This window comes from Camellia sinensis, chromosome 13 (assembly GCF_055761805.1).
Source record: "Camellia sinensis isolate YWXY chromosome 13, ASM5576180v1, whole genome shotgun sequence".
Lineage (NCBI taxonomy): Eukaryota > Viridiplantae > Streptophyta > Magnoliopsida > Ericales > Theaceae > Camellia > Camellia sinensis.
Window position 1 is genome coordinate 19,895,990 of NC_138973.1, and position 72,089 is coordinate 19,968,078.

Below are 72,089 nucleotides of genomic sequence, written 5' to 3' on the forward strand. Positions count from 1 at the left end.
TTGTTCTTGTAAGTCATTCTGGTTGACTTCTAGGACCACATTCCTTTTATTTAAGGGTGGTATTAATTTATGATACGTTGTTTGGCTTATGTCCCTTTGAGCATTATCCCTTCTCTTGAAATTCGAAACTTTCTGAGCCACATCATTAGCTCTATTATTCAAGAATCTTAGGACATAAGTTACATTTGCTATTTGAAATTGAGAAAGCAGATGTAATGCAACAACATAGTATGGCAACATGCTTATACTCTGACATTTGAAAATTCCTTTTACTTGGTTAACCATCAATTGAGAATCTCCAAATATGTCAACTGCATGAACTTGTAATCCAATAAGAATTTCCAGTCCCACTATTAAGGCTTCATACTCAGCTTGATTATTAGAACAAGTAATTTTATCCACTCTGAAACCATGTGTGGTCTCTACTACTTGTGGTGATTTAATCACTATACCAATTCCAGTTAGGCCATTGGCTTTTGATCCATCGAACCACATTTGCCATGGCTCAACACTAGCCATACCAAGTTCCATTATCTCTTGGCTTTCTGTTTGAGATGGATGGTCTGTAAAAAAATTAGCTAAAACTTGTCCTTTTACTACCTTTTGGGGAACATATTCTAAATGAAATTCTGATAAGGCTAGTATCCATTTGCCAATCCTTTTCCTCAACATAGGTCTAGATAACATATACTTAACCAAATCTGTGGTTGCAATTACCAAGACAGTTGTAGGTAAAAGATAGTATCTTAATTTCATTGCAGTAAAATACAATGCAAAGCACAGCTTTTCTACAGCTGAGTATTTACATTCACAAGAATTTAAAAATCTACCAAGGTAATAAACAACTTGCTCCTTACCTTCTTCATTGTCTTGGGCTAAGAAAGCTCACAATGAATCCTCTGCTGCAGCTATGTATAACTTCAAGGGCTTCTTACCGTTTGGTGGCATTAGCACTGAAAGGTTGGCCAAGTAGGCTTTGTTTCCTTCGAAGGTAATTTGATGCTCTGCTGTCCACACAAATTCCTCTTCATCTCTTAACCTTAACAAGGAAGAAAATACTTTAGTTTTCCCTACAGTGTTAGAAATGAATCTTCGAAGAAAATTAACCTGTCCAAGGAACTTTTGTAATTCCTTCTTACTTGATGGAGGTCTGGCTTTAATTATGGCTTTGGCTTTATTCTGGTCAATCTGTATTCCTTTCTTGTGTACTACATAGCCTAAGAAATTTTCAGATGATACGCCAAAAGCACACTTAAGAGGATTGAGTTTCAACTTGAACTTTCTCATTCTTTCGAAAGCTGCTTCTAAGTGAAACAGATGCTCCTCCATAGATTGGGATTTAACTACAATATCATCAATATAACACTCTAAATATCCTCCAATGAGGTCATGAAAGATAGTGTTCATAGCCCTCGGATATGTAGCCCCAGCATTCTTCAGACCAAATGGCATTTTAACCCATTCGAAGGTGCCAATATTCCGAGGACATCTGAATGTTGTTTTGTGAACATCCTTCTCTGCAATGCAGATTTGGTTATAACCAGAGTGCCCATCCATCATTGATAAAATTTGATGCCCTGCTGAATTGTCTACCAACAGATCTACTTTAGGCATAGGATACTCATCTTTTGGAATTACTAGATTTAAGTTTCTCAAATCAATGCATATCCTCATTTTACCATTCTTCTTAACTATAGACACAATATTAGATAGCCATTCAACATACCTGGCTGTCCTAATAAAGCCTGCCTTGAGTAGTCTAAGAATTTCCTCCTTAACTTTCTGAATCACTTCTGGACTTATTCTTCTTGGTTTTTGCTTATAAGGCTTGAAATTAGGCTTCATAGGGAGCCTATGTTCCACTAATGACCTATCCAATCCTAGTAGTTCATTATAAGACCATGCAAAACAATCTTTATATCTCCTCAGAATAACCAACAACTGGTTCCTGTCAAGAGCATTCAACCAAGCACTTATATAAATGGGCTGTTGTACAGAACCTTCCCCTAAATTTATTTCTTCTAAGGGGTCTTGTATCTAAGAACTTACTGAAGCTCCTTCTTTGATTCTTTCTGGCTTCGAAGCAATCTCTTTGATGTGTTCTGCTCTCAGGTTCTTTGATTCAACATCTTTACCCTCCTCCTCATAGACAAAGTCTGTCCACAAGGCTTCTTCTTCCTGTATCTCCTGGACTTTTATTTCAATGTCCAATGCACAGTATTTATCAAGGGCCAAAACTCTGGCCTGTTGCTGCTCCTGCTTGCAGCCAATTATCATGGCTTCTTTCTCTTGCTCTTTCACTTTCTGGACTATTGATTTTACATCCAATATTGAGAACTTAATTAGAGCCAAAGACTTGGCTTCTTGTGCTTCACCTCTTTGCCTACAACCAGGCATCATTGTCATCCTTAACGACAACCTCTTCATCAGCACTCTCTTGGACTAAGTGCTTCAGGTGTGTCACTTCCTCATCAGCCGTCACTTCGGCTGAGCCATCAGGTTTCCTCAGTATACTGAGTGGTGTCACTCCCTCAATATATAATTTGGCCTCTTCGAAGTCTGCATAAGCTATGAAAGGTTGAGGATCCGCAGCAATTTCCTCTGTCTCTCCATTACCCAAGGCTATCATTATTTTCTGATACAAAGAGGAAGGCACAAACTTGTTAGTGTGAATCCAATCTCTACCAAGTAAAGCATTGTACTTAGCATTGCTGTCAATAACAAAGAATGCCATCATGTAGTCCCTGGTTTCCACACTCAGGTTGATGGGCAGAATTCCTTGAGCCATCTGTCTATCTCCAGCGAAACCAACAATGGCTGTGCTGGTTGGGATTAACCTGGGATTCCTTTTCCCTAGTTTCTTCAAAGAAGATTTCGGTAGCAAGTTCACCCCTGCCCCATTATCCACCAAGACTCGGTTCAATTGTATCCCATCGAAAAAGGCCTTAATATACAAAGGCTTGACATGCTGTGTCATAGAATTCGAGGGATACTCAAAAGGATATGAGAGGTTAATGCTCACCTCTTCTTCACTCTCATATTCAGTTTCCATTGGGGTAGCCATTCCGGATTCATCCTGCACCATACTCACTTGTGAGTCTTCACTAGAGACTGGAATTGGGTCAATTTCTTGCCCCTCTTGGTTCTCATCTCCAGCTTGGAATTCATGCGGTAGTATGTGTACCATATTCACTGACACTGAGCCAAATTGGATGGCTGGTTGTGTCTATTTCTCCTCTTGGCCACCTTGTTCAGTTACTCCAGAAGCATCCTCCATGCTGCATTCTGGCACTCCATTACTAACAAACTCCTTCGAATGGTCTTTCACGACCGGCTTTTCAACCAAAAATGTTTGTTCAGCCATGAAGGCTTTGAACATTTCTTCCTCAACCATTTCTTTTTTTTGGCCTAAGCCAACTTCTTTCTCTGTCTCGCTATCACTCTCCATCAATGCCTTCTCCAATCCTACTAAACTAGACCTCTCTGTGGCTTTTAGTTTAGAGTGAACTTTGGCCAACTGTTCTCTGCTGCAAACCATTTTGCGTTATAGAGTTGGTTTTAGAGTATGATCTGACTTTGGATTCTTCTTTCCTTCTGTCTAGACCAATGAAGAACTCTCTCCACTTTCTTTCAAGTCCTTCTGGTATTGAGAGTACCTACGCTGAATCTTCCTCTTTTGTGATCTAGAAATCACAGGGACCATATCTAGTTCCTTTGTTTTTGGGTGTTTAAGCAATACCCAATTGTTTGGAGCCACCAAAGGAGGTTTGACCATCCTACCTTGGTTTCCAACAACACCTCTCTGGGTAGACACTTCCCTAGGTTTGTTCTGCATCACAAACCAGTCTGGAACTCTAGGTACCCACGAACCTACTGACCCAACTGTCGAACTGCTTCTTTCTTCCTTCAAATCCATCTTCGAAGGTGGCTGTGAAGGCCACTACTTGGTCCTGACTTCATGTTTTGGGCCTAACTCAGGCCTTTGATGAAGGTGTCCACTTTCTGTCCTGCGTGAGGTTGGTCTAGGGGGCTAATCTCTGGCTTTGGTCCCATAAACTGAACCTCTCTCCAGTCTTCTCTCAGAATGACTGCTCTTCATTCTATGATAATTAGGTGGCATGGACTCATATAAAGGTCTCTTGCCTTTGGAATGCATTCTATCGGCTGCTGGTTCAACCATCAATGGCTGCTGCCTAACACCAGATGGATATGGCCTTTTATTGAAAGCATTGGTTGGTTTAGGATGCCTCTACACATCCTTGTAATATTGCTTCCCATCAATTGGAAGCCCTTTCAACCATTTGTAGCTCAGTCTGTACTTGGGACACATCCTTTGCATTACAGCTGCCTCTAAAGAATCGTCATCTAGTGCTTCTTCATCAGAGTCTTCCCTCTGGTGTGAGAAACCTTGCCCAATAGCTAATAGATTTCCAATGTCCTTCCTGATAGTTATCTGGTTGGCAACATGCATCTGCACATTGACTTCTCCCAATTCTTTCAAGGACAAGCTTCGAAAGTCTGGCATTATGACATTGGCTGCCACCTCTCCAATTTCTGGAAATGGATTACTGTCGATCTCCATGGCCTTTTCTGCTTTGGCTGGGAATTTTAAACTTCCTTTCCGAATTTGTTCTTGGACCCTGTCACGAAAAACAATACAGTTCTTAGTTGAGTGAGACCAAGAATTATGCCACTTACAATATACTTTTCCTTTAAGTTCATCTGGAGATGGAATTTTAACTCCTTTTGGTAACTTAAGGAATTTGGCCACAAGCAAATGATCAAAAATGTCATCTGCCTTAGTTAAATCGAAAGAATATTTCCTGTGAAGGTCTTTCTTTTTAAACTGCTAGTTAATTGTTGTATCCTTATGAATTAATGCTTCACAGGTCACAGGTTCTTTCCCCACAATCTCTGCTGCATCAATCTCATAATTAGGATCTCTATAAGATGTCTTGTACGATACATTATTTTGATATTGTTTCTCCTCTAGTAATGCTTCATACCTAGACACCTTATAAGTCAGTTCCATTAAGTTTCTGAACTCAGTTGAGTCAAACTTCTTTTAAAGCCTAAACTCTAAACCATTTTAAGCCAATCTCACGAATTCTGGCTCTGGTAGGATAACCCTACATTTGTTTCGAGTCCTTTTAAATCTGGCAATAAACTGGGTAGCCTTCTCATCAGGCCTTTGATTCAATCTTGCCAAGTCTGCCATGGAAACCTCTGGCTCCGATTGGAAGAATTGGGTATGAAATGCCTCTTCCATTTGTTGCCACGTTTGGATAGAGCCAGGTGTAAAGTTAATATACCATACAAATGCTCCCCTAGTCAAGGAATTTGGGAATAATCTTAACTTCATATAGTCATTATTAGTAAATTCACCGCATTGAGCAACAAACCTAACAATATGCTCTACTGTTGATTGGTTTCCATTCCCATAGAAAGGGCAAAATCTGGTATCCTAAAACCTCTTGGGTATTCATGTACTCTATCTACCCATTCTGGGTATGGTTTCCTGTATACAAGAGTCTGGACCCCCCGAGCCATCGATCTACACATCTCTCTAACAATGTCAGCAATTTGGTCCCTATGGACCATATTTTGTGCCTGCTGAACCACTATTGGAGGGACAAACACAGGATTTGGTGGACAACCTTGTGCCTGTGGTCCTCTTGGTCCATAAGGTGGTATATTTGGGATTGGTTGTCCCTGTGGTACAGGTTGCTGTTGGGGGTGTGGGTAACCCCTTTGAGCCTGTCCTGTGAAAGGACCTGCGAAAGGTGCTGGAACAGGTATTGTGTCCCTTCCATTTGTAGGAAAACCTTCCAACCCCCTGGAATAAGGGATTAGTGAACCCCTTCGTGCCAAGTATGGCTTCAAACATGGATGTAAACGCCCCATTTTTGACCGTCCTCAAGACTTGGACGTCACCGTTTGAACACCCGGTGATCATCCATGTTTGTGTTCGTTTAGAGTTCCCAGAGGTCTCAGCTACGCGCTTTGCCTCAGGATCTCCGAACTCGACTGTTTAGTGATTGGTTTTGCACCAAACACTTGTGTTTTGCCTTGGAGGGGCAGGGAATGCCTTGTGAGGCGTCTCCACACATCACCGGCCATGGCCAGAGGCCACCGGCTGGTGTTTTGTTGCCATCGGCAATATATATTGCCGGTCGGCACTGTTTGTTACCGGTCGGCACTCCTTTTTTACAAAATGGCAATTTTGAGCAGTCGATTACTGTTCATCTGCTTTTACAGATATTTTAAGACAGCTGTATGTCATTTTGTTCCCCTCCATACACGTGTGTGGAGGAATGGACCCCTTGTTAGCTTACCTTGTAAGCTTTACAAGATTGGCTCCTCTATAAGAGGAGCCCTCCCCTCTTGGCTCTAGGTTAGAAATTTTGGAGAGAAAATTGGAGTGAGAGCTCTGGTTTTAGGTTTAGGGTTTGATATATATTCTATCTCTATACCTCTCTCTCATTTAGCCTTTGTGTGTGTTTAAGTGTGTTTGTGTCTTACTATTGCACACAAACACATAGTGTTACACCTTTGCTTGATTTCTTGAAGGACCAGAGGTTGTTCTTGAGGTTCTTGAGCTGTTTTGAGCTCAAAGAAGCTGTTGGAGCCTCATCTTTGAAGAAAGTCAACAAGGGTAAGAAACTAGTCCCATTTTACCCCATTTTTGCATTGTATTTTTACCTATCTTGAAATTGTTTTTTGGCTTTGCATATAATACAAAAAAGTTCTGTTTTTAGGCCCTCTAAATAGTTTATTTAGGGTGTTTTGTTGTTTGAGGTTGTGTAGACACTCCATTTTTGACCGTCCTCAAGACTTGGACGTCACCATTGGAACACTTGGTGATTACCCTTGTTTGTGTTCGTTTGGAGTTCCCGGAGGTCTCGGCTCGCGCGCCTTGCCTCAGGATCTCCGAACTCAACTGTTTAGTGTCTGGTTTTGCACCAAACACTTGTGTTTTGCCTTAGAGGGGCAGGGAATGCCTTGTGAGGCATCCCCACACACCACCGGCAGTGGCTAGAGGCCACCGGCTGGTTTTTGCTGCCATCGACACTGTTTGTTGCCGGTCGACACTCTTTGTTGCCGGTCGGCATTAGTTTTTGGCAAAATGGCATCTTTGGCCAGCCGACTACTGTGCATCTGCTTTTGCAGATATTTTGTCACAGCTGTCTTGCTTTTGGCTCCCCTCCATACACGTGTATGGAGGGATCTCCCTCTTTGGAAGTTTGTCTTGTAAGCTTTACAAGACAAAAAGCTCTATAAGAGAGAGCATTGTCTCTTGGCTTTAGGGTTAGACAATTGAGAGACTTGAGATATTTTTAGATAGCCATTTTTAGGGTTTTGAGTTCTAGGGTTAGAAACCATACACTTTCTATCTCTATATCTCCCTCTTATGTGTGTTAAAGTGCATTTGTGTCTTACTATTGCACACAAACACATAGTGTTTCACCTTCACTTAGCTACTGAGGTTCTAAGAGGTTGGTTTTGAAGTCTTGGAGTTGTTTTCAACCTAGAAGGAGCTGTTGGAGCACCATTGTTAAAGGGGTCTTCAAGGGTAACAATTTTGCCTCTTTATTCCCCAATTTTACATTGTATTTCTACCTGTCTTAAATTCGTTTTTGAGCTTGGTGTATAATACAAAAAAGTTCTGTTTTTAAGCCCTCTAAATTGTTTGTTTAGAGTGTTTTGTGGTTTGGAGGTGTTTGACCCCTCTTAGGCCTTGAAAGGCCCATTTTGAGCCATTTTGAGTGAGTTTCGAGACTTTGGTATTTGGGCCTCTTCACCACTGAAATCTTGAGGGATTTCAGTGGTGGAGATGGTGCCTTGAAGTCTCCAAAAGGGGAGGGCCACCCCCTCTCCATGTTGTCCTTGAAAGGGACCCTTTTTGGCCTCTTGAGAGAGCATCATGTTAGAGTGTGTATTGATCATGTCTTGGTTGTTTTCCATGCTTATTATGCCATGATATAACCTTGTTGTGTGTTGGTTTTGGTACACCATGCATGCTTAGCATGCCTACCATGTAATGCCATGTTATTGCCTTAATATGCCTTAGGTTGTTAGCCTTCGTTCGAGCATGTTTTAGGTCTAGTTTTGTGAAGCTTGTGTGCTTATTTTGCCATGCTAGAGGTCTGTCCATAGTTGTTTGGGTCGGATTTGGCATGCTTAGTATAGATCCTTTGCATTCCGGCTTGTTGGCCCTAAGTGTATGAACGTATAGCATGACATTCTTGCATTGATTAAGTGGTTTGGGACTATCCACCATGTTATTTCAGTCCACTTATCATGCTCATATGCTTGCATTTCATGACCCTTTTGATGTTTCAAGAATTGATGTTTCATGCTTCATGTTTATGCCATTGTGTATGTCTCTAAGATTGGGTCATTTGGATGCCATCTAAGTGGTTCTTGAGGCTTACTTTTGCATGATTTGGGGCTGTTTTGATTCAATTTGGTCATTTGCTTCATGAGTCATATGGTCATGTTGTAGGTCCTTAAGTTTGGGCGTATGCATAGCTTGCATTGGTAGGTTAATTGGGCATCATTTCCTACATGTTTTCAAGGCTTATAATGCATGTCATATGTCCATGATCATTCCTTTCTAAGTGTGCTTAGAAGTAGTCTTTTGATACTTAAGCATTTAGGCCTTCAACATGTGCATGTGTGTATGTGTTTAGTCCTTTGTTTTGGTCACTTTGGCCATTGTTTTAGGCCTAATTAGAGTTGCCTAAATCGTGTGTAAGTCCACCTTTCCATCAATTTGCATTGCCTCATGTTTGCTTGTATGCTTGCATAAGTGTCTTGCCATGCCATGTTGCATCCTTAGCTTGCATGCCTAGGTTGCATTGCATCTTGCATGCATGCCTTATTCTTTGATTTGGTGATGGGAATTGGGCCTTGGTTTGTTTGTTTGGTTTGCATTTCATTTGACATGAAAGTTGCACACTTGATCCTTTGGGCCGTCATGCATGGAAATGCGTGATTGGCGGTCCAAAAATCGAGACACATGCCCCTTTGAGTCACAAACATGATAGGGGGCATGATTAGTGCATACATTGCTTGAATTGTATTGCCATACAAGTTCTGTCCTCTGCTGCTGTGAGTTGCAGGTTCTGCAGGCATTCTTTGCCGACCGGCAGTATACATTGCCGACTGGCAATTATTCTTCTGCCGATGGATCAATTTTGTGCCAATGACCACAATTTGCTGCCGGTGGTGACTCTACTCAGCCGGTGGTGATTCCTAGTATCCAGAGAAGCATCCTTGAGACTTTGGCAGTCTTCAGAGGGGCAGAGCAGGGAAAACAGAGGCAGGCTATGCATGGCGGTGCACTTCCGAGCAAGATCCGAGCACGCGCTGCATCTGGCTCTCCTCCCGAGGCGATTTATTGCTTTTCCTAGCTTAATTAGTTTGTTAGCTGATTATGAAATTTGTAATGTTTAATTAGCTTGCGTAGTTAATTAATTTGTATTATTTATTTGGTCCCTCCGGGCGAGGGTAAATCTGTAATAAGTGTGGGTGAGTGTGTGTATGTCTTCCAATCCCCACTTCTTTCTTCCCTTTTATTTACCTGCTTTGATGGTTAGTATTAGGGCATGTTTAAATTAGCATACCTCATGCAATGCATGCGTGCATTCATGCATTTGCTTTGCATGCACCGGGCTCAGTACATCATGCTAACTGCATTTGTACTTCAATTCCAAATTGAATACGTGCATCAATTGACTGCATTCCACATGCCATGCTTAGGTTAGTCGAGCCTACTCTAATTGCATTTTGCATGCGTTGCATTAGCCACTCTAACATGAACTAGGATCACGCATGTTTGCTAACTAGTTTATTGTTTTGGCACGGAGTACTATGTAAGTATTTATGCTTTAGCATCTCGCATGCGTGTGAATGTTGCCATGACAGTATGTTTGCCATGTGGCTAAATGCTTATGTGATATTATTGTTTGAATGCCTGTGGGTGAAGGTTGGATTGTTTGAGTTGGAAAAACTCATTGAAATCCGTATTTTAGCCTACTTGCGGGTAGCAAATTCCAAAACGCTTTTCAAAACAAACGGATATGCAATGCTTGTTTCCAAATTAGGCAATCTAGTCTATACTTGTTTGCTATGCGCATAACATAGTAATTCTAGGCTAATACATGGAATAAGAACATATAAAGTTTTCAAAAATGGATATCACAGTTAGTAGAGGCCGGTCTTCGAACCGGGCGAAAGGGGGTGCTCATAGCTGACCTTCCCCAATCGTACCCAAGCTCCCGAGCCGAGACAACTCCGGTGATGACGGACATGTGGCCTTCGGCACCAAGTCAGGGTTTCCTAAATTACCCCATAAAAAATATTTAGGTGGCGACTCTGTATCTGGCAAAGCAGTCCATGTTTGGCACTTCTTTTCGAAAAATCTGTTTCTCAAAACGATTTGTCGGATTTGAACTCTTTGGTTCAGATTACGAACCGTGACACAAATCGAGTCCGAACTGTAGTGAACCCCATAAATGAACAGAACGGGAGCTCACCCTCCCGGGGCGTTCGGGGGACGTCTACAGGTTGTTTGACCCCTCCTAAGCCTTGTAAGGCTCCATTTTGTGCTATTTTCTTTGCAGGCACGATATTGTATGTACGATTCATTTGAGGCTGGTGCAACCAGACGAGCCACACAGGTATATCCACGGTCTAGGAGACCTTAAATCCTCGGAAGGTGCAAGACCTTTAGTGCATTGATGTGCACAGTCCATTTACATTGTCATGTATCTTCAAAGCCGCGCATTGTCGCGCACTTCGAAATCATGCATCATCATGCATTTGCATTTCAAAAACAAAAACAAAACAAAAAAATATAGTTGCATTGCCATGCATCATTATAATGTAGTGTATATTGCATTGTAGCTTTTATGGCTTGCGTCTTTCCATGTTGAGCTTGGTTTGGTATGTGCCCATACTTCTCGTGTCAAAACATAGTTCAGTGGGCCGTTCTATGTTAGACCTGGCTTGTACGTGTACATGCCCTTCCTAGGCAAAATTCGGTTTGGCCCGCGCGCCATATCCACTGCATTGTAGATCGCATGCATTCATTGCATCACCTCCGCCTACGGCTTGCGTCTTTCCATGTTGAGCTTGGTCTGGTATGTGCCCATACTTTTCGTGTCGAAGCATAGTTCAGTGGACCGTTCTATGTTAGACGTGGCTTGTATGCATACATGCCTTGCCTAGGCAAGATTTGGTTTGGCCCGCGTGCCATATCCATTGCCATTTCCCCAGCATTTCCATTATACATTGCATTGTAGTGTAATTTTTGCATCCAGCATTAGGATTGTAGTCCTTTCCCCAGCGGGTCGTTTCCCCACTTATGTCAATCCCCCCAATACTTGTTCTTGCGTCCGTCTACATTACCCATAGTTCAGTAGACCGTTCTATGGTAGACGGACTTGTTACCTCCATCAATCTATTTGACATAAGCGTGGTTTCGAACTGCTCACGATTGGATCATGATTCAATTGCTTTGCATATAGTTTGCATTGTTTCAATTCCATTGCATCTTCATTTGCATTGTTTATACATTGTTTTGTATATATTGCATATCACTTTGCATCCATTTTTGCATTGTCATGCATGTTGCTAATAACATCATACCTGTTGAGTTGTTTTCTTTACAGGCACGATATTGTATGTACGGTTCATTTGAGGCTGGTGCAACCAGACGAGCCGCACAGGTATTGTATCCTCCGAGTGAGAAGTATCGAGAATTGCATAATTCTCTTTCATCCTTTCTGCATTGTAGTGTAGTTTAGTATATGCCAGCTTAAAACTGTTGCATGTGTGCTTCGTTACAGCTTTTCTTTGCATGATCATAAGTTATGCTTGGCTTTATGTATTGTCTTGCATTTTGCCCCTGCCTTCGGGCGCATACCTTGTTTGTCTTGCATGTTTGTCTAAGTCTTCGGCCTTGTCAAAAATGGGTCGTCTCTGGGCTTTGACATTCACTCCCGTCATTGTTATGACTTTCGAGTTCTGTCAAAGAGGGGCAACTGTAGACACCCCATTTTTGACCGTCCTCAAGACTTGGACGTCATCGTTTGAACACCCGGTGATCATCCATGTTTGTGTTCATTTGGAGTTCCCGGAGGTCTCAGCTACGCACCTTGCCTCAGGATCTCCGAACTCGACTGTTTAGTGATTGGTTTTGCACCAAACACTTGTGTTTTGCCTTGGAGAGGCAGGGAATGCCTTGTGAGGCATCTCCACACATCACCGGCCATGGCCAGAGGCCACCGGCTGGTGTTTTGTTGCCATCGGCAATATATATTGCCGGTCGGCACTGTTTGTTGCCGGTCGGCACTCCTTTTTTACAAAATGGCAATTTTGAGCAGTCGATTACTGTTCATCTACTTTTACAGATATTTTAAGACAGCTGTATGTCATTTTGTTCCCCTCCATACACGTGTGTGGAGGGATGGACCCCTTGTTAGCTTACCTTGTAAGCTTTACAAGATTGGCTCCTCTATAAGAGGAGCCCTCCCCTCTTGGCTCTAGGTTAGAAATTTTGGAGAGAAAATTGGTGTGAGAGCTCTGGTTTTAGGTTTAGGGTTTGATATATATTCTATCTCTATACCTCTCTCTCATTTAGCCTTTGTGTGTGTTTAAGTGTGTTTGTGTCTTACTATTGCACACAAACACATAGTGTTACACCTTTGCTTGATTTCTTAAAGGACCAGAGGTTGTTCTTGAGGTTCTTGAGCTGTTTTGAGCTCAAAGAAGCTGTTGGAGCCTCATCTTTGAAGAAAGACAACAAGGGTAAGAAACTAGTCCCATTTTACCCCATTTTTGCATTGTATTTTTACCTATCTTGAAATTGTTTTTTGGCTTTGCATATAATACAAAAAAGTTCTGTTTTTAGGCCCTCTAAATAGTTTATTTAGGGTGCTTTGTTGTTTGAGGTTGTTTGACCCCTCCTAAGCTTTGTAAGGCTCCATTTTATGCTATTTTGAGTGAGCTCCGAGACCTTGGTGTTTGGGCCTCCTCACCACTGAAATCTTGAGAGATTTCAGAGGTGAGGATGGTGCCTTGAGGTCCCGAGAAGGAGAGGGTCACCCCCTCTCCTTGTTGTCCTTGAAATGGACCATTTTTGGCCTCTTGAAGGAGCACCTAGCTAAGCTTCATGTTGGTCATGCCTTGGCTGCTTTTTGTGCTTATTATGTCATAATATGCCTCTATTTTTTGTTGGTTTTGGCACACCATGCATGCTTAGCATACCTACCTTGTAATGCCACTTTGTTGCCTTAACATGCCTTAGGTTGTAAACCCTTGTTCAAGCATGTTTTAGGCTTAGCTTTGTGAAGCTTTTGTGCATATTTTGCCATGTTTAAAGTCTGTCCTAGGTTGTTTGGGTCGGCTTTGGCATGCTTAGTATAGCCCCTTTGCATTCCGGCTTGTTGGCCTTAAGTGTGTGAATGTATAGCATGACATTCTTGCATTGATTTAATGGTTTGGCATCATTTATAGCATCATTTCAGTCCACTTAGCATGCTTATATGCTTGCATTTCATGGCCCTTTTGATGCTTCAAGAGTTGGTGTTTCATGCTCCATGTTTATGCCATTGTGTATGCCTCTAGGATTAGGTCATTTAGATGCCATCTAAGTGGTTCTTGAGGCTTACTTTTGCATGATTCGGGACTGTTTTGATTCAATTTGGTCATTTGCTTCATGAGTCATATGGCCATGTTCTAGGTACTTGGGTTTGGTTGCATGTATAGCTTGCATTGGTAGGTTAATTTGGCATCATTTCCTACATGTTTTCAAGGCTTATAATACATGTCATATGTCCATGATTACCCCCTTTTAAGTGCGCTTAAAAGTAGTCCTTTGATGCTTAAGCGTTTAGGCCTTAACATGTGCATGTGTGTATGTGTGTTTGGTTCCATTTTCTTAAGCTTTTGGCCATTGTTTTGGGCCTATTTAGAACTGCCCAAATCATGTTTAAGCCCATACTTTGCTAGCTTGCATGCTTACCTTGCATGTTGTTTGCATGCTTGCATGCACATCTTGCATTTTCATGTTGCATCCTTAGCTTGCATGCCTAGGTCGCATTGCATCTAGCATGTATGTCTTGTTCCTTGATCTAGTGATAGGAATTGGACTTTGGTTTGTTGGTTTGTATTGCATTTGACATCAAAATGTGCACACTTGGTCCCTTGGGCCATCACGCATGGAAATACACGATTGATGGTTCGAGAACCAAGGAGCATGCCCCTTTGAGTCACTAACATGATAAGGGACATGATTGGTGCATATATGGCTTGAATTGTATTGCCATGCTCTGCCTTGCCCTCTGTTACTGTCAATTGCAGATTCTGCAGAAACTTTCTGCCGACCGGCAGTGCTATGTGCCGACTGGCAATCTTTCCATGGCCGATGGATGCATTCACAGCCAGTGATTTCATGCCACTGCCGGTGGTCATTCTATTCAGCCGGTGGTGTCTCCTAATGTCCAGGGAAGCAATCCTGAGACTTTGGCAGTCTTCAGAGGAGCATAGCAGGGAAAACAAAGGCAACCTATGCATGGCAATGCACTTCCGAGCAAGACCCGAGCATGCGCGCATCGAACTCTCTTCCCGAGGTGGTTTACTGTTTTTCCTAGCTTAGTTAGTTTGTTAACTAATTAGGTAATTTGTAATAATTAATTAGCTAGGTTAGTGAATTCGTTATTTAATCTGTATTATTTATTTGGTCCCTCCAAGCGAGGGCGAACCTGTAATAAGTGTGGGTGCGTGTGTGTGCATGTCTTCCAATCCCCACTTCTTTCTTCCCTTTTACTTACCTGTTTATGATGGTTAGTAATAGGACATGTTAAAATTAGCATACCTTATGGTATGCATGCGTGCATCCATCCATTGGTCTTGCATGCACCGGGCTCGGTACATCACTCTAACTGCATTTATACTTCGATTCCAAATTGAATACGTGATTAGTTGTAGCATTTCACATGTCATTATAGATTAGCCGAGCCTATCTTAATCGTATTCTGTATGTGTTGCATTAGCCACTTTAACATAAACTAGGATCACGCATGATTACTAACTAGTTTATTGTTTTGACACGGAGTACGATGTAAGTATTTATGTTTTAGCATCCTCGCATGTGTGTGGGTGTTACCATGATAGTATGATTACCATGTGGCTAGATGCTTATGTGATAAACTGTTTGGATGCCTATGGGTGAAGGTTGGGTTGCCCGAGTTGGAATAACTCATTGAAATCCATGTTTTTTAGCCTACTTGCGAGTAGCAAATTCCAAAACGTTTTCCAAAACAAATGGATATGCAATGTTTTTTCCCAAATTAGGCAATCTAGTGTATACTTATTTGCTGCGCGCATAACATAGTAATTCTAGGCTAATAAATGGAATAAGAACACATAACGTTTTCAAAAACAGATATCACGGTTAGTAGAGGCCGATCTTCGGATCGGGCGAGAAGGGGTGCTCATAGCTGACCTTCCCCCAATCGTACCCTAGCTCCCGAGCCGAGGCAACTCTGGTGATGACGGACATGTGGCCTTCGGCACCGAGTCAGGGTTTCCTAAATTCCCCCATAAAAAATATTTAGGTGGCGACTCTGTATCTGACAAAGCAGTCCATGTTTGGCACTTCTTTTTCTAAAAATCTGTTTTCTTAAAACGATTTGCCAGATTTGGACTCTTTGGTTCAGATTTAGAACCGTGACATCAAATTGAGTCCGAACTGTAGAGAGGCCCCACGCGGGCGCGTCTACAATGGGATTTGGAATCATTCTTATATCATTTTCTTGTACTGGGCCAGATCCACCAATTTGCATGGCTTCACTGTTAAGTACTGAGTCGAATTGTAATTGGCTTGTCCAAAATATGTAGCCAATAGTCCTATATTTGTGGGACTATGTTATCCCATGGAGGGTGTGGGATAGAAACCATGGGATAACTCATCCCATGGGATTAGCTAATAAAATTACATTTTTGCCCTATGATATTTAATTATGTATTATATTTAGTAAAATTTAATAAAATTTAAATGTCTCAATTTAAAAATAAAATAATTTTTTTTAATTTTTATTTTTGTTTTATTTATTTAATTTTTTAAAATAATTTTTTATTGATATTTTATTTTAAAATTTTGTTTATATTTTATTTAATTTCATTATTTAAATTTTAATAGATTTTTTATTTTATTTCATTATTTAATTATTATTATTTAAAATAAATTTATTTAAAATTTTAATTAAAAAGTAACATATATTTTTATTGATATTTAATTTTTTTTAAAATAAATTTATTTAATTTTTCAAAAAATAAAATAAAATAAAATAAATTTTTATTTAATCTAGCTAAAAATAATTAAAATATTAAAGTTATGTTTAATATTACTATTACTTAGTAAATAATTGAAAAGGATAAAATAGTTATTTAAGCATTTATCCCTCTCCATAATATCCGAAACAAACATTGGATTCACTAAAAATAGTCAAATCCAGACATCTAATTCTACGACTAAACAAATATAGGATACAAATCCAGTCAAATCAAATAGTCCGAAGATAATATATCACAGGACTAATAGTTCGATGATTACAATCTTTTTTTTATCCAGTCCATCTAAACAAACACACCCTAAAAGTTTTATATGCCGATCAAGAGAGAGAGAGGAAAAAAAAAATATATATATATATATATATATTGGAAACTGGAAAACTGTGGTCCGTATAGCCAAATCGCTGCAACCAAACACTCCCTATATCACAAATTCTTGTTGAATTGAAAAGAAAACAGAAGTTGGAACAAAGAAAGAAACAGAGAAAGAAAATGGCGTTGGTTTGTAGAACTAGGGTTTTTGTATCAGTGGTGGCGAGAAAGGGACTGTGGTTGAGTCGTCGACCCCAATCGTTTCTGCCAATTCCATGGAAGAACTGTTGTGGTCTGATTCGATTCCACAGCAATTCGTCGAGCTCGTCTCTGGTCACGAGATTGATTGAAGCACCAAACTCACGCATCAAAGCTACACTCGATGCCGAGGAGGACAACGATTTGACACTCAAAAGCTTCGACTTTTCATGGGATGCCCTTCTCGACTCTCTCTTCTCTTCCTCTCCTCACAAAGCTCGGCTGGTAATTGCTACTCTCTCTCTCTCTCTCTCTCTCTCTCTCTCTCTCTCACACACACACACACACATATAATTTGAATCTCAATCCATTTGTACAATTTGATTTCGACCCATTGTCTCTGTGTCTGTAGGCTGTGTTGGGATATTTTTGATTTGTCTGGGTAAAGGAAAAGGAAAAGAGAAAAGATAAGAAAATGAAGTTGCGTAAAGTAAAATATATTTTTTTTCCCATTACATTTAGTTGGGTTATAAAGAGTAGATGGAAATGATAGGAATTTCTCAAAAAGAAAATAACATTTTTGTTTGGATTTGTTTGAGGAAGGAAAGTAAAAGGGAAAAGATAAGAAAATGAAGGCAAATTGAAATTTTCTTTTTCGCTATATTTGGTTGGGTTTTAAATAGGAGAAGAAAATGATAGGAATTTGTAGATAAATTTTAAAAAAATAAAAAATAAAATAAAATAAAATAAAAACATTTTTTTGTTTGGATTTGTATTGGGAATGGAAAAGAGAAGTTGAAAGATAAGAAAATGAAGTGCAGTAAACTATTTTTCCCCTTATATTTAGTTGGGTAATGAAGAGGAGAATAAAGAGGAGATGAAAAAAATATTTAGTTGGTAGATTTCCAATGTACCCAAAAAATAAGGAGGAGAAGAAAATGATAGGAATTTGTTAAAAATATATATTTTTGGTCTTTCAAACATAGCATTAGTTGGTGAAGTTGTGGAAGCAGAGTATCAGCCAAAAAGAAAAAAGAAAATTTTAATTAAATTTGATGTTATTAGGTATGTTGAAATGGGTATACTAACTAATGGTATAATAGTATTACTCTATAGGTGATTTGTTAGAAAAGTAATAAGGTAAATTGGCTCTTTGAATTCATTTTGATGGGGAAAAAATGAAGTGGATAATAATGATTCATATCTTTGTAATTTAGTTAGTTTAGCCAACAGTGTTCATTTAATAAATCATTTTCTTACATATAATAAATCATTCTTCTGCTCCAGTTCTTGTTCAGCTTGAGAGGAGATCAAATCCTCCATTTGGATTGTCCTCTATCCCCGTCTCAAACACTCTCTCTACCACATGATCCATGTAAGAGAATTTGTTATGTATCATGTGGTACAAAGGGGCTGGGATTGAGGGACGGAAGAAATGGGATAGGGGATCCGTGTGTGCTTGAGAGAGCAACCACACATCGTCAAAAAATTTGTTCAAATTTATTAAACATTGAATTCGACATTTAGTTTCTAGAAATGTTTTTTTCTTTTTTTTTTTCTTATTAATTATGAATGCCAAGTGTTGTTAGTATTGCAATTTATGTGCTTAAAATATCAATTTTCGTGGTATTTACAGCCCATGCATGCCCAACTTTTGAATTTCATAAGCAATCTTGTTTTTTTCCCTTGAACTTTTATGTGAAAGTGAAGTTATCTTTTTCACATAATGAATGAGTAAATAACTGAAACTTCGTGTGCAGAACTCTGTCATACAACATTTCATATAACCAAGTTAACAAATACACAACTGTTTGCTTAATTTAGACAGGTGTTGGAATGGAGATTAGAGAAAATACTAAAAGATAAAGAAAGAAATCCTGGTTGTTACTCTGAGCTCATATCTATGTGTGGAAAGATTAAAAATGTTCCGCTTGCAATGCAAGTGTTTACTTCAATGGAGGCCAATGGAATTGAACCCACCTCTGGCATTTTCAATGCACTTATATTGACTTGCTTGTCTTCAGCTAATGTGATAACAGCACTAAGCTTATATGAAGTAATGGAGAACTCAGATGGCTACAAACCCAATTCTGAGACTTATAATGCTTTCATTTCGGCATTTGCAAACTTGGGAAATGATAAGGCTATGCAAGCTTGGTACTCGGCCAGAAATACTGCTGGGTTTTCTGCTGATCTTCAGACATACAAATCTCTCATTTCCGGTTTTGCCAAATTGAAAAAATACGATGCTGTTGAAAGTTTTTATGAAGAAATGGTGTTATCAGGAATCACACCTAATGTACCCATATTGGAAATGGTACTTGGGGGGATTTGTGAGCAGAGAAATCTCATCAAAATTAAAGATTTTTTGAAATTTATTCTGGATGGTGGGTGGAAGATTAATGGGATCATGGCTGAGAAGCTTGTGGGGTTGTATTATGATCTTGGGAAAGTGGAAGAGATGGAGGAGATGCTAACTACATTGATGAAATCCAGTCAAGGTCTAAAAACTTTATCACCAGTGCACCTTGGGATTATAAGGATGTATGCTATGTTGGATAGATTGGACGATGTTGAATACTCTGTTGGGAGGATGTTGAGACAAGGGATATCCTTTAAATGCCCAGAGGATGTGGACAAGGTAATCTGTTCGTACTTCAGGCAGGCAGCTTATGATAGACTAGAATTGTTTTTGGAATGTATAAGAAGCTCTTTCAAGCTCACGAGATCTAATTATGATTTGTTGGTTGCTGGCTATCGAAGAGCAGGCTTATCTGTGAAGTTGGATGTGGTAATGAATGATATGAAGCTAGCTGGATTTTTGTAGTTTCTTGAATCAAGCTAGAAAGTCTTTATGTTCTTATATGTTCTTTCTTCTATTTAAGCACAGATTTGGACTCAATGGAATTTAATCCAATGGGATGTTTATGAAGCTATGTCCAAACATTGTCTAAGTTTGTCAACCACCTGCCATGCTCAAATTTATGAAGACAGTCATGGAAGTTCTTGGGGGTCAATGTGCGGCTGAGCTTTCTGGCTCTATAATATGAATGGATGAAAGCTTACATTTTGCTCTTAATCAGGTTACTGGGGGTGCTGGAGGAAGAGGGTTTTGTCAAGTTCAAATTTTCTTGCTTCATCTTTCGGGTCTTAATTGTTTGCTTCTATCTATTGGTTTTAGTAGGACATAAGAGAGGACATTTGCTTCCCAGTTGCCAAGTTCTTTCCATAACATGTTTGGTGCAAGGTAAATATTGATGGTTTTAGTTATATATATACTATTACCCAGGCAAAATGTTATTTAGCATTCTATTGAAGGTGTTTGATTAAACCAAATATCAAAGATTCAATATGATAATGAAATAACCCCCTTTTCAAGAGTTTCTCAAATTTGTACTTCATGATTATTTTAGATGAAATTATATTTCTTCAAAAATATTCTCCTGTTTTTAGATGAAGTTGAAAACATGCGGGGAAAAAAATTTAAATTATGTAAGAATTTGGATGGGGCTGCCAACATATTTACAAAAATAATAATAATAATAATAATAATAAATAAATAAATAAATAAAAGAACGTTAATCCTTTATTAACATAGCTTGCCACTTGTTTAGGTTGCAAATTAATAGGCTTAATCTTGTTTTCTTAAATTTTGGCTCGAAAACTAGAGGTACAAATAAATAGACAAGTTAACGGAAATGGAGGGAGGATTTTGATTGTTATAAAGTTTTAAAAAAATTAACAATGTAAGATTTAATTTGTGACAAGTGTGTAATCTTAGAGTTTTTTTTGTAATTTCTCTTGGATTATGTTCGATCCCAGGCCAATTAATGTCTATTCTCGTTCTATAACTATGGTCATGACAAATACTCAATTAGGGCTAATATTTCACTGATACTTGTGTGATTTCTCATTCGGCTGTTCTACTATTTTTTAAATATAATAAATTTTACACTTACGCCTAATTTGTTGCATAATACATGGAAACACAGATGTAATTTCTCATATTGAATTGATGACACTATTTTCTTTATTATATTTTGTTTGAACATGAGATTGTAAACACGAATGGTAAGATTCAATAAATGACATGAGATTGTAAATAATTTTTAATACACAAATGTTTCTGCATTAAATGGGCCTTCCATTCTACAACCAAGAGATTACCCATGCATGTTCAAGCCATATAAATTTTTGACAACATGTTTCAGCTTTCAAAACAATAATTTTTTATTTTTATTTTCTAGAGAGAGTGAGAAAGATGGCCACAAATAGTGTGAAATTAATGATAATATTGGCGGTGTTGACATTGCTATCTGTAATTTTTGTTCAGGCTGATCATGGTGGTTGCAGTACAAAGTTCACAGCTGCAGGGTGTGCTCTCTTGAAACAACCTGTGCTTTTCAACGATTGTATAAAAGGATGCAAACCTGATCTTGCCTCCTCCTCCTCCTTCTCCACCACCACCTCCGGCGAATGGGACTTGAGGAAATAGCTGGTATTTTCTGATGTTGCAGGTAATTCTCAAAATGAGTCCAGGTCTCCAGCAAACCCTTAATTCAAATAAAAATTTGGGCATTAGTGTCTACGATGTTGATACAAACAAGTCTTTTCGGATGAATTGCAAATGGAAGTCTTTGTTTGTTGTGCGAAGAAATCTTCACATAAATGATGAGATTGGATTGTGCTGGAAGGATAACCAATTGCAGTTCACCAAGTTTGGATGAGAAATAAACAATCTGATGTACATTGAAATAGACTGTGTTTGAAACAGTAATAATAAGATCTGGTTAGTTTGTCTTATCTGAGCTGAAAGTTCAATAAATGCTTATTGCCTGGTTTTAGTTTGGTTTAATGCATAAGCTTTGGTACAGAAGTTTGTGTCTTTAGATTTAAAAGGAAAATGCAGTGTGCTTTTTGATCGCTAGTTGTCGGTTTTTATCAAAAACGTGGCAAACCAAACTCTTTAACAAATACAGAAAATGCAAACTGAAGATTCACACACGAAAAAACAAAAAAAAATAAAGAAGGATTACTATTATTCACCAACAAGATGAATATTCGTGTTTCGGTTTTAATTATCAAAATTTTTGGAAACAAAAACGTTACCAAACAAGCAAACAAGGCTGCCTTTTTCTCACCTCTTAGGTCAGTTACACACTAATTTTCATCTAATGTTGTGTATGACTCTGAATTTCACTTGTGGTTCTTTTTGCCCATATGCAATCTGACTGATGGCTTTGTATGCCCCAATGTCAAACCATTATCTTCTGTTACAGTCTCAAAAGGATATGCAGCAATTAATACAGACCGTTGTGTTTGAAATTTTTTATTAAAAAAAAAAAAAAAAGGAATAAAAATTTAGTGCATGAGACTTCTACTTAAAAAAAAAAAGGAAAAAGAGAGAGAATAGCGAAGGAAAAATAAAAAGGAAGTCTGAAACATTATTCAATTGATTTGATACAGAAGCAAAGCAAAATCTCAACACCAAGGAGCACATAAAGTCTGAAGATCTTTATTCCAAAATGGTTTCAGAACACTTGAATGCTAGCCGCCTCAAATTTGAAGTTAAAACCAGAAAAATAACCTTGCTAACAATTTCAAAAGTTGCCATTTTTCAAAATTTTACTTAACATTTTCTTAGTTTTCTCCGACACCTATTTTCCAACGCGGTCACCAAGTCCTTGGGACCAAAAAAAAAAAAAAAACAATGTTTGGGCGAGAAAGATTTACCCGCCTTGGCCTTCTTGCTCCTTTATAGTCGTTGGTAAAGATTTGAACCATTGTTTCCAAGCAGCATCTTGTTGTTGCTCAACCCATGATAGGAAACAGCTATCTAACAAGCAGAAGAAGTTTACGTAGAGGAGTTGGTACCTCACAGGGATGAATCGGAAATTTGCAACCTGAAGAATCGGCCATATGGCACCCTCCAAAATGAGGGCTGGGACAAAGTCCCTCTTCACATCTTCCTTCACTTGAGTGGCGCTCTTTCCAGCAGAAAAACCCATGTAAGTGAAAAACACGAGCAAATCCAAGGGCCCGAAAATGATCCCATCAATGATCACTTTACTAGCGACGAATCGGAGTGATTTCGGCTGTAATTGAAGTCGGGACTTCATAAGCCTATCCAGAGCTTCATACCTACAAGGGAGAAAAACATGGTTCTGTAGGAGAAAATTTGATCTAAATAAATTTTACCACCCTGGTAATGACATTTTAAAATGGAGTTCTGCCAAAGTCACAGATATAAAGACATTCCTTTGTAGAAGAAATTTTTTTGTGTAACCAGTACACTAAGGTGATGTATACCCCACACACCACCTCAGTGTACCAGTTACACAAAATACCACCTCCCCATGTAGAGGGCCAATTAGGGTTGCCCTCAAGTTTCAACACTTGACATGGTATGTTCCACACACAAACTGTAACATGACCAGTTGTGCAGATACAACCAAAACAATAGAAAACTAAGAATTACCTATTTCTGACTGTTCAAAGTTTTTGGTTAACAAACTACGAAATCCAAGGCGCCATGTATTTTGTGGTCAAACATCACTTGCAATAATCAACAGGCTAATTATCACGCAAGTAACATACAAATTACTGAAAAATCCAGAATAAATATGGTAACGATGAGGATTTCACTGTATTCAATATGTTTGGATTTCATTTTAAGCTACAGAAACACAAAATGGCAACTTGTTTAGGTATTATGGAATTTAAACCAGTCCGTTGAATAATATTTAAATGCACAGGTTCACGTGAAGATATGGAGGCGTCTATAATCATCAAAAAACAAAAACTGTTCAAACCGTTAGCTTTCTTTCAGTAACACATATAATGGCTTCAAGTTAGTGAAGTTCTGGAAGATTGGCTAGTGCGATGGACCATATTGCTAAATTTGTGAAAGTGGTTTATAATAATCATATATGGTGGAGACTTGATGAAACTAGGTGACCAAGAGATCCATGAGGACCTCTGAAGTTTCTTTGATGCTTATATGGATGACACGTGAAGAATTTTCAGGCACAAAACGTGGGCATCAAAACCTTTTCCCTATCCATCAATAATCAACTGCAGTATATCTTACACAAGATTTCCAGGTTTTTCTGCCATTTCCACCTTACAAGGATCAAAATAACTTTTCAAAGAACTTCATTTAGCAAGTTAAAGATTCCAATGCCAGACAAATAACAATTAGTACCAATACCGTAGTACTTACTTTCAATTATTTAAATTATCCAAAACAGAGGGAGGGGACACAGAGATAAAAAGTACTCTTTAATTTGTTTGATGTTTTTATAAATTGTACACAAGCTCCTCAATAATTCTATAACTTTCTCCTCAGTAATTCTATCACAGGTGCAGTTGTCATAACCAAATCACCATCTTCCAACATCCGTAGTTGGGCCCAAAAACCATAAAGAAGGAAAATGAGTATTAAAAAAAAAAAAAAAATAGAAAAGCTAAAGGACCTTTAACTGCAAACAAAAACAAAACAAGAGTTCCTTCCATGTTGACTATTCTCTCCCCCACCCCCAACCAATACAGAGAACATAAAACAAAAACAAAAAGCAAACAACAAAAAATCAAAACAAAACAACTTCAGCCCCAAACAAACACAGCAAAAAAGAAATTCTTCCATGTTATCTTTCATGTTACCATTTGAGTAGCTATCTTATCATCACTATGACAAAATGATGGAAAGAAAATACTGGATTTGAGAGCTAAGAGAGAGAGAGATAAAAGAAAAGAAAATTCAAGCAATTTCTCTACAAGGCCATCGTTTTCCCTAGAAGTTCATTAGTATTCTTACTATTGTTATTATCATTGTACTTTTTGTCATTGTTAAGAGGCAAACGAACAAATTCAAGACATAAAGGCAATGCCAAGTGCAGTTTTATTAGGGAAGTGGTCACAAAGGTATGCTCTGGAAAGCGAGAGACTATGGAGAAGAATAGTGGCAGTTAAATATGGGAAGCCTTGCAGAGATTGGACCACCATGGAGGTAACTTCTTCATATGGAGTGGTGGTCCAGAAAGGAATAAGAAAGGGTTGGGATGAATTTGTGAAAAACATTCATTTTGTGGTGAGAAATGGGAATAGGGTTTAGTTGGGGTTCAATGTTTAGTGTGATGATATGCCCTGTAAACAGGGCATTCCCTCTGGTGTTTGGTATAGTGATGCATAAGGGAAGTGGTGGTTTGGGATGTGGTTCTCCAAAGATCTTTGTATGTTTGGGAGGTTGGGAGATGATGGAGTTCTTAGAAACCTTGTACAAGGTGCATATTGAGAGGATGAGATTAGAGGAGAGGAAAGGATAAGTATTTCAAAAGGGAATTACTTATCTAGAAAATCTACTATTTTAAAACGCTTTTCCTAGTGACTCTAGGGAAGCCCATACTAACCCACAACGAAAAGCTTCCCAAACTTAAAGTCCACAGGCAAATCAATTGTAAAAATTAAAAATGAAGAAGAAACACTAACCAGAAGTGGCCAACTGGTCCAACAAATCCAAACCCAAATAAGCTTGTGGTAGCTACTCGTCTCCAATTGAGTTTTAATTCTTCATCTTTATCCTGTCATATTAATGATAGATAATCATTCTATAAATCAAAGGAACTGATCAACAGTCAAGTGGGTAACCGTCCAGCCTGGTAATACGAACAAAGAAAACATTTTTCATCATATGATAAAAAAATAAAAAGTCCATGAATGTCATATTTTATTTTATTTTTAATAAATGAATGCCAATTTTTTTTGTAATTATATATAACTGACATAACAAGAACAAACAAAAAAATATTGAGAAAATATATTAACATAGAAACAGGAATACTGCTACATAAAAGAAATTCAAGAATTTGAAAGACCAATCCCAACTCAAACATTCATCCGTAATCCCAAGTCTGCTGATCTAGATTGTGCAGAAGCATAAAGGTCTTTCTACAATTCCCAAAACATTAAAAAGAATTCCTGTCAAACACCATGAATCAGTTTTCTTATACTGCCAAAGCTTTAAGTCCAACTGAGCCAATATGAGCACCTTGACAGTTGTTTCAGCACCAGATCACTCAAAAATAATAATCACAAAGAAGAAAACAATAAAAAGAAATACTTCTTTAGCATCTTATTGGCTGCATCCATGTTTTAGGAAATAGTAGTACAATTAAAAATCCCTAATAGGATTGTATGTAATGTAAGCATGGAAACCAGTACACCCTATGAAAGTTGTCAAAAAGTAACAGATTGGATATCAGTGACTCATCTTCTAAACATACCAGGAGCAAAGGGTTACAAGGTAAATCTATTGGATAACCTGAAAACTCTGTAATCTGTATACAAAGAGATCCTTAGAACCCAACAGAAAGTTGGAGATGTCAATGGTTTGAAATCTTTCAGTCAAATTCATTATTTAAAATATATATAAAGGGCAATGTAAGATGTTAAGTCTCACACCACAACACCCAGCAGTGTTGACTCATCAGTTTGGCATTCTATAATAAGTGGTCAAAAAGGTTTGAGAATACCAAACGCAACAAGTGGACTGAGGATACAACGTCTAGAATGTAAAGAACAAGTAAAATCACAGAATTAGTCAAAACGGCAACAAGCAAAGCAATGCAAGCCATCATCGAGCACGAGCAGCATTAATTATAGCTGCAGATTGTTTTATGTATATGATAAGAACCAATCCATCACTTCATGCAATGGGACTATTTCACTTGGGAAAGAAAACAAATTTCTACTTAGCTGCTTATGTGAATTTTTTGAAAAACAAGTATATAAAGCATAGATAAGATAAAATATGTTTAATTTTTCTTTTTTCTTTTAAAAGGCAGGAGCTGCCAAACACATCCCCCTCTGCCCTCCGCCCACCCAACAAAAGAGAGGGGTTGGGGGTTACCAAAATTAACATGATACTAGGGATTTTTAGTTAAGAAGAAGGTTATGGCTAATCCAAATACAATCCCCATAACCTAATCTCCCTCCAAGGATTGGGCCTTCCAGTCATTCATCACCATGCTTACCTATGCCAAATGATCAAAAGCAGTGAGGTATAGCTTTCAATGATTATATAAATCAAGCAACAATGTAAAAAAAATATGTGTGTGATAGAGATAGACAGAGATGTCATGAGGACAAACCCATGTCTAAACAGAGGGGATTGCTCACATCAACTACATCCAATTTTAGGTAGGGCACAAATGAATCATCCAATAAAGAGAGAAAACAATCGCAAGACCCAATAAAGAGAAGATTAGAGAAACCCATTAGACCAAACGATAAATGGACATCAAAATAACCCCTTCACCAGCACAAATGAATAAAGGAAAAAGTGAAAGAAAACAAAAGAAAGAGAGAAAATTAGCGATACCCATTATGCTCAAACACAGAATTAGGTCAAGAAACATATATATATATGGACATATATAGATGTAAAGAAGTGAGTTTTGTGGGAATTTATTGATGGGTACTTACGGAAATTTGAAGTGTTTTCTTGGCAGTAGAATAATGAGTGACGGTTTGAGCAGCAATATCGCCGCATCCCCAAATAATTCCTGAGCTGATGATCTGGGTCTTAACGGGATGCACTGCCAAGCAATTCTGATACCATTTCCATAGTTTCAACATCATCCAATTTGTGGAATTGGGGGGAGAGAGAGAGAGAGAGAGAGAGAGAAAAAAAAAGAATTCTGGGAGCTTTATGGCCTTTTTTATAATGTCTTGATTGATGATAGCTTAGTTGAATATTCTGGTTTTTTTAATTATGATTTAGCAAATTGTTATGTATTTTTTTATTTTTATAAGCAATGCTAAATATTTCAAATTTTATTCTGGTTACTTGTTTCAAATAATTTAATACTCTGATTCTTTTTATTTTTTAATATTCTGGTTACTTGTTTTGAATAATTTGAATCTTATTTTATTGGTCGTCTAACCAACCAACCAACCAATCGATAAAAAAATTGATCATTGTAATCAACAAGGGGATAACAATGATGAACAAATGTTTCAGTTATCCGAATAATCATTTGACCGGTCATCCGAACAATTAACGGGGGAACATAAATTCAAGCCATTGAGCCACCAAGGATTTCTGTTTTTTTATTTGGGAAGTTTTTATGTGAAGTGGGTGAATCATAATACTGGGTAGGTTTTAACTGACAACTTGTGATTTTATAAGTTTTTAACCTTTTATAATTAGGGTTGGGCGTACCTCCCATACTGATTTAGATTAGATGGTGTTATTTGAGTTTGTAAGTGTTATTAAAGATTTTATGTTAATAATCTAAATTAGGAGTGTTTACAGATTGTTTCTGAGATTGTAATGTGAGTTCGGTTGAATTGAGCGGATTAGACAGGTTGGGTGGTTTGATGTCCACCCCTAAATTATTTTATAGAACATTTTGTGTGTGTTTGGGAAATGAGTTTTTTTTATATGTTTTTTTAGGTGTAGGATATTATTGGGAAAAAAAATTGTATTTGAAAAAATAATTGAGTTTTTTTGTGATTGATATAATGTTCGTAAGAGAAAAAGTGAAATGATTATGAAATTTGATGTGATATTTGTTTGAATTTATTTATTTTGGTTTTGTAACTAATTTGTCTTTTAGTGAAAAAAAAATAAAAAAATAAAACCTAAAAACTAACTTCCCAAACACTATAATATATCGTTCATAAACTAAAAAAATAGATTGATCTGTAACTCGTTTATTTTATCATTTTTATCTCTAAAAAATAGATGAGAAGTGTATTTTTAAAAATAAATCATACATTTTTTTAAAGGTAAAATGAGAAATTGGCCTAATTGTCACAAAAATATAACAATTTAGGGCATAATAAAATAATTTTAATAATTTAATGGGTTAAGTATTAAAATTTATAATTCAAAAGGCAAATGTAAAGTTTGTCGAAGTCAAAAAATAATTAGATATCACAAAAACTCTTCTTCAATGATAAACTAAATTCATTTGGGGAAAAAAAAAAAAATTGATAAAGTGAAATTTTGTGTCAAATTTAACTATAAGTTTTGCAAAATCATTTTTACCCCCATCAAATTTTTTACTAAAAACTCAATTAGTTGTTATATCAGAGTTCACAATTTTTACAAATCAAAACTCACAATCAAAAATCAAATCTACACACACAAAGAAAAAATACAAATTATAAAACTTAAAAATAATAAAAATTATGATTATAGAGTTAAATTATACCAATAATCACAATTTATTCATTTTTCAAAAGAAATAAAAAACTTGAAACTTATTAGATCAGTAAGATATTGATCTAAAATGGAACGTGCATAATTTAATTAGATAATGAAGGCGTCGAATTTAATTGTGTCAAAATTCCAAGTGCATAGTTCAAATTTTAGTATAAATTACATTTATTACCCTTAAGATTTGTAAAAAATACAACGATTTTTATGCTTTTTTATATAGTTACGTCAATCTTGCTTTTAGTATGACTAAAATGATTTAAACTAATGCAAATTATGAATATATACTGAAATAAATAAAGATAAATATACATTTTAATTAAAAATATATGATAATTTAAATTTTTTTTTATTTATACATCTAAAGAAGTATTGATGAAAAGTGACTTAACTATGTGGGCAAATTATACTGACCTCTCTTAAGATTTAAAGAAAATAGAATAAGCCTCACAATTTTTGATATAATTACATTGACTTTCTTTTTATTATGGTTAAATGAACCGAAACTAAGACAAACGACGTGAAACGTAAAAATAAATTACGTAAAATATATATTTGTATGTAAAAAAGATGAGAAAATTATTTTTTATTCATATAACTAATAAATTATTGATGAAAATTTAATTAAAGTGTTATGTGAATTAAAAACTTGGGGATTTTTTTTTAAGATCCCTAATAATAACAATTTAGAGGCTAAAGGACACACAAAAAGATAGTGATGCCTCACGTCCCTGAAACAACTTGGCGCGCGTTTTTAATTATTTTGTGGACCAAAATACCCTCGCCAAAATCAACACAGAACCAAACTCATTCCGACGTCTCAGTTACATTCCAAACATCCAGCATCTTCACGAACAGGAGACCAGCAGAATTAGGGTTTCAACATCATCTGCACCATCGACATTACAGCTTCGTTATCCTCTCCAAAAATCATTCCCATTCCTTCCTCACAAATTTCTCTGACCTACGTTAAAGCTTCGTTTTCACGGCTCATCATCATCTCAGTCCATCTTCGTCACGTCGCATCTTCATCGCGGACCATATCAGCTCATCATTCAAGTTTCATCCTAACTCTGGTCAGTTTTTCTACAATACAACTAGATTTTCTCTGGAAACACAGTTAATAGCATTTTATAATAACCTTTCATAAATTAGGGTTTCAATTTCGTAATAAAAAGCTACCTGCATTTGAAAAAATTTATTTCTGTGTATTTTGAACTTATTCTTCAACATGTTTGTTTGACTTTATCTGTAAATTTCTCTGGCATTTGAATTTCTCTGATTTTTGATTAATGTAATTTTCTTCTTTCAATTTTCTCTGGCAAGTTTATTTTCACAACAATTTTTTGTGTTTTTATCTTATTCTTGAACATGTTTCTGTAATTCTGTCTATAAATTTTCCTGCTCCGTAAATTTCTCTGTAATATGTATTTTTAATTGCAATGTCTATCTTAATCTAGAATGTCTATTGCTTTCTTGCCTCTGTCTTAAGTTTCTCTGGTATTTATAATTTTCTCTGACCACATCACATCACTTTCCTCCCTTGTGTCTTTGTCATTTTAAATTTTCTCTGGAATTTTAATATTGTGGACTGGAATGAATGTTTCTTCTTGGAATTTTCTCTGCCATATGTACTTTGAGAAAAAGTTATTTCTCTGAATTTTGATCTTATTCTTGAATATGTTACTGTCATTTTGTATCTGAATTTCTCTGCTTTCTAAATTTCTCTGGAATATGTATCCTTCTCTGCAATGTCAATTACACTCTTGCCTCTGTCTTAAGTTTCTCTGGTATTTATAATTTTCTCTGGAATGAATGTTTCTTCTTGGAATTTTCTCTGCCATATGTACTATGAGAAAAAGTTATTTCTCTGAATTTTGATCTTATTCTTGAATATGTTTCTGTCATTTTGTATCTGAATTTCTCTGCTTTGTAAATTTCTCTGGAATATGTATCCTTCTCTGCAATGTCAATTACACTCTTGCCTCTGTCTTAAGTTTCTCTGGTATTTACAATTTTCTCTGACCACATCGCACCACTTTCCTCCCTTGTGTCTTTGTCATTTTAAATTTTCTCTAGAATTTTAATATTGTGGACTGGAATGAATGTTTCTTCTTGGAATTTTCTCTGCCATATGTACTTTGAGAAAAAGTTATTTCTCTGAATTTTAATCTTATTCTTGAATATGTTTTGTCATTTTGTCTCTGAATTTCTCTGCTTTGTAAATTTCTCTGGAATATGTATCCTTCTCTGCAATGTCAATTACACTCTTGCCCCTGTCTAAGTTTCTCTGGTATTTATAATTTTCTCTGACCACATCGCACCACTTTCCTCCATTGAGTGTCTCTATCATGGTTAATTTTCTCTGCTTGTGTATGTAAATTTTTCTTGCATTTTAATATTATGAATTGAAATTTTCTCTGGAATGGAAATTTCCTCAAGAATGTGTAATTTTTTTCAGAATGTGCATTTTTCTCTGGTATGTTTATTTTGTTCAATTCTTGATTTCAATATGGTATACTTCTCAGTGCCATGTTTACATTACTTTGTTTATTTTATCTTTGCTAATTGTGGAATGCAAATTTTCTTTCACTTGCCATGTTTTACTTTTTTCTATCATTCATTTTCTCTGGTATGTTTACTTCTATCTGTAATTTAAACAATTATTGAAAATTTCTCTCCCATGTTTATGATGCTGAGTTGATTTTCTCTGACATGTCAAATTTTCTGTAATTTTCTCTGGCATCTCCAATTTTCTCCCTTATCTGTAATTTTCTCTGACATTTCCATTTTTCTCTGGGATTTAATGTTGACATCTCTATGCTTTAATCATTGTCTAGAAATGGCAAAACGTAAAGGCAGCGAAACACCGGAAACACCAAGCAAAAAACAGAAACTGTCTCAGTCTTCTTATGCACAAGGATCAAAAACCAGCAGTAAAACACTAGAAACACCAAGGAAGCAAGAACAACTCTCTCAGTCCTCTTATCATCTAAGATCAAAAACCAGCACTAAAACACCACAAACTCCTTCCCAAAACACACAAGTCCAAGCTGATGAAGCAACTAGCATCCAGATGAGTACCCCAACTTCAAAAGACTCAAGCTCAAGGGGGAAAAAACCTGTTAAACTCCACAGAAAGAGAGCTCACTACAGCATTCAATACCGATCCAACCTCTCATCTGTCGTCTCCTTCTTTCAAACACTTAAATTCAGTTCAAAACATCTTCTAGAGCTTCAAAAGACCCCATTCTGGTATTTGATTCAAGCTCTAACCACTGGAAGGATGGATCCAAAGAAATCTAGGAAATTCGATGATGATGTAGTTGCCATAATCCAATGTTACAATGAAAAAACAAAAGCATTCACAGTTGGGAAGAAGAACCTGACCTTTACAACAAATGACATGACCTTGATTTTTGGTTTGGAAGGAGGTAAAGGAGCCATGTCATTAAGATACTCTAAAAAGCCAAAATCTGCATTCCTCAGGAGAAGATTCCAAAAGGACACAAGGCTCACTGGTCCTGTTCTTAAAAATGCCTTGGTCAAAGCAATGAAAGGCAAGCAACCAACTGACTTCAAAGATGTAGCAATCATTGTTACATTGTACTTGTGTCTCACCCTATTTTTTGCAACAAGTGGGAATTCAATAGGTTGGGTTTTTATAAAGTATGTGGAACCTCTTGAATCAATGAAACAGTATGATTGGCCGGAAGCAATCACATCAACATTGATTGATTCTATCATGGCATTGCATAGAACTCCAGAAAAAGTTACGGGGTGTGTCATTGCATTGCTGGTAAGTATAATATCCATTCAAATTTGCAGTTATCATACTTACAAATTTGTGCGTTTACAAAATTTTATTTACTTTCATTTTCATCACAGTATTGGCTATGTGAACATGCAACTATCATTAACTCAGAAGACAGTAACACAACAGACTTCCCAAGATGTGCCAAGTGGAACCTTCAAACCTTGACGAAACAGCTGCAGAAGACACCAGTCCACTCTCTTGCACCTCGACAAGTTAGATTCCTATTGCTACCGAAATCTCAGTGAAATTTCAAAAATTTCTCTGACTACTGCTTTGTTTCCCTCCTTATGCATTGATTGATTAAGATTAATTTTCTCTGAAATATCAATTTCTGTTTTCTTCTTTGTTAACCACTGGTCTATTTCTGCCATTGTAATCAATTTTCTCTCCCATCCAAATTTCTCTGACCACAATTGTAACACATTAACTTATATGCCCTGATTCATTTTCTCTAATATCTGAATTATGTTCTTTGTCACATAATTTTCTCTGGCCCATCAAATTTTATCTCCTTGTGTGTAATTTTCTCTGCCCATAACTTGTGTGCCTTGCATCTTTGATTAACACTGTTTATTTCTACCCTTCTAATGAATTTTCACTGGAATTCAAATTTCTCTGACACAAATATAGTAAAACATTAACTTATAAACACTGTTTATTTCACTGTTTCATAATTTTCTCTGCCCCATACAATTAACTCCATGCCTCTAATTTTCTCTGCCCCAATACAATTTTCTCTGAAGTTTGTTTCCAATTAGTATCATTTAGATGAATTTTATTTTCCTTATTTGAATTTTTTCTCTGAGTGAATTTTGTAACATTTCTCTAATAAAAGAGTCTCCTGTTACAGATTGATAACAAGCAGCTAGTCAAAAACCCATCTGAGGAGTTTTGTCTTGGCAAAAAGACAAAGAAAGAATTAAAAAAGGCAATTGTCATATTCAAGGAGAAATTACAAGATCCATCTGAAGATGGAGGGAATGAACAAAAAGAAGAAGAAACCACCAAAGAAACCAGCAATGGACAAGAACATCAAGCAAGCAGCACAGAAGAAGAAACCACCAAAGAAAGTGAAGAAATAGAACCAGAAGACAAAGAACAAAATGAACAGAAAGAAAATGATGAAGAAAGTGATGAAGAAGAAAATAATGAGCAGATGGACCAACAACATGATGAAGAAAGTGATGAAGAAGAAAATGAACAGAAAGAAAGTGAACAAGAAGATGAAGATGAAGATGAACAAGAAGAAGAGAACAAGGATGAAAGTGATGAAGAAGAAAATAATGAGCAGATGGACCAACAACATGATGGCATTTGTGGCTCAACAATGCATCAGCCTGAAGAATTTGAGGAATCAAAGGATGCCCAAATTGCTGATCTACGTCAAAGACTGAAGGCACTGTCTCAATCTAAAAAAGAAGAAGACAGAAATTGGATGGAATTACTTGCTGAAAAAGATATTTCAATAAGAATCCTGACATCACATAACTCAGAACTTCAAGAAAAAGAAAGCACAATCCGAATGAAACTAAGAATGTTGGAGGTTGAAAAAGCAGACGATGCAAAAACAATTCAACAGTTGAGGTGTTCAAATTCGGAGCTTGAAACTGAAAATGCCAAATTGCATGAACAAGTTCAAGAACTATCTGTCCAACTAGCAACACAACCATACCGAACACCAACACAACTTCAACCACAAGGTCAGTGAAAATCTTGAGCCACAAAAAGTTATGTCCTTGTGCCATCATAACTCAGAGAAATTTCTATTTATTATAATTTTCTCTGTCATTGGTAATTTTCTCTGGAAGTTATATCTCTCTCAACACATTAGTTATATTTCTACTGCTCATTTCATTTCTCTCTATATTTTCTTATTCCATTTTTGGGGCTTGTTTGATTTTCACTGTATATAGTTGGAATGCAACTGGAACAACAACCAACAACCCAACAAGAGCAAATCCCACACAAACAACAACCGAAACAAAAGAAGAAACTCTATGGTAACTACAAAATATTGAATTAAATAAATTTACATATTGAAATATCATCTGTTGCTTCAGAGAAATTTCACTTTTCCTAATATTTTCACTGCCTACAGTCAAAAAAGATCCAACCTCAATGATAAAAAATTTAAAGGCAAAAGAAAGGAAGGAAAAGCAGCATGATCCAGAATTCCAATATCCGAAAGTTGCGAAAGTGACTAGAGCTTCAAAACAAGCTGCAAAACAAGTTGAGCAAAGCACAAAGGACAAAGAAGTGCTTGATGCTGATGCATACGTCTTGCCTCAACCTATAAACATCACAAAATCTTGGGTCTTTCCACAAACTCTTCCCATTTCAAGATTGATAAAAGATCATATAAAAGACATCTTGCAGCACATATCAAATGTGTCTGGGCTTGAGTAAGTACAACAAACAAAATAGAACATAACAAACAACAAATTACAAACTTATGTTGCATTAACAACAATTCAATCCCTTCTTTGTCATCTTGTAGAGCTTTAATTTGGACAAGTGAGTTGAATATCATTACCTTTGAAGACATTGGAAACCTCATAAAGCAAAAAGAAATTGCCAACAATGTAAGTCTTTCCCTTTCATCAACATTTCTCTGCAATGTTCCATCAGCCTTTATAAAACAATATTACAATTATAAATCATATTTTTCAGGTCATTGATGGCTATGGAGAGATCCTTTTGGCTGACCAAATCAGAGAGAAACAACAACCAACCTCATTTTTTTTCACATCCATGTGCTTAGTATGTTACTACTATTTTATTTGATTTTCTCTGGAATTTACTTTCTACTTTCTCTTCTTAATATACTTCTTGAAGTCAGTTGTCTCACTAACAAAACCATTTTTTGATTTTCTCTGAGCACAGAATTTCATCAACATGACAGAAAATCAAAGTTTTCGAGTGTCCTTATTTGACAAGCATATTGAAACAGCATGGAGGAACTATAGGTTCCTCCATTTCCCAATAAATACTGGAGGTAATGAGAAGTCCACACATGGAAATCACTGGACCTTGCTTGTCCTGGACAAACAAGACAATTTATGGAGGTTCTACAACTCATTGAGGCCAAGGAGGGATGATGCAGAAGACAAATATGTCAAAGATGCAAAACAATTGGTAACGAGTGCAAATTTCTCTGATCCATCATCATCTTTATGTGATGATAATTTTCATAGAATCCCATTGACTTGTCCGTAAATTTCTCTCTTATATAAAAATTATTTTTTTGTAGCAAGATTACGTGGAGAATTTTCTGAAAGCTTGTCTTGAAAGAGACGCTCAATCACAACCCTCTTTCAAATTAATTAACTCACAAAACACAAGTTATGACTTTGAGTATGTCAACAATGCTCCACAACAAGAAAGCGATTCGTAAGTTTCATACATCTATAAATAAGATAATTTCTGTTGCATGTTTCTTAAAACTAACCATACCTATAATTTGTATGCAGTCTGGATTGTGGCCTCTTCGTCTGCTATATAATGAAACAATATAGCAAGCATGAACCTATCAAATCCAAATTATCCACACAAGAGATAAGGTTGATGAGGGCAGAACTCATAGAGAGATTTGTGACCGAAGTTGGCAGGTCATGGACTGAACCAATTGAAATACCCCCAGAAGAACCACAAATGTAATAGTGAAACTAGTGAAAGGAAGACAATGTACATATCCACACAGAGAAAATTGTCTCACATATATGTATATATCCTTTCTTGTTCATACATTGAAGGAATGATGATCCTTGACGTATATGTATATATCCTTTCTTGACTAATCTAAATTTCATTTTTTTTTTTTATTTCGACTAATGTAAATTTCAACAATTGTCTACCAGAGAAAATTGTCTGCAGAAATTTCTCTGGTATAAACTACCAGAAATTCACAGAGAAATTTAACTTGTATCGTCCCAAGGGGATGCCTATATGATCATGTAATCTGTAAAACTTTGTGTTGGTACAAAACAATCATCAAACTCAACAAAACACAAAGCACACAATAATTTTATCTGCCACTGGAAAATTTCATTGCATGAGTTTCAAATTTCAGACCACAATGCCCATATAGTTTTCTCTGTTGGTGAAAAATTTCTCTGGATGAAAATTTATCTGGCTTTGACACAAATTTCTGAGTTCAAGTGAGTCCAGAGAAATTCTATCCTGGTCCAGAGAAATTCTCAACTCAGAGAAATTTTTTGAATCCTCTGTCTGCTGTGCACATTTCTTGAAATGACTGATATGAAGCTACCAGAAATTTACAGATAAATTTAACTCCTATCTCACCAAAGAAGGTGCCTATATGATCATTCAATCTCTAATGCACTGTGTTAGTACAAAACAATTATCAAATTGAAAAAACACAATCCACACAGTACTTTAGTCTGCCATTGTCAAATTTATGTGGATGAATATGAAGCTTCAAAACACAACACACAGAATTTTCTCTGCCATAGGAAAATTTCTCTGGATGAATTTTACAGGTACTACAAACCCACTGCCTATAGTATATATCAACAAACACACTTTAACTCATATTGAAAAATTTCTCTGGATGAATTTGATTGATATTATTATATACACTGTCCAAAAAATAAATTTCACAAAACAAAATACACAAAGTAATCATCAAATGTATTATTCCATCAATAAAATGTATAATCCTCAACTATTTAACAAAGGTTCCTTGCATGTCCTCTTATTATGGTGACCAATACTCTCACAGCGACTACACTTAATCACCATTTTAAACTCTCCAGTAGAAGCAATTCTGTTCTTCTTCGGCCTCCCAGCAGGTCTCTTGCTCAATGGAGGTAAAATCATAGCATCTTCAATGCTACACACAGGTTTTTCAACAGTTGGAACTGGGCCAATCGAAAAGGAGTATGCTTGACGATACATATCAGCATGAAAAAATGGTTCAACAAATGAATTCAAATTCTTTCCACTCCTAAAAATTGCAGCAACAGCATGTTGACATGGATACCCATTTATTTCCCATTTTCGACATGAACAAGTTCTCAACCCAAGATCAACCATAACCGAAGGAAAACAATGCACTTCAAAGACATTATCAGATGATAAACTCACATTCCATGTCCTCCCGTCCAAAAAAGACTTCTCCAACACACTATCCATACGAGGACACAAAATTTTATTCCATTTACTAGAGAGCAGCCTCCTATCAGACCTCATATTCATGATTTGCAACCGTATCATGTCCACCAAATTTGTTATTGGCAAGTGCCGAGCTTCTCGTATCCATGAATTGAATGACTCAGCAACATTTGAATACATCTCACCATAACGTTTCCCTGCAAAATATGCATCACTCCAATTTTCATATGGTAAACTTCTCAAGAAAACACTCACAATGTCTCCTCCCTCACTTTTTAACTCATTTAACTTGAAATGAAATGATGCCTTTGTTGGAGCATATGCACATTCTGAAAACTTGGACACAATCGTCTCCCTAACCAAATTTGTGTTTCCACATGACAACTTATCCCTCAAATTTCTCTTTAGATGTTCCAGACAAAATCCATGAAAGCAGTTAGGGAAAAACCTAGCAATTCCCTCCACAATTCCACAATGTCGATCTGATATGAAACTTATCACCCTTTCTGATCCTAATACTCCATATAAATGTTCAAGAAACCAACACCAATTGTCTTTATTCTCAGCATCAACAACAGCAAAAGCTACAGGAAAAAAACCTACAAAACAAATAGGAACAAGCATATTAGGTACACACATGCAGAGAAAAATAGAACAATAAACATCCAGAGAAAATTCACACATTGGCAACATCCAGAGAAAATTGAATAAGTGACCAGCTACAGAGAAAATTCACACAATCATAATATACAGAGAAAATTCACTTAGTGACCACCTACAAAACAACAGAGAAAAATAGAACAATAAAACAACAAGAGAAGTTTGACACTGCCAACATCCAGAGAAAATTCACACATTGGCAACATCCAGAGAAAATTGACTTAGTGACCAGCTAAAGAGAAAATTCACACAATCATAATATACAGAGAAAATTCACTTAGTGACCACCTACAGATACAATTCACACAATGACAACATCCAGAGAAAATTCATACACTGACAAAAATCCATTGAAAATTCTCACAGTGGCCACAACAATAGAAAATCCACACAGTGGCCAAAACCAGAGAAAATTCACATTCACTCAATTCCTACATGTATAGAAAATTCACATACTTAGATAAAAATAGATATATTTACAATTACCTTCATTCCCATCTTTCCCCGTTGCAGCAAGCATAACTCCTTTGTATCGTCCTTTCAAAAATGTTCCATCAAGAAAAAGCAATGACCGACAATATTTGAAACCAGCAATGCATGCATGAAAAGCCACAAACACTCTTTTGAAACGCTTGTTATCTTCAAAATCTAACTCAAAACGACTCCCTGGATTGTTCTTCAATGCCTCATCAAAATACCACCGTAATTGATCAAATGACAAACAAGAATCCCCATATGTACTACATTTTGCTTTCTCAACACTCAACCAACCACAGTTATAACTAATTGAGACCCCATACTTGTCTTTCATTCCTTTCACAACATCCACTGGACGAGTTAAAGGTTTTGCACTTACCTCTTCAAGTATCAGCCCAGAAACCAAGCTGGAAGTCATCCTCGAATGTTTACTCGTACGAACCGCCACACCACACGTATGTTCATTGTTCAAAGTCCTTATGTAGAAGAACCCATTTGTTTTTTCAACAGAAGCATGTACACGCCACATACATCCCCTTGATTCCTTATATGCACATTCTGCCGTAACCCTCAGCTTGTCATTTTTAACATACGTAAACTGAAAACCAACCTCAATAGCATACTTGCATAAAAAAGTACGGAACTCAACCACACCACCCTCAAACTTTTGTCCAACACTCGTAATATTATTCCGCCAACTAGCCGACAATAACACCTTTTCTTGGTGAGAACAAAACTTAGAGAGTGAATTCCTTTCAACATCCACCAGCCTATCACACTCACCATCCACAACATCTACCCAATTAGACCCCACTTCATCCTCTTCATCAGAAGTACTACATCTACTAACTGAAACATCAACTATATCAACACCGCGTGCACAAACAACCCTCAACATATTCAGAAAATCAATATTATTTCGAACCATACAATTCGGATGGCCCAAAATAGAATATGAAATACACATAGTCTCAGGTTTCAAATTCTCCCATGTTTTACACAAAATGCCAACCAATTCCTCAAAATTCAATTCGCATGAAACATTAATGACAATAGTATCATTCCCATATTTGCACAGCAACAACACTGCACTGTCCATTAAAACTGAAACAAAAAACAACAAAAAAAATCACACAAACACTTCACAATAACAACATCTCTGGTCAGAGAAATTTCTAAAAATTATAATTTTCTCTGAACTTAAAATAAAACTCCAAAGACATCTACAAACTGATATTCACCTTCAAGATGATAAAAAACAAAATCACAGAAACTTAATGAATCACAGAGAAATTTACTGCTAACAATTAAACACAATTATAGAAAAAAAATCACATAGAATACAAGTCCAGAGAAATACTTTTCTCTGAACTACAAACTGAAAGTGAGTAACAAACTTACAATTTTCTCTGAACTACAAATACAAGTATAGAGAAATTTATGAACTTACATTGACTTTCTCATATTCTATCTCCATTACAAACTTCTAATAATATGTCCATATGCACTTATAATTTCCTCTGGACTACACAAACAATAGTGCAGAAAATGAAATTTCTCTGGTTTGAAAAAACATAGAACACAACTATAATTCATCATCATGTTGATAAAAAACAGAGCACCAAAAATGAACTCTAAACATCAAAATCACCTACACTGTCAACACTATCTGAAATTGATCAAAAAAACAAAGAATGAAAAATTAATTCCAAAAATAAAAATCAACTCTATCAAGCTGGCCTCTCTCTAAACAAAAATCAAAATACATTTGGAATCTAAATCGAAAACAAACCTAATCCAACTCAACTCAAAAACCTAGGCGATCAACACACTGTCAACACTCTTTCAAATTGATTAAAAAACAAATAATAAAAAATTAATTCCAAAAATAAAAATCAACTCTATCAAGCTGGCCTCTCTCTACACAAAAATTCAAAACAAATATCAAAATGCATGTGCTATCTCCATCGAAAACAAACCTGATTCAACTCCACTGAAAATCTACGCGATCAATACACTATCACACCACTGAAATCTCCGACGAAATCTCCAACAAAATCTACACGATCGTAGCAATCTTTCTCGTCAACTCCACTGAAATCTCCGAAGAAATCTCCACTGAAATCTCCGACGAAAACTCCGACAAAATCTCCCCTTTAAATTCGGTTTCCAAAATGTATCAGTTAACTCAACCATATAATATTCAAACAAATTTATGTTATAAAGGAAGGGTAATTTAGGTACTTTATAACCTAAAATAAATTTGAGGGACCTTAGCCATCAAAACATATTATAAAGGACCTCTCCTCATATCAAAAGTAGAGGAGGGACCTTAGGCCAATTTTTCCTAAAAACTTAAGGAGATGAGTGTAATTATGTCAAAATTATGAGACTTGTTGTATTTTTAAAAAAAAAATTAAGAGAAGTTAGTGTAATTTACCCCAACTATAGTATAAATTAAAACTTTAAAAGAAATTAATATAATTATGTTAAATGTGTAAAACTAATTATTTTTTCTTCAAATTTAAAGAAAAATGAGTGTAATTTGTTTATTTATTTATGCTTTAGGGCAAAAGTAAAATTTAAAAAAAAATTAAAGAACACAAAATATTTTTTATTAAATTCATTGCATTTTTATTAAAAATAATACATTTTTTAACATTTTCATATATTTTCAAGAGACTTTTTGTCAGGATGCTCGCAGATTAGTTTAGGTTGAGTTAAATGGCCTCTCATTTACCATCCATATGAATTTAAGCAAATTAATTTTTTTTTACATATTTCTTAACAATAAATAATGCCTAAAAAAGCACTTGTTAACAATTGGGAGATTTTTTTTTTAAGATCCCTAATATTAAGATTTTATAACATAAATGATTTTCAATATTTTTATAATGTCTAAGGTCCCTCAACATCGATTTAAAGAAAATTCAATCTAAAGAATTTTTTTAGACATATCACAGAGAAAATTTTAAATTTCTTTGGATATATCACAAAGAAAATTTTACACATCACCCATACCAAATTTCTCTGGATACATCATAGAGAAATTTTACACATCTCCAACACCAAATTTTTCTAGACACATCACAGAGAAAATTTTATACATCACGTACACCTAATTTCTCTAGGTTCAAACCAGAAAAAATTGAAGGCTCTGTTTAGTAGAGCTTTGGAACGTTAGTTCCAGATCTTGATTTGAGCATAGTGTTTGTTTACGATTTTTAAAAATTAATTTCACACTTACTTTTGAAAACGCAGTCAAATGCAGAAAAATTTAGGCTAACCGGTCAACCTACCGGACGTCCCAACAGTTGTTCGGCCGGTTGACCGAAACAGTGTAATATTTTATTTATTTATTTTTGCAATTGACACATGTTAATTTTTATATATTCAATAAAAAATATTTTTTGAATTTTTTAAAAAAATTTATGAGTTTTAATTGAATTTTGAGTTATGTGTTTGGTCATGAGTTGTAAGTTTTTATATCAAATATCATATGTCACATAAAACTTTTTCCACCCAATTCAAAACTCATTAACCAAACAAATTTTTCACACTCAAATCATAATTCCAAAACTCACAAACTCAAAATACAACTCTATTCTCAAATTATATTTAGAAAATACTACCAAACACAAGCAAAATTTCTCTGAGTTCAAACTAGAGAAATTTTTTTTCTTTTCCTTTTCTTATTTCAACTGTTGTTTATTAACAATACTGTTGTTATTGACCATTACTCCATGTCTAGTTTATGTAACCATTTATGTATAAATTAATATTTCTACGAAACCTTTTACAATGACATTAGAATTAAACATTTAAAAAATACAAGGACCAACCAATATTCCAATCCTTAATGAGCATTTTTGTATTGTATGATTTTCCTACCTAGCTAGATCTAGACAAACTTGGCCGCCTTGATCTCGCACATCTCTAAACGTCGAAAGAAATGAGTTGAACCCTTTAGATGAAGCCCCGTCCAAGATCCACAGTAGCAAGTTACTAAACAAATTCATGGTCCCAGCTTTGTTCACAAATTTTTCTGGCTTTGTTCACATAGAATTGAAATTTTTCTAGCTTTATTCATAGAGAATTCCTCTGACTTTGTTCATAAATTTCTCCATGTTTGTTTACAGTTGTGCTTGTGGATATGTAACTGATACATTTAGTTTCTGCTTTCATATCTGCTATAATGCTTTATAAATCTTACTAGCGCTCTGCTTTTTGATATTTGTCCTCCGAGGGTAGTGATATTTGTCGACGGAGGAATCTTTATTGGTATCGGAGGAACAATAATGAGGATTAGTGCTCTGTTTCATATAAATCTTGCTGTATAAAGCACTATCAGGAATCTTCATATAAATCGACGATCTCCATCGACAAAGCTTTATAAATCTTGTTAGTGCGAATTCCTCTGTCGTAGTCAATGCCAATGAAACTTTGAACAATGCTGCGAACGAAGAGGAGAGGGAGGAGTTGTTTGTTGTAAGAAAAGATAGGAAAGAGAATGAGAGAATGGGTGTTATATATGGATGTAGGTGTAGGTGAAAGACTTTAGACTAAAAAAAAATTATTGTGACACCCTTTTATTACTAAAAATTTAAGAGGAATGTTAGATCAATTTTTGTTAACAATTGGTGTATAATTTTTTATTCATTTTGAATAGTTGGAAGGAAGGAGTGAAATTTTAGCCTAGGACCTAGGTCTATGAAAACTATCCATTTGGCATAAAAGATTGGCTGACAAATCTCATCCCTACTTTGTATTTCTTTGTAACTAGCATATCACTCGTGCTATACACGAATTATGTTTATAATTATTTATATATGTAAATTGTAATTTTTAAATATATATATATATATTTTTTTTTTAAATGTATTCTTTTTTTCTTTTTTTATATTATATTAAATTTTAATATTTTAATAATAATCATATGTGTTGGACTTTTTAAGAAATTAAATGTCTTTTTTTATTATATTATATTAAATTTTAATATTTTGATAATAATCATATGTGTTAAACTTTTCAAGAAATTTTTTTTATACTTGTTCTTAATGCATTAAAGTATTATTATGAGGGATAATAATCATATGTGTTGGGACTTTTTAAGTAATTCATATGTGTTGAGTTTCAAAGAATTTATTTTATGCTTGTTCTTAATGCATTAAAGTATTATTATGAAAGTAAGACTTAGGAGTTGAGAAAAGTTAATATATGCTAAGGTTATTTTTTTTTAAATCAAAAAATTAAAAAATTTAGATTAAGAAATCGAAGGATATCTGTGGATAAGATTTTCGCAATGGATGTCGCGAGACGGACTTTACACCACTTTCCAAACCTTACAAATTCATTGCCAAAGCCCATCCCCTCTTTCTCTATCTCTCTCTCTCTGCAATTGCAAGAACTGACTATGCTCAAAAGGTACCAACGCTTTGCTTCTTCTTCTTCATCAAGGATGCGTTTTGAGTATTTTTTTTTTTTTCTCAGTCTCTTTTTCTTGGAAATGGGTATTAATTTGTTTGGTCGTTTTTTTCCCCTTCCTTCTTGTCTTGGCATTTGATGTTTGGGGCTAGTTTCGCTTGAACTTGAGAAATTGTGTTTTAATTCAAGCTTATATTCCATTTATTGATGAATTTCTTGATGTCTGAATCACTTGAAAATTGGGTTTTTTTTTTGTTTGATGGAATGGAATGTTGATTGTTTGATTGATAACTAAGGTGTACTGTTGGACAATTTGTTTGTTTGTTGAATTATTGAATATTACCCTGTATTGGAATTGGATTTTCATGTCATCAAGCATTTTGATGGATTCTAAATCATCTACCCAGATGGGCATCACTGGTTATGTATCACAATCAGTTTTTAAATTTTTCATTATTTTAGTTATATGTTAGATTTTCTGAACACTTGGACATGTATAGTTGTGTTACCACTTGAATTTGGGTATGAAGAAAATAACTATTTCTAAAAACCCCAATTTTCTTCTTTCCCTGTGAGGGCTCTTTAACCTTTCCAAATGCTAGAGTTGAATATACGACAAATAGTTATTTTCTTCATAGTTCAAATATGGATTCCACATCTCTCTTGATCTAGGAACTTACAATTTTCACATTGGTTTTAATTGTTTACTGTTGAATTGCCTTGCGTCATGTTTGATTTGCGCGAATTTGAAATTTAGTTTTAACAAATTGTTAGCCATCATTTATTTCTATATGATGAAGTTTGTTATATTCATTTTCCTTCCTTACCCGAGATGGGGATATATTTCCTCGCGTTGTTTCAAATTTTCTATTAGACTCCAATACGGCTTATCTCTTTGCAAGTATATTACTCCTCCTGTCAAGTTATGCTTTTGTGAGATCTTTTTCCCTGCACAGTTGGCTTTAGTGTTTGTGACAAATATATCTTTTAGTTTCACAATCTTGCTGATTTTTGGATGTTCTCATAGGAAATTCCTGAGAGGATTGTGAAACTGGTGTGGTAACTGTAAAGTTATGGCAAATCAAGACATTCAAATTGGCACAGAGAGAGTAAAGAAAGTTAAAGAAGTCCAAATGGGAGAGTCTAACAAAGAGAGGGCTTATTCTAGGACCATCAGCAAGCATCAAGAAAGAACCGAAGTCACTAACAAAGAATGGGTTCAGGCATTGCCACTCAAGGTATATATAACCGTGTTTACATCAATTTATTTATTTGTTTATATGGGCTGCAAAATTTTAGTGCCGCCCTTTCAAATTTGTGGCCTGGTTTGAGTTGAAGAACCAAAACTGATACCATACTGGGTGAGCGGAGATGAAACATCTCATCATTCCAGGAATATTTATTATATATATCAATAAGACCAACTAATTTCTTGTATCTTGTGTATCTGTTCTCTCCTTTGCACTTAAAAATAAAAATAAATAAAATGAGATTTCTTTTTTTTTTTTGTTTTCCTATTGAAGAAATGGGATATTAATATGACCAGTACCATAACTGCAATGAGGATGGTCCTTTGAAGGAATATAGATTAGCGAGGTAGTATTCGGAATTTATGCATGGTAAAACAATTTAAAAGGGTTTAAATAGGTTTTAAATAAGGAAGCAATGATTAACATGGTGACAATTTTGAACTTTTGCAGGGGAAAACTGCAGATGATAAGATTCAATTGTATCCAATGCCAGAGTGTACCCTTTGCTGCTCTTGCATTAGCAATATTAGTTGCCGCACTGTTCGCTCAAGAACAAAACTAATGAACATTCTAATAGAAAGAGGGAAGCCCCAGGAAGCCCAGACTATTTTCAATAGCTTGATTGAAGGAGGGCACAGACCGTCCCTGATAACGTACACAACCCTCTTAGCCGCTTTGACCTACCAGAAACACTTCAATTCCATACATTCAATTATCTCTCAAGTGGAGAAAAATGGGATGAGTCCAGACTCGGTCTTCTTTAATGCTGTTATCAATGCTTTTTCTGAATCCGGGAACATGGAGGAAGCCATGAAAGCCTTCCAGAAGATGAAGGAGAGTGGATATAAACCTACTACTAGCACTTTCAACACGTTAATTAAGGGGTACGGGATTGCTGGTAAACCCGAAGAATCTGTGAAAGTTCTAGAAGTAATGTTCCAAAAGGAAAATGTGAAACCCAATCTGAGGACTTACAATGTACTTGTGAGAGCATGGTGTAACAAAAACGTTACAGAGGCTTGGAATGTGGTATATAAGATGGTAGCTTCAGGTTTGCAACCTGATGCTGTTACTTACAACACGATAGCAACGGCTTATGCTCAAAACGGAGAAACAGGTCAGGCTGAAAGTATGATTTTAGAGATGCATAACCATAATGTGCAGCCGAATGAACGAACTTGTGCGATTATCATAGGCGGTTATTGCAAAGAAGGTAAAATAAAAGATGCTTTGAGGTTTGTGTACACGATGAAGGAGCTTGGATTTTGTCCTAATCTTGTTGTTTTCAATTCACTAATCAAGGGATTTTTAGACATGGCTGATAGAGATGGGGTCGATGAGGTTAGTTGTTGGTTTATGTTTGTTTTATTTATTTTATTTTAATTATTGATTTTCAATTAGTCCTATCCTATGTATGTTTTTATGTATCTACAATAGAACTCAACTTGAGTCCTCATATCACAAGTTTCATCTCTTCTTGAGTGCTTCTATAGCATAATAATGTATATATTTACTAATAAAGTATTAAGAAATCTTGTTAAAAGTATATAGACCTTGAACTATAATTTTGCTAATATTTTTAGCATTATAATGTATGCATTTATTAGTGAAAATTTAAGAAATCTTGTTAAGTTTTTATGTATCTTTTTTTTCCTCCTCTAGAGCTTGAAGAAACTTGTATTTTCCCCATACCATTTGATTCTGCACTTCAGAATTGTGAAAAAAGTACTTTTTCTGACAGGTTCTGACAATGATGGAAGAATTTGGAGTCAAACCAGACGTGATAACTTTTAGCACCATCATGAACGCATGGAGCGCTGCAGGATTTATGGACAAGTGTCGGGAAATCTTCGATGACATGGTGAAGGCTGGCATAGAACCCGACACCCACGCATACAGCATTCTCGCTAAAGGTTACGTTCGTGCACGCGAACCTGAAAAGGCAGAGGAACTCCTGACCAGCATGGCCAAATCTGGCATCCGCCCAAATGTAGTGATCTTCACGACTGTCATCAGCGGATGGTGCAATGCCGGGAAAATGGAGTATGCAATTAGGGTTTTTGAAAAGATGTGTGAATCTGGAACATCTCCCAATTTGAAGACTTTCGAAACTTTGATTTGGGGATATGCGGAAACAAAGCAGCCATGGAAAGCTGAAGAAGTGCTTGATCTCATGGAGGGTTTTAAAGTTCAGCCTGAGAAATCCACTTTCAAGCTGGTTGCGGAAGCGTGGCATGCCACTGGATTAGCCGGAGAAGCAAATAGATTATGGGGTACCGTCAAGAATGATGATACAAAGGATGAGATGCCGGTGGTAGAGAGTTTAGAGAAAATTTATCAGAATCAAGATGCGAATTCCTCTTGTTCTGATCTGTCACGTATACCTAGTTTAGTAAATTATCAAAAAGGATCAGCTGCCTCTAGCAAGAGAAGTCGGATGGTGTTGAAAGAAGCAGAACATTTGTCGGAAAGCTTGTGGAGTTGTACCAAATCCATGTATGTTACTTGTAAATTTGGAGCAAAATCGCCAATTGTTTGCAAGAAACAATCTCAAAGGGGGCAGCTTTTTATGTGTGGTCAGCCGTGTACAGTGTTTCCGGGTGCAATGAGCCTGTATTCACTTCACAGGTTCATTACATAGGAGGTTTGAAATTCAATTGTTGTACATAGTGAACAGAGAGGGTGATCTTCATTTTGTGAACCTCACAAGAAGGGTTTTAAATATCGGCCGGATACTATCTGATATTGGCCATATATGACTATATCACCGATAATGTTATTTAAAACCATGCTCACAGGCATCCAACATGACCAATGGTTTACTGACTGTAATTTTTTAAATCGGCATTTGTATTTTGGTTACTGTATAGTTGTACCATGGATGGCTTTTTTAAGACAGGCAACGGGTATTTAAATCTTTGATGAAACTAATGAAAATGTTGTTAATGGTACTCTCTCTCTCTCTCTCTCTCTCTCTCTCTGTATACTGCTTTGTAGATGAATGAATTACCATTGAGGATTTGTTCTTTTTAAGGTGAGAAAAGAAATGATGGCTTAAAAACATGTGCATATAATTGTAGAAGTGTATATAATTGTAAAAAATTGTAGAAGATTATCAAAAGATATGAATTAAAAAAGTCATTGTCATTATTGTTGCTTAGACTTTTTGTGTCTAATGTATTTATTATGTTAGTTTTTTTTTCTGTAGCCTTTGGAAAATCAAAAAAGTCTATGGTTAGGCTTGTTGATTTTTTGTTTGTATATGTGAGTTGCAGTCTATAAATTGGCTTTAAAGTCAACGTAATATACAATGTAAATTATTTCCATCTTCGTTGCCTAAACTTCTCATTTTGCCTACTTCATCGCTAATTCCATAATTTCATCATAATTCCATAATAAAAAATAGTAAAAAGTTCATTTTCGTTTTGTGTTTGTAATTGGTATCAGAGCCTGGTAAAGAGCTTTTGAAAGTAAGATCAAGCTATGTAAGTATTTCTCTCTATGTCTAAATTTTTGATACATACAAGTGTGTATGGTGTGCTTTATATTATAAAAAATAAAAAATAAAAATTTCGTCTAAAGTTTTTAATTGTGTATCCTTTGTATTTTGTATCTTTATAAATATTTATTTTATTCCTAGTTGTTGTAAAACCTATATGCTTAGTGTATATCAAAACCCATATACTCATTAAGATCTTTTGACTATTAGCCATAATTAAGTCTTTAAGATCATGAAAAGAGATTTTAGGCACTGGATTAATACATTAGGAAGGTTTTAGGTACCAACAATAATTTATAATGGCAATTAACCCTAAAGATATAATATGCTTTGGAAATACAAAAAATAATATTAATAATAAATATAGCCATAGTTTACACATTACTAAAGAGTCTGCAAATATAAATAGTGTGCATTGTAGTTTAAATAATATTATAGATATTATGTGTTCTTAGTTTTCTAAATTAGATAAAAATAAATCAAAATTATCTAGAAACCAAAGTTGAGTCTATAGAATCTAAAATAGACAATTTGGGTTCTATAATAAATATTGACTCAAACAAAGACGCAAAAAAACAAATAAACAATTTGGTGACAAAGTTAAAAACTATATCCTTCATAAATAATGATGGAATGAATAGTCCAGGAGATAATTACACTCCTAGGCTATTTTATGGTACAAAAGATATTATAGTACTTCAAACCAATACCTATAATAGGACTGAATATGAAAATATTGTTGAAATATTGGATTATTGAAGAAAATTATCTAAAGACCCAGATTTAGGTATTGATGAAAGAAATAGGCTACTAGACCAGATAAAAGAAACTTATCTAGAACATGAAACCTTTTACTGCACTTTAATTATGATATTAATATGTCAACTAATGATGATAACAGCCAATCATCTTCGTCTGAAGAAACATTAGATCAAGATATTTCACCAGAAATAAAAAAAAAAAAAAGAAAGACAGAAAAGCCAATTGATCCCGAATTATTTGGCACATGGGGAGAAGGAGAAAATTTTGACTTTATTCAAACAAACGAAGTTAAAAATGATACTAACACCTCCAATGTCACGCCCCAAAATTTGGACAATTAAATATTAAATTAGGACTAAACCCCAATTAATATTCCATCATCCAAATCCTATGGGTGAAACAAAAAAAACTAAACGCAAACTAAACCATCCACCATAAATTCATAACTAACAAATACCTCCAACATTAAAGTAGCAACAACTAGTCCAAACAACTTAAATAAAGTATGGTTACAAACCATGCCAAATTATTCCAATACTAAAGTCATAAAAATAAATAAAAACATAAACTATTACAACCCTAAGCTCAAGAAAACAAAAGAAATCTAAGAGATATGCCCAAAAACTATAGTTACTTCTCGTCACCACTGTAGCCTCAACTAATCCTGCAAAGGAAGCTCAGCTGCGCTCAAACAGAACGCACCCGAGTTGCTAAGAGACAAAACGGGTCAGTATACAAGTATACTGGTATGAGTACAAGAATTGACACCCACGTGTCCACCAGACACAAACAAAAAGTACATTATTTCTTATCACGGGACAAGACAAGTAGTTCCAACCGCACCGAGACAAATGAGTAGTTTCCCGAGATACGATGGCATTTAGTTTCTTGTCCATATACAACGAAATATAAATTGATTATAGAATAGACAATATAGAAATAAAAATATGGTGGGTCAGCCTTGCATAAAAAGTTAGTAAGACCCACCATCCTGCAAAACAAATAAAGTTAGTATAATTTAATCATAAGTAACTTGTTGAAACAAATATAAAATTACACCGTTTCATACTTAAATAATTCGAATTGATCAAAACTCAAAGACCGAAAGTTGTACAAAATCAAATTTCCTAAAAGACAACGTGAACAAATTTAAAAGAAACTGAACAAGTTAAGAGAAAAACTTGATCTAAAAATCTAGACAGAATTCAATCGAAAAATATGAAGCTGAAAACGAACAAAACTGCCATAAGATGATTTTTCCGAAAAAGTTCAAAACATGAAAAGTGTGCAGAATAATGTTTTACTTCAGTTTATGCGAAACCAATAAAAATGAACTCGTTTCGTGGTTAAAACAGCCTATAAAATCTGCATTACCAAAGTGAATCAAACCGACAATAACCAAGGTCATCCGATTATAAGTTCTAATCGATCTTTTTAATAAAAAGCTATAACACAAGAGTTATCCAAAATCACGTATACATGCCTCTCCTCAAATTTCATAATTTATCAAGATCGTTTACTTCTTTTTTTTTTATCATGTACATCACAGTACCATACACACTATACTAATAAATTCATAATTAAATTCTTTGTTCCTTAACTCCACCACTTCGGCCCTCTCCTTCTGGCCTACACATATATCCCATGTGCCTCCCGTATACCTAACACCGCTCCGAAGCCAAACTTGCACGGGGATATCGTCCCGAGTTTGACTCACACTCCCCGGATGGTTAGTATATACGCACGCGCGTAAATCAAAGCACTCGTCTACCCCTGAGAATGATGCAACAATATATATATACACAACATCTTACACATGAGAATAAACATAACAATGCCGAGCCTAAGGCATTCAAATAAATCTCATAATCCTCACTTTTTTTTATACACTCTTTCTCACCATCACTCAAATAAAACAACAATCCACGGAGTCATGGTGGAGTATAAGGAATTTATCTATAGGTTCTTAATTAATTTTAATTTCATAAGACCATGAGTGTAATTACAACCATAAAATAAATCCATATAAAAATCCTAAACATGGCATATAGCGACCCCGGTCCTTTTCCTTTAGATTATTGTATCCGGACTTAGGTTTCGTGGATCCTGTCAGTATATATTGGTTGTTGTCGTCCTTTAATCTCTTTGTATTTGAGTTATAGGATGTGTTGGGCGGGTCTGTTACAAGTCGGTTGAGTTTAGATGCCAAAACTAGTTGCCCAGATTTTTACCTGTCCGCTCGAGCAGGAGTTTGACGCTCGAGCGAGTATTCTTTTGTTGCTTGTCCGCTCGAGCGGGGGTTTTGGTGCTCGAGCGGGATTATCACCCATCCAGTATTTCCTGTGCAGTGTTGGACGCTCGAGCGTGGGATTGGACGCTCGAGCGGAAATGTGTGAGTGCCGCTCGAGTGTGGAGTTGGACGCTCGAGCGGGGACCTGGTTCTGCAAAAGTACTGGGAGTGCGTATTCGACGCTCGAGCGGGAGTTTGGACGCTCGAGCGGAGAGTCGACTACATCAGTCCGTGATTTCACTTTTTGGATCACTTTTTGACCTACTTTTCTTTCTTAACTTTTAAAAACCGCCCCTTGAGAGTCTCTCTCTCTCTAAACCTGCCTTCTCTCTAAGAATTGATCTACCTAGGGTGAGTATCTAACCTTAGTCCTTTATTAAAAAGACAGAGTGAGTCAAGGGCTTCCATTTAATCTGAACGTTTGGTGGTTTGGAGCACTTTGGAATTTAGGTCTTCGTCTTCGTCTTCTCCATTCGGGTTATTTTCTTCGAGGTAGAGATTTCCTACTCCATCCTATAAGTTTTGTTCTAAGTTTTGGTATTTTGATATGTTGGGAGTACTTTGGTAATTTTGGGAAAAACCCTAGTTGTATTAATAAATTAATTTGTATAATTAATTTAAGGAAATTGGGGAAATTGGTTAAATGCATGAAATTGAGGAATTCATTGATTAAATGGTGTAGTTGGATAATTAAAATCACTCGCCTATTGACTTGTTGATATATTTATTTCCAGTCTAGAAATAACTGTTTTGGGCTATCGATGGAGGATAGTCGTGTTTGTTGTAGACATTGCATGTGGATTAGGGAAAATTGAAACTAATCAATTTGTTTAAGTCATAAATTTAGACTATTGAATTAATACAGAAATTACATGTATTGATTGAGCATTGCATATGCATATTGTTTGGGAGAAGATAGGGGATGTACTCTACGGTTTAGGGGAAGATAGGGGATGGACCTCTAAACCGAATTTTGTTTGGGAGGAGATAGGGGATGGACTCCATTAGCATCACTATTATGTGTGCTTATTATATTGAAGTGTTTTTACATGTTATTGATACAGCACTACAATGTGTATCAAACGGGAAGTATGAAGTGTTTTGATATGAGCCTGAGTCTCATTTGTTTTGTTGATATTGAAAGTAATGTGAATATGATATATAGTTCACTGTTGTAAGTTTGGCCAAGTTCTGAGCCATGTTGATAATAACGGAAAGTGAAATGTGTCTTAGACATTAGTGTCATGAGACTGTATAATGATACAATTGATTATCTTGATTAACCATCTATTGAATGCTATAGCTTAATTCAATGCTTATATTTGGTTTAGTATTTTTCTACTGGGCTGTGGCTCACCCTTTATGGGAACATCATTTTCAGGTTCAGGTGATAAGCTACCTCCAAGGACTTAGCTTGGAAGGATTTGACTTTTGGATTTTGAAGACTATCTTCAGTTAGTTGTTTTGATTTGATAGTACATGTAAACATTCGAGCCTAGGGCTTCACTTGTATTTGAGTTAGAACTCATATTTTTGTGTCCAAGTGTTGGCTTGGAAAGATGTAAGCCCGTAGGGCATTTAATTTGATGTTACATGTAATGCTTTTATTTAGAAATACTCTGATGAATGAGATAATGAATGGTTTACTTTAAATATTACATGTCAGTGACAAATATATAATGAGTCTATTCTGAGGGCGTTACATGGCATATACAGCTAATCAAAATAATTAAAACCAATCCATCATCTACATGCAAATACAAAATCAATCCAACATCAAATAAAAATAAACAAATAAAAACAACGAATCAATCCATCCTCTAACCAATATCTATGGATTCTAAGTTTATTTTAATTTTATATAGGGGGTGTTTGGGAAGAAAAAAAATAGCCAGATTTAGGCTAAAAATCACAAAAGGACAAAATAGGCTAAAATAGCTAATAAGACAAAATATCACATCAAACCCATAATCATTTTACTTTTTCTCTCACAAACATCACATTCAACCACAAAAAAAAAAACCAATCATCTTCCCAAACAAAAAAATTTTAGCCTACTTAAAATAGCCAAAAACAAAAATAGCCTACTAAAACAACCACTTCCCAAACGAGGCCATAATTATGAGTGTGATTAAAATCATAAAATCAATCCATATAAAAACCCTAAACCTTGCATACACAACTAATCAAAATAATTAAAATCAATCAATCATCGATAAACCCTAAACCTTACATATACAACTAAACAAAATAATTAAAATCAGTCAGTTATCTAAGAATCCTAAACTTTACATACACCACTAGTCAAAATAATTAAAATTAATCTATCATCTTTATGTAAACACAAAATCAAACTAATATCAAACAAATAGATAAAAACAAGAATTAAACATAAACCAAGGGAAGTGGGTTTTGTACTCACAATTATTTTTCAAGATCAAAGAATCACTCAAAGAATTAATAAAGTCACCCAAAATAAAACCCTAAACCTTGCATACCCAACTAATGCAAATAATTAAAATCAATCAATCATCCAAAAACTCTAAACCTTACATACACGCCTAATCAAAATAATTAAACATTAGTCAATCATTTAAAAATTCTAAACCTTACATATCCAACTAATTAAAATAATTACAATCAATTAATTATCTAAAATCTTAGACCTTACATATACATCTAATCAATATAATTAAAATTAATCAATCATCTAAAAATCCTAAACCGTACATATACATCTAATCAACATAATTAAAATTAATCAATCATCTAAAAATCCTAAACCTTACATACTCAATTAATTAAAATTATTACAATCAATTAATCATCTAAAACCTTAAACCTTACATATACATCTAATCGACATAATTAAAATTAATCAAGCACCTAAAAAAAAATCCCAAACCTTACATACCCAACTAATTAAAACTATTACAATCAATTAATCATCTAAAAATCCTAAACCTTACATATACGTCTAATAAACATAATTAAAATTAATCAATCATCTAAAAAAAATTACAAACCTTACATACCCAACTAATTAAAATTATTACAATCTATTAATCATCTAAAAATCTTAAACCTTACATATACGTCTAATCAACATAATTAAAATTAATCAATCATCTAAAAAAAATTCCAAACCTTACATACCCAACTAATTAAAATTATTACAATCTATTAATCATCTAAAAATCCTAAACCTTACATATACGTCTAATCAACATAATTAAAATTAATCAATCATCTAAAAAAAATTCCAAACCTTACATACCCAACTAATTAAAATTATTACAATCAATTAATCATCTAAAAATCTTAAACCTTACATATACGTCTAATCAACCTAATTAAAATTAATCACTCATCTAAAAAATCCCAAACCTTACATACCCAACTAATTAAAATTATTACAATCAATTAATCATCTAAAAATCCTGAACCTTACATATACGTCTAATCAACATAATTAAAATTAATCAATCATCTAAAAAAAATTTCAAACCTTACATACCCAACTAATTAAAATTATTACAATCAATTAATCATCTAAAAATCCTGAACCTTACATATACGTCTAATCAACATAATTAAAATTAATCAATCATCTAAAAAAAATTTCAAACCTTACATACCCAACTAATTAAAATTATTACAATCAATTAATCATCTAAAAATCTTAAACCTTACATATACGTCTAATCAACCTAATTAAAATTAATCAATCATCTAAAAAATCTCAAACCTTACATACCCAACTAATTAAAATTATTACAATCTATTAATCATCTAAAAATCCTAAACCTTACATATACGTCTAATCAACATAATTAAAATTAATCAATCATCTAAAAAAAATTCCAAACCTTACATACCCAACTAATTAAAATTATTACAATCAATTAATCATCTAAAAATCTTAAACCTTACATATACGTCTAATCAACCTAATTAAAATTAATCACTCATCTAAAAAATCCCAAACCTTACATACCCAACTAATTAAAATTATTACAATCAATTAATCATCTAAAAATCCTGAACCTTACATATACGTCTAATCAACATAATTAAAATTAATCAATCATCTAAAAAAAATTCCAAACCTTACATACCCAACTAATTAAAATTATTACAATCAATTAATCATCTAAAAATCTTAAACCCTATATATACGTCTAATCAACCTAATTAAAATTAATCAATCATCTAAAAAATCCCAAACCTTACATACCCAACTAATTAAAATTATTACAATCAATTAATCATCTAAAAATCCTGAACCTTACATATACGTCTAATCAACATAATTAAAATTAATCAATCATCTAAAAATCTTAAACCTTACATATACGTCTAATCAACATAATTAAAATTAATCAATTATCTAAAAAATCATAAACCTTACATACCCAATTAATCAAAACAATTTAAAATCAATCTGTCATCTTCATATCAATACAAAAATCAAATCAATATTAAATAAATACAAATAAATAAATATAACGAATCAAATATTAACAAAGAAAAGTGGATTTTGTACTCACAATTATATTTGATGATTGAAGCAATATCTAGAAGATTAATTGAACCACCAAAGTAAAACCTTTGCCCTCTTTCTTTTTCTTTTTTTCTTTTTTTTTTTCTTCTCTTTCCACGCCACACACACAGTATAGCACCCTTTTTGTTCTACTTTGATGATCAATCAATATCTCTCTCTCTCGGGCTTGCCGCCGCACAGACGTCCCTTTTCTTTCTTTTGTTTATAACCTAATTGACTACCTATTATATATATATATATATATATATATATATAAACCTAAATCTCATACATAACACCTAATAAACTATCAAATAATATTATACAGCAAATTATGATATATATAAATATAAATATACGATAATATATATATAAATAATAAATATAAATACACCTTTCTTTTTTTATGTATAAATGAATATATAAATATAAAGATTCTGGTCAATTATATATGATTATATAAAATTAAATATCACATTAAATTAACTAAATAATACATTAAATTCTCATGAATCCACATAATTAATAAAGTCAAAAATAAAATAAGATAATAATAATAATAATAATAATAATAATAATAATAATAATAATAATAATAAATAATGACTTAGGAAAATTAGGAGCGTTACAATATACACACCTCAAAAGAATCTCGTCCCGAGATTTGATAGGAAAGAATAGTAAAGAAAAAGCTTCGGGTGCAATTCCCGACACTAAGTCAATGCACAATTCTACTATCTGTCGGGGTGGAGGCCTATGTGTCTCCTGAAATGTACCTTCAAACTCACATACCACATCTATCTCACTAATAATCTGCTTAGAGATTTCTACCGAGCACAGAAGACTTGTCTTCACTAACACTTCTTCTACCGCTATAAGTGTGGATAAGCCGTGACCTACTAGTAATATCTATATTTATAGTCCTTCTAGCACAATCTAGAGTTACAAAATGCTTTCACAGGCAATCCATACCCAAAATAATTACAAACCCCGCAAACCCTAACATAATTAGGTCCGCATACAAAACTCTACTCGCAAGGTCAATCTCAAAATCTTTACACATCTCATAAAGAGTAGCTGCCCCTCTTAAAGGGGTCTCAACACGAATAGGGCTAGACAAAGAGATAGTTACAAGGTGTTCTCTTTCTACAAACTGCCTAGATATGAAACAATGAGAGATACCAGTATCAAAAAAAATACTCTAATGGGTTCTAAAAAAAAATTTAAAGATACCTTCTAGCCATCACCTTCAAGTTAAACACACAAAAAGAATTTGTTAATAAATACTTAGAAAAAACTCAACCACCAAACTAAACCAGCTAACCCATGTTTCCACAATCCGAGGATCACCTAAACACTTACAAGTCTAGGGTAACCTAGAGCTCTGATACCAAACTGTCACGCCCCAAAATTTGGACAATTAAATATTAAACTAGGACTAAACCCCAATTAATATTCCATCATCCAAATCCTAGGGGTGAAACAAAAAAAACTAAATGCAAACTAAACCATCCACCATAAATTCATAACTAACAAATACCTCCAACATTAAAGTAGCAACAACTAGTCCAAACAACTTAAATAAAGTACGGTTATAAACCATGCCAAATTATTCCAATACTAAAGTCATAAAAATAAATAAAAACATAAACTATTACAACCCTAAGCTCAAGAAAACAAAAGAAATCTAAGAGATATGCCCAAAAACTATAGTTACTTCTCGTCACCACCATAGCCTCAACTAATCCTGCAAAGGAAGCTCAGCTGCGCTCAAACAGAACGCACCCGAGTTGCCAAGAGATAAAACGGGTCAGTATACATGTATATTGGTATGAGTACAAGAATTGACACCCACGTGTCTACCAGACACAAACAAAAAGTACATTATTTCTTATCACGGGACAAGACAAGTAGTTCCAACCGCACCGAGACGAATGGGTAGTTTCCCGAGATACGATGGCATTTAGTTTCTTGTCCGTATACAACGAAATATAAATTGATTATAGAATAGACAATATAGAAATAAAAATATGGTGGGTCAGCCCTGCATAAAAAGTTAGTAAGACCCACCATCCTGCAAAACAAACAAAGTTAGTATAATTTAATCATAAGTAACTTGTTGAAACAAATATAAAATTACACCGTTTCATACTTAAATAATTCGAATTGATCAAAACTCAAAGAACGAAAGTTGTACAGAATCAAATTTCTTAAAAGACAACGTGAACAAATTTAACAGAAACTGAACAAGTTAAGAGAAAAACTTGATCTAAAAATCTAGACGGAATTCAATCGAAAAATATGAAGCTGAAAACGAACAAAAACTGCCATAAGATGATTTTTTCCGAAAAAGTTCAAAACATGAAAAGTGTGCAGAATAATTTTTTATTTCAGTTTACGCGAAACCAATAAAAATGAACTCGTTTCGTGGTTAAAACAGCCTATAAAATCTGCATTACCAAAGTGAATCAAACCGACAATAACCAAGGTCATCCGATTATAAGTTCTAATCGATCTTTTTAATAAAAAGCTACAACACAAGAGTTGTCCAAAATCACGTATACATGCCTCTCCTCAAATTTCATAATTTATCAAGATCGTTTACTTCTTTTTTTTTATCATGTACATAACAGTACCATACACACTATACTAATAAATTCATAATTAAATTCTTTGTTCCTTAACTCCACCATTTTGGCCCTCCCCTTCCGGCCTACACATATATCCCATGTGCCTCCCGTATACCTAACACCGCTCCGAAGCCAAACTTGCACGGGGATATCGTTCCGAGTTTGACTCATACTCCCCGGATGGTTAGCATATACGCACGCGCGTAAATCAAAGCACTCGTCTACCCCTGAAAATGAGGCAACAATATATATATACACAACATCTCACACATGAGAATAAACATAACAATGCCGAGCCTAAGGCATTCAAATAAATCTCATAATCCTCACTTTTTTTAATACACTCTTTCTCACCATCACTCAAATAAAACAACAATCCACGGAGTCATGGTGGAGTATAAGGAATTTATCTATAGGTTCTTAATTAATTTTAATTTCATAAGACCATGAGTGTAATTACAACCATAAAATAAATTCATATAAAAATCCTAAGCATGGCATATACAGCTAATCAAAATAATTAAAATCAATTCATCATTTACATGCAAATACAAAATCAATCCAACATCAAATAAAAATAAACAAATAAAAACAACGAATCAATACATCCTCTAACTAATATCAATGGATTCTAAGTTTATTTTAATTTTATATAATCATGAGTGTGATTACAATCATAAAATCAAACCATATAAAAACCCTAAACCTTGCATATACAACTAATCAAAATAATTAAAATCAATCAATCATCGATAAACCCTAAACCTTACATACACAACTAAACAAAATAATTAAAATCAGTCAGTTATCTAAGAACCCTAAACTTTACATACACCACTAGTCAAAATAATTAAAATTAATCTGTCATCTTTATGTAAACACAAAATCAAACTAATATCAAACAAATAGATAAAAACAAGAATTAAACATAAATCAAGAGAAGTGGGTTTTGTACTCACAATTATTTTTGAAGATCAAAGAATCACTCAAAGAATTAATAAAGTCACCCAAAATAAAACCCTAAACCTTGCATACCCAACTAATGCAAATAATTAAAATCAATCAATCATCCAAAAACTCTAAACCTTACATACACGTCTAATCAAAATAATTAAAAATTAGTCAATCACTTAAAAATTCTAAACCTTACATATCCAACTAATTAAAATAATTACAATCAATTAATTATCTAAAATCTTAGACCTTACATATACATCTAATCAACATAATTAAAATTAATCAATCATCTAAAAATCCTAAACCTTACATATACATCTAATCAACATAATTAAAATTAATCAATCATCTAAAAATCCTAAACCTTACATACTCAATTAATTAAAATTATTACAATCAATTAATCATCTAAAACCTTAAACCTTACATATACATCTAATCAACATAATTAAAATTAATCAAGCACCTAAAAAAAAATCTCAAACCTTACATACCTAACTAATTAAAATTATTACAATCAATTAATCATCTAAAAATCCTAAACCTTGCATATACGTCTAATAAACATAATTAAAATTAATCAATCATTTAAAAAAATTCCAAACCTTACATACCCAACTAATTAAAATTATTACAATCTATTAATCATCTAAAAATCTTAAATCTTACATATGCGTCTAATCAACATAATTAAAATTAATCAATCATCTAAAAAAAATTCCAAACCTTACATACCCAACTAATTAAAATTATTACAATCTATTAATCATCTAAAAATCCTAAACCTTACATATACGTCTAATCAAAAATAATTAAAATTAATCAATCATCTAAAAAAAATTTCAAACCTTACATACCCAACTAATTAAAATTATTACAATTAATTAATCATCTAAAAATCTTAAACCTTACATATACGTCTAATCAACCTAATTAAAATTAATCACTCATCTAAAAAATCCCAAACCTTACATACCCAACTAATTAAAATTATTACAATCAATTAATCATCTAAAAATCATGAACCTTACATATACGTCTAATCAACATAATTAAAATTAATCAATCATCTAAAAAAAATTCCAAACCTTACATACCCAACTAATTAAAATTATTACAATCAATTAATCATCTAAAAATCTTAAACCTTACATATACGTCTAATCAACCTAATTAAAATTAATCAATCATCTAAAAAATCCCAAACCTTACATACCCAACTAATTAAAATTATTAAAATCTATTAATCATCTAAAAATCCTAAACCTTACATATACGTCTAATCAACATAATTAAAATTAATCAATCATCTAAAAAAAATTCCAAACCTTACATACCCAACTAATTAAAATTATTACAATCAATTAATCATCTAAAAATCTTAAACCTTACATATACGTCTAATCAAGCTAATTAAAATTAATCACTCATCTAAAAAATCCCAAACCTTACGTACCCAACTAATTAAAATTATTACAATCAATTAATCATCTAAAAATCTTGAACCTTACATATACGTCTAATCAATATAATTAAAATTAATCAATCATCTAAAAAAAATTCCAAACCTTACATACCCAACTAATTAAAATTAATACAGTCAATTAATCATCTAAAAATCTTAAACCTTACATATACGTCTAATCAACATAATTAAAATTAATCAATCATCTAAAAAATCTCAAACCTTATATACTCAACTAATTAAAATTATTACAATAAATTAATCATCTAAAAATCCTGAACCTTACATATACGTCTAATCAACATAATTAAAATTAATCAATCATCTAAAAATCCTAAACCTTACATATACGTCTAATCAACATAATTAAAATTAATCAATCATCTAAAAAATCATAAACCTTACATACCCAATTAATCAAAATAATTTAAAATCAATCTGTCATCTTCATATCAATACAAAAATCAAATCAATATTAAATAAATACAAATAAATAAATATAACGAATCAAATATAAACAAAGAAAAGTGAATTTTGTACTCACAATTATATTTGATGATTGAAGCAATATCTAGAAGATTAATTAAACCACCAAAGTAAAACCCTAGCCCCCTTTCTTTTTTTATTTTTCTTTTTTTTTTCTTCTCTTTCCACGCCACACACACAGCATAGCACCCTTTTTGTTCTACTTTGATGATCAATCAATCAATCTCTCTCTCTCTCTCTCTCTCTCGGGCTTGCCGTCGCACACACTTCCCTTTCTTTCTTTTGTTTATAACCTAATTGACTACCTATTATATATATATATATTAGAAATGCCTCATACACCCACTGGGGGTCGACCCCCAGTGAGGTGGCACTCCATCATTTGACAAAAAAAAAAAACAGTTTTCTTTTTTTTTTTTTTTTTTTTTGGATTTGAGCCAGTGGGGGTGCGACACCTCACTGGGGGTGCGACCCCCACTGGGGGTATGCATCACTGTTGTATATATATATATATATATAAACCTAAATCTCATACATAACACCTAATAAACTATCATATAATATTATACAGCAAATTATAATATATATAAATATAAATATACGATAATATATATAAATAACAAATATAAATACACCTTTCTTTTTTTATGTATAAATGAATATATAAATATAAAGATTCTGGTCAATTATATATGATTATATAAAATTAAATATCACATTAAATAAACTAAATAATACATTAAATTCTCATGAATCCACATAATTAATAAAGTCAAAAATAAAATAAGATAATAATAATCATAATAATAATAAATAATGACTTGAGAAAATTAGGGGCGTTACATCCAATCCTACACTTGAGCCTGTAATATCTAGAAAAGATAATAATCATAAGCAACAATGATTCATCCCCCATTTTCCCCCCACCCCCTTTGACCCCCTCTCTCTCTCATTGGTTACATTTTCTTTTTCTTTTTCTTTTTTTTCTTGCTCCTCCAATCACCACTTGCCACGTGGCAAAGGGGGGTGAGGGGGTGACCCCCAAAAGGGGGTCCCAAGCATTATTCAATCATAAGTATCCAATAGCTCAAAATGGTACTTATTTAGACTTGTCTCATGTTCTATTTAAAGATCAGGAACAAATAATTGATGATTGGGCACAATCCTTGTCCATCATTATTACCAATTATAAAAATAGTTGGTCAAAGGAAAAATTTCGTGATTATATTGCAGCAACTCTCCAGGGAGATGTGTTGCAATGATTAAGACAGTGGAAAAAATCTGAAATTGAAAAAAGTCAAAAAACGGTTTTGTTGACAAATTTTCTCACACTTGACCCAATTTTAGCTGAGTTTGCAAAAATCATAAAAGAACATTTATGTGATTTTGCAGGAGATACCAATTTGCAAGCAGATGCAAATTATATTTTGACTAAATTAGAACTATATAATATTTGTCTTTTTAAAGACTATGTTCAAACTTTTAAAAAATATTATTATCTTATTGATCTACCAGCAAATCAACCCTAGTTAGATCAATTTTTTCATAAACTCCCTAATCCATGGGATGAGTTATGTATTAAAACATATCCTGATTTGCTCAAATCTCCTCTGACACAGCCACCTCCTGCCTACCCGGCCTACCACGCCTACCGCGTCCTCGTCCTCGTCCTGACATCCTAATAAAGGAAACAAAGACGTTAGCACATTAATAAATGTGCCGAAGCTAAACACTCGCGTCCTAATGCATTAGACAACAATAATTCATTCCATGTAAGCACATAATCACATAAGCACCTACGAATTTCATTCCTGGATAATGATAGTCCCAATGCGTTACTATAGTTCCGGTTGGAAGCAACAGTGATCAAGTGCCTTTCCAACAAGACTACTAGAAACTCAAGGGTCCAATCAACATCCTAGAAACTACATTCCATACCCACATAATCACATAAACATGTTATCACATAAGCATATAACATTACACTAAGTCTCTATCAAACGAGACGAACCCAATGTGATACTAATCACTTCCCACGTACCCAAAGTATTCAAACCCGGTACGCTCTGATACCAAGTTGTCATGCCCTCAAAATAAACCCATTATATATATATATATCAATGACATGCAATATTAAAAGAAACCAATTCATTATCTCATTCATCAGAGTATTACAAAAAGAAAACATTACATGTAATATCAAATTAAATGCCCTATGGGCTTACATCTTTCCAAGCCAACACTTGGACACAAAAATATGAGTTCTAACTCAAATACAGATAAAGCCCTAGGCTTGAATGTTTATCAAATAAAAACAAATAACTAAAGATAGTCTTCAAAATCCAAATCCTTCCAAGCTAAGTCCTTGGAGGTAGCTTATCACCTGGACCTGAAAATGATGTTCCCATAAAGGGTGAGCCACAGCCCAGTAGAAATATACTAAACCAAATATAAGCATTGATTAAAGGAATAGCATTCAATAGATGGTTAACCAAGATAATCAATTACATCATTTTACAGTCTCATGACACTGTTGTCTAAGACACGTTTTACTTTCCAACTTTATCAATATGGCTCAGAACCTGGCCAAACTTACAACAGCGAACTATATATATCATATTCACATTCTTCCAATGTCAACAAACAGATGAGACTCAAGCTCAAATCAAAACACTTCATACTTCCAGTTTGATACACATTTTAGTGTTGTATCAATAAAAACACTTCAATATAAATAAGCACACATAAAAGTGATGCTAATGGAGTCCATCCCCTATCTCCTCCCAAACAAAATCCGGTTTAGAGGTCCATCCCCTATCTTCCCCTAAACCGTGGAGTACATCCCCTATCTCCTCCCACACAAAACAATGTATGCAAACACATAACATATACAACCCACAATCAATACACATAATGTCTGTATTAATTCAGCAGTCAAAGTTGATGACTTAATCAATGATTAGTTTCAGTTATCCCTAATCCACATGCAGTGTCTACAACAAGCACGGCTATCCTCCACCGATAGCCCAAAACAGTTATTTCTAAACTGAAAATAAATATATCAACAATTCAATAGGCGAGTGATTTAAATTATCCAGCTACGCCATTTAATCAATGAATTCCCCAATTCCATGAATTTAACCATATGTCCCCAATTCCATGAATTAATTATACAAATTAATTTATTAAAACAACTAGGGTTTTTCCCAAAATTACCAAAGTACCCCCAACATACCAAAATACTAAAAATTAGAACAAAACTTATAAGATGGAGTAGGAAATCCCTACCTCGAAGAAAATAACCCGAATGGAGAAGACAGAGATGAATACCCAAATTCCAATGTGCTCCAAATCACTAAATGTTCAGATTAAATGGAAGCCTTCGACTCACTCTATCTTTTTAATAAAGGATCTAAGGTAGAAACTCACTCTAAGTAGATCAATCCTAAGAGAGAATGTGTGTAGAGGGAGAGAGAACTCGTAACTAGGGTTTTGGAATCTGAAAGTGTATGAAAAACTGATCTGAAACACGCTGCTGCCTATTTAAACCTGACAGGCTCGCTCGAGCGAAGACTTGGTCGCTCGAGCGACCAGACACACGAAAACCTCGCTCGAGCGAAGAAAAGCTCGCTCGAGCCAAGAATGCAATGCTTCAGGTCTGCAACCCTGGAGCACGCTCGAGCGACAGAATGCTCGCTCGAGCAAGGAACTCGAAAACATACACCTCGCTCGCTCGAGCGAAGAAAATCTCGCTCGAGCGAATAAGCACTGCCCTCAGGTCTATACCAGACGCAGTCGCTCGCTCGAGCGAAGAAAATCTGGATCGAGCCAGGGGACACAAAAACAAACCTCGCTCGAGCGACCAAATCCTGGCTCGAGCGACCAACCCAAAAACTGGACAGCAACACTTGGTTTACGAACCCAACCAACCTGAAACAAACCTGCCCAACACAACCTATAACTCCAAATGAGAAAATAAAGGACGACAACAACAAATATACAATGACAGAATAAACGGAACCCAAGTCCGGATACAATAATCAAATAGGAAAAGACCGGGGTCGCTATACTCATAGATACATGAGCTATAAATAAAATGTCATACCAAAAGAAAATTGACATTAATGAAACATCTAATTTTGGTTACTAACATTGATGGCAATCATACTTCCATACAATTCTAGACTAAAAATATAGCTATTTGGTTAAATGATAGCAAGTTCATTATACAAAAAATTCTATTTTTTCCTTATATGCAAGGAGATTTCCTTCTTGGAAATAATTTTATATATAAATATCTTCTAATGCAAATACAGGAAAAAGTCATTTCATTAAGCATAAACAATGTCTTAATACATATTCCCTTGTTAGAACAACATAAATATATTTGTGATAAAAAGTTTGTGTAACGCCCTCAAAATAATAACATTAAACCCATCAATAAAGACATGCATTGATACATAAAAACTCCACATTCCTCTATTCATCAGAGTTCCATTACAAAAAAATATTACATGTTAACGACAAAAGCAAATGCCCTACGGGCTTACAGCTTTCCAAGTTAACACTTGGTTACAACAAAAGAGTGCTAACTCATTTACACATTAAGCCCTTGGCTTGAATTTACATGTAATACATCAAAAGAAATAAGACAACAAAAGTGTGTCCGCCTCTAGCCTCCCAAGCTATGTCCTTGGAGGTGACATGCTACCTGTACCTGAAAATGATATTCCCATATAGGGTGAGCCACAGCCCAGTAGAAATACACTAAACCAAATATGAACAATGACTAAAAGATTAGCAGTTGATAGATGGCCAACACTACTACTTTTCTTTATCACACTATACATTTTCATGACATACAAGTCCATATTACCATTCATTTTCCAATTCCTTTCAAATTCTCAATCTTATAACCATGGCTCAGAACCTGGCCAAACAACTCATATGAGACAGTAACTCATATCAAGCACCTCCCATTACATAACAGATAAGCATACAAGCTATATCACATACTAACAGATAAGCATACAAGCTATATCATCACTTCCACAGATATGCATATAAGCACTATTACACTTCCAATGACAAGCATATGAGCTCTGTCAACACATCACTAGATAAGCATATGAGCTCTATCTACGGAGTCCATCCCCTATCTCCTCCCAACAACATCCGGTTTAGAGGTCCATCCCCCATTTTCCCCTAAACCGCGGAGTACATCCCCTATCTCCTCCAACACAACACAATGCATATAAACAATAATTATACACATCATCAACCAATACATAACATTTAATGTATTCATTGTCTACAACAACCAAGGCTATCCTCCACCGATAGCCCAAAGCAGTTATTTCTATACAGAAAAATAAATGCAACAAATGGATATATAAAATCAACATTTCCAACTAGGTGAGCGATATAAAATCCAACTACACCCTTTAATCCCATACGTTCCCAATCTCAACATTTCCGATTCAATTTCTCATAATTAATTTCACAAATTAATTAACCAATGTAATTAGGGCATTTTCCATAATTAACATTACAACCCTTAGGTTCCATTTTCATTAATTTTTTAACATTAATTCCACTTTTCTATGCCAAAACATGCATCTAGGCTTTTATATAGTTAAAACCCTAACTTTGTAAATTTGCACAAAAGTCTCAAACTTTCACAAATTACTAAGCCAACCCCAACATCTCAAAATACTAAAATTTAAAGACAAAGCTCATAAAGAGGAGTAGGATATCCCTACCTCAAAGTTTGAGCTGCAATGGAGATGAAGACTAAAACCAAAGTGCTTCAAATTCTGAAATTTTCAGATTAAAATGTAAAGACCAAAGGCGAGCAAACAACTCCTACTAGATCAAATCTAAGAGAGAAGGGCCGGTTTTAGAGTGAGAAGCTCTGAAAATGGCTTTTTGGAAAAGTAAGAGAGAGAAAAGATCTTGAAAAAGTGATCCAAAAGTCGAATCTCGGATTTATATAAAAGTCGCCCCGCTCGAGCGTCAAACTCCTCGCTCGAGCGTCACTCACAGACTCCCGCTCGAGCGTCAACAATCCCGCTCGAGCGGCGGATACACACTCCCAGAACTTTTACAGAACCAGGTTTCCGCTCGAGCGTTAAACCTCCCCGCTCGAGCGTTACACACAATATCCCGCTCGAGCGTCAAAACTCCCGCTCGAGCGCACAACACTGCAGAGGAGATACTGGAAGATGGAAAACTACGCTCGAGCTTCGGAAACCCCGCTCGAGCGTCAAAATCCCCGCTCGAGCGTGAAGGCCAAAATCTGGGCAACTACACTTGGTTCCTAAGCTCAACTAACCTGTTATACACCTACCGAACACAACCCAAGACTCAAATACAAAGAGTAAAGGATGTAAACGAGATGAACACAACAACCAATGAAAAGGGAAACCGGGATCGCTATAACCTCCCCCCCTTAAAGAATTTCGTCCCCGAAATTAAACACAAGTTTTTCAAAAACAGGTTTTCTCCATTTCTAACAACATTTCAACCCAATATTAAACATTTCGACCCATTACCGGTCAATTCCATCTCTTTTCAAGAGGCATTTCACAACATATAATACAAGTGCATTATCAACATGCTATTTTCTTCCATTTCCAACCATTTTCAACATACATGGTTCACAGTCATATCATAATCAATATACATGATACAACTCCAATTTTATAATATAGCCAACATATTCAATATCATAATCAACTCCCATATCAAGGTAAGTTCTACAACATACTTCCATTAAACCAAAACATTACCAATGTTTTATAACTTAAGACATTTATAAAGCTCTTAAGTCCAACAATATTACAAAATTTAAATACAAGATTACTCATCAATAAACAAGTCCGGATATTTCTCGCGGACTTCCAACTCACGTTCCCAAGTGGCTTCCTCCACTCCGTGATGTTTCCACCAAACCTTTACCAAAGGGATGGTCTTGCCACGCAGGACTTGATCCCGCATATCCAAGACCCGAACAGGTCTCTCCTCATACGAGGCATCCTCATCTACCTCTAAGTCGGTCCAATCTAACACATGCGATGGATCCGGCTCATACTTCCGAAGCATACTAACATGAAAGACGTCATGCACCTCGGACAACTGCGGCGGTAAAGCTAAACGATAAGCAGCCTTGCCAATCCTCTCAAGGATCTCAAACGGACCAATGAACCGAGGGGACAACTTCCTGCTCTTCCCAAACCTCATCAAACCCCGCCTAGGTGATATCTTCAGAAAGACATGATCACCCACCTCAAACACCAAAGGTCTCCTCCTACGGTCAGCATAAGATTTCTGACGACTCTGGGCTGTAACAAGCCTCCTACGGATAAGTTCAACTTTCTCCGTCGTCTCTCTAACCAACTCCGGACCCAACAAAGGTGCATCACCCACCTCGGCCCAACAAACTAGAGACCTACACGGTCGGCCATACAAGGCCTCAAACGGTGCCATACCGATGCTCGACTGAAAACTATTGTTGTAGGCAAACTCCACCAAGGGCAAGTGCCTCTCCCACGTCCCACTAAAGTCAAGGACACAACCTCGAAACATATCCTCAAGGATCTGAATAGTACGCTCGGACTGCCCGTCAGTGGTAAGCCGTACTAAAGGTCAACTTAGTACCCAAGGCACTCTGCAAACTCTGCCACAACCTAGCAGTAAAACGAGGATCTCTATCTGAGACGATCGTCACTGGGACCCCGTGTAATCTCACTATGTCCCGGATATACAAGTCGGCGAGATGATCTACCGAATCTCTCACACGCATAGGAATGAAATGTGTCGACTTAGTCAACCGGTCTACAACCACCTAAATAGCATCACTACCCCGCTGAGTCCTCGGAAGACCTACAACGAAGTCCATAGTGACATGCTCCCACTTCCACCCGGCAATAGGCAAGGGTTGTAACAAACCCGCTGGCCTCTGATGCTCGGTCTTCACTTGCTGGCAAGTAAGGCACTTCGATAAGAAAACAGCCACATCTTTCTTCATACCCCGCCACCAAAATTGGCGACCCAAATCCCGATACATCTTAGTGCCTCCCGGATGCACCGCAAGGCGCGAATGATGAAACTCTCGGAGTACTTCCTCTCGGCAAGACTCTGGCACAAACAAACGGTCTCGGTATCTCACACTCTGGTCGGGATACACCGTCAAACCCTTCTCCACCTTCCCACTTAAGATCTTCTCTCGGAAGGACTCTACCTCAAGGTCACCTCTCTGCGCCTCTAACACTCTAGTCACAAGTGTAGGCTGCGCGACAACAGAAAACAAGGCCGCAGCCTCAACCGATTCGCTCAGGTGCAAATCAAACTCGCCAAGTACACCCAACATTCCCCATTCCCGGATGGCTATGCAAGCTACATCACTAATGGATTTCCTACTAAGGGCATCGGCCGCAACATTGGCCTTTCCCGGGTGATAGTGCAACTCAAAATCGTAGTCCTCAATGAACTCCATCCATCTCCTCTGCCTCAAATTCAAGTCTCTCTGTGTGAACAGATACTTCAAACTCTTGTGGTCCGAGAACACCTCGATTCTCTCACCATAAAGGTAATGCCTCCAAATTTTCAAGGCAAAGATCACTGCTGCTAACTCTAGGTCGAGTGTAGGGTAATTCTTCTCGTGAATTTTCAACTGACGTGAGCCATAAGCTACCACTTTCCCCTCTTGCATCAACACACAACCCAAACCCTCTCGTGAGGCATCACAATAAACCGCATAACCCAACCCTCTCTCCGGAATAATCAAAACCGGAGCGGTGGTCAATCTAACCTTCAGCTCTTGGAACGACTTTTCACAAGTCTCACTCCACACAAACTTGACCCCTTTCCGCGTCAATCTAGTCAAAGGCGAAGCTAGCCTGGAGAAATCTTTCACAAACCGACGGTAATACCCAGCTAATCCCAGAAAACTGCGGATCTCAAACACACTCTTAGGCTGTGCCCAATCTTGCACTGCCTCAACCTTGGATGCATCAACAGACACTCCTTCCCCGGATACTACGTGGCCTAAGAATTTGACTTCTCTCAGCCAGAACTCACACTTCCCAAACTTGGCATACAGCCTATGGGCTCTAAGCAACTCAAGCACCACTCTCAAGTGTTCCTCGTGCTCCTCCTCTGAAGGCGAATAGATAAGGATGTCGTCCACGAAAACGACTACAAATCGATCCAAGAATTCCCGGAAAATCTGGTTCATCAAGTCCATAAAGACTGCCGGTGCATTGGTAAGCCCAAATGGCATCACCAGAAACTCATAATGGCCATACCGCGTACGGAATGCAGTCTTCGGGATATCCTCCTCCCTGACCCTCAACTGGTGGTAACCCGATCTCAAGTCTATCTTACAGAAACAACGGGAACCCTTCAACTGGTCAAACAAATCATCTATACAGGGCATAGGGTACTTATTCTTGACCGTAGCCCGATTCAACTTTCGGTAGTCGATACACAATCTCAAGGTACCATCTTTCTTCTTAGTTAAGAGGGCCGGTGCTCCCCACGGTGAAACACTAGGGCGAACAAAACCTTTATCTAACAACTCCTGGAGCTGAATCTTCAA

The 72,089-nt window shown here is 35.2% G+C and overlaps 5 protein-coding genes across 9 annotated transcripts; 3 read left to right on the plus strand and 2 right to left on the minus strand.

Moving 5' to 3' along the window:
• Positions 1-16,704: 16,704 nt before the first annotated feature.
• Positions 16,705-21,675, plus strand: LOC114258269 (uncharacterized). Of its 4 annotated transcripts, none has more exons than XR_014348461.1 (5): positions 16,705-17,157; positions 18,701-19,663; positions 19,763-19,955; positions 20,054-20,119; positions 21,206-21,675. XR_014348461.1 is itself a non-coding variant. In XM_082901677.1 (2 exons), exons 1-2 carry the CDS (start codon positions 16,855-16,857, stop codon positions 19,697-19,699), a joined length of 1,302 nt encoding a protein of 433 aa, XP_082757803.1. In that variant the 5' UTR covers positions 16,705-16,854; the 3' UTR covers positions 19,700-19,951. The 4 variants fall into 4 exon arrangements, 1 of the variants encoding a protein (XP_082757803.1); XR_014348462.1 differs by having other exon boundaries at positions 20,057-20,119; XR_014348460.1 differs by having other exon boundaries at positions 19,763-20,119.
• Positions 20,932-27,620, minus strand: LOC114258279 (Peroxisomal membrane 22 kDa (Mpv17/PMP22) family protein). 2 transcript variants are annotated; one of them, XR_014348463.1, is made up of 5 exons: positions 27,355-27,620; positions 25,360-25,451; positions 22,606-23,013; positions 22,014-22,142; positions 20,932-21,425 (listed from the first exon to the last, which is right to left on the minus strand). XR_014348463.1 is itself a non-coding variant. In XM_028198197.2 (4 exons), exons 1-4 carry the CDS (start codon positions 27,508-27,510, stop codon positions 21,185-21,187), a joined length of 897 nt encoding a protein of 298 aa, XP_028053998.1. In that variant the 5' UTR covers positions 27,511-27,620; the 3' UTR covers positions 20,932-21,184. The 2 variants fall into 2 exon arrangements, 1 of the variants encoding a protein (XP_028053998.1); XM_028198197.2 differs by lacking the exon at positions 22,014-22,142.
• A 2,155-nt stretch (positions 27,621-29,775) lies between these two features.
• LOC145805239 (uncharacterized) lies at positions 29,776-36,727 on the plus strand. Its single transcript, XM_082900327.1, has 11 exons — positions 29,776-30,171; positions 31,936-32,894; positions 32,984-33,124; positions 33,748-34,612; positions 34,826-34,912; positions 35,011-35,314; positions 35,410-35,494; positions 35,583-35,672; positions 35,796-36,047; positions 36,163-36,302; positions 36,383-36,727. Exons 2-11 carry the CDS (start codon positions 31,938-31,940, stop codon positions 36,567-36,569), a joined length of 3,108 nt encoding a protein of 1,035 aa, XP_082756453.1. The 5' UTR covers positions 29,776-30,171; positions 31,936-31,937; the 3' UTR covers positions 36,570-36,727.
• A 753-nt stretch (positions 36,728-37,480) lies between these two features.
• Positions 37,481-41,333, minus strand: LOC145806036 (uncharacterized). Its single transcript, XM_082901678.1, has 2 exons — positions 39,192-41,333; positions 37,481-38,644 (listed from the first exon to the last, which is right to left on the minus strand). Exons 1-2 carry the CDS (start codon positions 40,279-40,281, stop codon positions 37,593-37,595), a joined length of 2,142 nt encoding a protein of 713 aa, XP_082757804.1. The 5' UTR covers positions 40,282-41,333; the 3' UTR covers positions 37,481-37,592.
• Positions 41,334-44,447: 3,114 nt separating this feature from the next.
• LOC114258264 (Tetratricopeptide repeat (TPR)-like superfamily protein) lies at positions 44,448-48,807 on the plus strand. The gene is made up of 4 exons (XM_028198176.2): positions 44,448-44,606; positions 45,634-45,844; positions 46,307-47,197; positions 47,598-48,807. The coding sequence occupies exons 2-4, from the start codon at positions 45,680-45,682 to the stop codon at positions 48,495-48,497; spliced, it is 1,956 nt and encodes a 651-aa protein (XP_028053977.2). The 5' UTR covers positions 44,448-44,606; positions 45,634-45,679; the 3' UTR covers positions 48,498-48,807.
• Positions 48,808-72,089: the final 23,282 nt, after the last annotated feature.

Coding starts and splice junctions, on each gene's coding strand:
- LOC145806036 (XM_082901678.1), bottom strand. CDS start 40,281: ATGGACAGTGCAGTGTTGTTGCTGTGCAAATATGGGAATGATACTATT. Junction 38,645..39,191: donor GGGGAAAGATGGGAATGAAG/GTAATTGTAAAT, acceptor TTTGTTTTGTAG/GTTTTTTTCCTGTAGCTTTT.
- LOC145805239 (XM_082900327.1), top strand. CDS start 31,938: ATGGCAAAACGTAAAGGCAGCGAAACACCGGAAACACCAAGCAAAAAA. Junction 34,913..35,010: donor ACAAAAGAAGAAACTCTATG/GTAACTACAAAA, acceptor CACTGCCTACAG/TCAAAAAAGATCCAACCTCA. Junction 35,495..35,582: donor AAAAAGAAATTGCCAACAAT/GTAAGTCTTTCC, acceptor CATATTTTTCAG/GTCATTGATGGCTATGGAGA.
- LOC114258279 (XM_028198197.2), bottom strand. CDS start 27,510: ATGATGTTGAAACTATGGAAATGGTATCAGAATTGCTTGGCAGTGCAT. Junction 25,452..27,354: donor AGAAAACACTTCAAATTTCC/GTAAGTACCCAT, acceptor TTAATATGACAG/GATAAAGATGAAGAATTAAA. Junction 23,014..25,359: donor GGACCAGTTGGCCACTTCTG/GTTAGTGTTTCT, acceptor TCTCCCTTGTAG/GTATGAAGCTCTGGATAGGC.
- LOC114258269 (XM_082901677.1), top strand. CDS start 16,855: ATGGCGTTGGTTTGTAGAACTAGGGTTTTTGTATCAGTGGTGGCGAGA. Junction 17,158..18,700: donor CTCCTCACAAAGCTCGGCTG/GTAATTGCTACT, acceptor TAATTTAGACAG/GTGTTGGAATGGAGATTAGA.
- LOC114258264 (XM_028198176.2), top strand. CDS start 45,680: ATGGCAAATCAAGACATTCAAATTGGCACAGAGAGAGTAAAGAAAGTT. Junction 45,845..46,306: donor TTCAGGCATTGCCACTCAAG/GTATATATAACC, acceptor GAACTTTTGCAG/GGGAAAACTGCAGATGATAA. Junction 47,198..47,597: donor ATAGAGATGGGGTCGATGAG/GTTAGTTGTTGG, acceptor TTTTTCTGACAG/GTTCTGACAATGATGGAAGA.